The 72,089-nt window shown below is 30.8% G+C and overlaps 4 protein-coding genes across 4 annotated transcripts in view; all 4 read right to left on the reverse strand.

The window, feature by feature from the left end:
- Positions 1 to 938: 938 nt before the first annotated feature.
- LOC134694357 (uncharacterized) lies at positions 939 to 21,112 on the reverse strand. Its single transcript, XM_063555362.1, has 7 exons — positions 20,978 to 21,112; positions 10,235 to 10,304; positions 4,936 to 5,247; positions 3,731 to 4,150; positions 2,437 to 2,559; positions 1,753 to 1,818; positions 939 to 988 (listed from the first exon to the last, which is right to left on the reverse strand). The coding sequence occupies exons 2-7, from the start codon at positions 10,293 to 10,295 to the stop codon at positions 939 to 941; spliced, it is 1,032 nt and encodes a 343-aa protein (XP_063411432.1). The 5' UTR covers positions 10,296 to 10,304; positions 20,978 to 21,112.
- A 29,394-nt stretch (positions 21,113 to 50,506) lies between these two features.
- On the reverse strand, positions 50,507 to 57,960 carry LOC134694360 (uncharacterized). The gene is made up of 5 exons (XM_063555363.1): positions 57,885 to 57,960; positions 54,309 to 54,620; positions 53,344 to 53,439; positions 53,024 to 53,152; positions 50,507 to 50,559 (listed from the first exon to the last, which is right to left on the reverse strand). Exons 1-5 carry the CDS (start codon positions 57,946 to 57,948, stop codon positions 50,507 to 50,509), a joined length of 654 nt encoding a protein of 217 aa, XP_063411433.1. The 5' UTR covers positions 57,949 to 57,960.
- A 7,222-nt stretch (positions 57,961 to 65,182) lies between these two features.
- LOC134693914 (uncharacterized) lies at positions 65,183 to 70,599 on the reverse strand. Its single transcript, XM_063554849.1, has 3 exons — positions 70,428 to 70,599; positions 67,032 to 67,148; positions 65,183 to 65,597 (listed from the first exon to the last, which is right to left on the reverse strand). Exons 1-3 carry the CDS (start codon positions 70,558 to 70,560, stop codon positions 65,542 to 65,544), a joined length of 306 nt encoding a protein of 101 aa, XP_063410919.1. The 5' UTR covers positions 70,561 to 70,599; the 3' UTR covers positions 65,183 to 65,541.
- A 1,465-nt stretch (positions 70,600 to 72,064) lies between these two features.
- The window catches only part of LOC134694361 (uncharacterized), an 8,028-nt gene continuing 8,003 nt past the window's right edge, over positions 72,065 to 72,089 (reverse strand). The window contains exon 4 of the mRNA XM_063555364.1: positions 72,065 to 72,089. This exon is cut by the window's right edge and continues 109 nt beyond it. Coding sequence (XP_063411434.1) covers positions 72,065 to 72,089 — 25 coding nt within the window.

The raw sequence follows: 72,089 nt of genomic DNA on the forward strand, positions 1-72,089 counted from the left end.
ATTACAATTTATCAGCTTACAATAAATGTATATATATATGTTTCCAATTCTGCTGTCAATATTAATCATAAATATAAAACTGCAAGAGCAGATGGAAACAAATTAAAAAAAACTAGACAAAGTGATGCCCCCGTTCTCCACTCTGAAGAAATAGTACTATTACAGTCAATAAAGACTTTCTTTATGATAATATTTTGTCTGGGAGACACAAATGTTGCCCTAACAGACGTAAAGTGTTATTTGAAAATAAAAAATAAAAATTCAGCATGGAAGCATATATGTCTATTGTTCACTGTAGGAGGAGATATTCAGAAACGTTTTTCACCTCTTATGTAAATATATACGCCAAACATGACAAAATTCAACTTTTGACAAAAATCAAAACCCCTGACCTCATGTACACTTTCAATATATGTTCAAACTGCTAGCAAAGTGAAAACTTCATAGCATTTAAACTGTAGAAAAAGGTATTTAAAAAGAACTGTATACACATAATGGGACGGACAAAATGGACGGAAAGACGGACGGAAGAAAGGACTGACAGGAATGAAAGGAAAGTTCCCAACTTTCAGTTGCGGGAGCATTAAAACACAAACGAGCACAAGCAAAAAAGGAAGGTGAAGAAACGCTTTAGTTTGATAACAGACAATTTTTACACACATTGTTATAAACATCTCCTGTATCCTCTATATCGACAGCGAGTTCTTATGCTAATAAACCGAAACCAGAACTCCCACCATAGTCGGAAGTAATTCCATTGTGAGCAATTCGAGAAAAAATCCATCTATGTATAAATGTTATTGTCTTTTTCATTTAGCTAGAGCGTTGTCAGTTTATTGTCGATGTTTGACTGTCCCTCTGATATATTTTGCCCCTCTTTTTAACATGTTTAACTCCGCCACATTCTACATGTGCCTGTTTAAAGTCAGGTGTCTTGACTAGACTGTAGTGTCAGTTTGAGACTTTTCTTTCTTTGAAATGCATTCTCCTGCAAAGAAACAAATGTAAAGTTTCAAATGGATATTGTTTTATTTAAATTTGCTGTTACAAAATTTAGCTATAATTTTTAATTATGAAAAGTATCTACATTGCTAGGATTCTTTGCCCAATTGTCGATTTATTTTTGGTCCTTTTATGTTTAATCAGCTCTTCGACGTTTAAATAAGCTTACAAACATTTATGTCTCGATCATCACTAAAGAGACTTTAATTGTACAATTTGGCCTCGAGCATCACTGAAGAGACTTTAATTGTACAATTTGGTCTCGAGCATCACTGAATAGACTTTAATTGTACAAGTTGGCCTCTAGTGCTGCCAAATTGGTGCCAAAATTTGAATTGTTTTATCTACTGAATAATTTAACACGTACATGTGAAGGTCTGGAATTCTCGAACAGAAAAGCTAGAAATAATATTCCAGTCGTAATTGTTTGAGATACTAGTATATAGTTTTGAACATTTAGACAATCATTATTAAAAGTCACCAATATCATTTCGAACTCATTGAGTTTTAGAAATCGATATTATTCTTATCTATTTAGAAGAGCAAGTCCATTGATTTGCTTTTATAATCTTTTAAAACTAGAATGACAATATTTGTATGGAACTTATTGGTGTGTTCGTCAATACTCTGGTCTCTTGCAAAACATGTATTGTAAGACACGGTGCACAATGTCAGAGCAATGAAGTATGTGTAAAAATGTTATAAGTAGAGCAATAGATCATTTTTTGACATTAATTTTATATGACTTACCTTCAGAAGATGTACAAAGGTTTTCACGTTCCATTATGTTATCTTTTTGGTTCTTGTTCTTTGTTTCTGAAATAGTAATCACTCGATATAAGGATAATTAGAGCCTCCAGAGGAATTTCAGGTAAAAAAAAAACCGGTCAGAATTAGATTGAAACCCTATTTGTAGGTTGATACCTCACTTCTTCATTACTGGAGCTGCACTCGAAGTTTTTAGCATACTAAAAAAAATTATGAAACATACTGGAAATATACACCATGCCTGTCAAATGCTAATTTGGATGTATATAGAATTTTATTCTTTTTAACTTATGTTTCGTACAAATGTCTATTAGTATTTTTTTAAGAAAAATATATTTAAATTAACCAAAGTATGTCCCTCAGACAGACTCTGATTCTTTTAGGGTTGCTGGTTTACCATCGGTATTTAATTTATATCAAACCTTAAAAGAATTAAAAAGGTTTTTTTTGTAGTAGATTTAACTCAAGAGTTAATTACGAGCTACACTGTAAGCATTTTGGCTGAAATAATGTTGCATTTAACTAATCGACCAAACTCACCATCAAATCACTGCCTATAAACAATTAAGTCTATTTGCGATTATGATATGCAAGGTTAAGTGAAATTGGTTATTTGGTACGTACTTGTACAAAACATACCCTTTTTTCAAACATTGATTTATTTACCTTTTCGTATGTGTTTTCGTTTGGCAATAAAAAGAGCTACTGTTACCAGTATCAAAAGCAGTATAACAGCTAACAAAATCAGTATAGATAACAAGGTAACACTATGTTTTGTTCCAAGATTTTCTGTAAACAATGGTAAAGAAGAAAATAAATATATTATATAATAAGGACACAAAGAGTACAATCAACCAACTAAATATTTTAGCATGTATCTAACTACTGAAATCAACGTTGGTGTTATAAATAAAATAAAATATAACATTGACTTCAAAAATGACAACTTATTCTTTTCTTGGACGTGGATGATCCTTTAGTCACATCATTGCGAGATTTAGAAATATCACAATATGTTTGCTGAGCCTTTATCTTAAGTGGTGCATTTCTTTCATCACATAGCTAGTAAAACTTTAAGACAAACATTTAGTTTATAACATTTTTTTAAACATTAACTTAATTATTTCAAAGTTACAAAAACGTGGCTTCGAAGTTGACCGAAATCTTATTTTACGATAATATTTTTTATCTTCATATACCATTTAAACTACGATTATATCTTTGAAAACGTTTTAATTTATTGATAATTTAAAACTTCATTCAAAAGGTATTCAATCAACACTGTTAGTAAGGGACAGAAACTTGACAGTTGTTTACATTCGTTTGATGTGTTTTGTATAGTATTAAAACAAACATTGGTATAACATATGGATTCATTAATGTCAACCACACAACATCAAACAGAAAAACTGTTTGAAATATCATATGTATGACGACGTTATAAAGTTTCACAAGTCCTAAAGAAAAAAAACCAGACATTTTTCAATAGAATTGTTTTTTTAATAAGCCATACTTCCAATCAATTTAATCTATTCTTTGCTGGTTCTGTAATAAATATTGTTGCTTCGTGTTTATATGATTGTGACGATTAGTTAAACGAATTGGCAATTAGATAGATTTAAAAAAAAAAATGAATTCGATACATCAATTAAATAAAAGACGAGACAAATAAATAGAGTTGTCAAGAAAATTAATATTAAATACGGCATATTGGAGCTCCTATCAAAATACAACAGTCCTCTAGATATTTTGTACAGCAATCAACTTTGTTCAGATTTATCATACCCTATTTCATCAATTGCCTTAACAGTATAATCATTGTCTTTAAAAAATACTGTTTTCAGGTTGACAAAAACAAAAATTTACGACACTATAATTGAATCAATATCTGTCAAAAAGAAGTTTTATATATATATCCATGATATAGTTAGAAATTTATTCATTATGATTGGTAGCTTACCTTTATCATTTTCAGAGGAGATTGTATCATTGCCATGATTAACTTCTTTTTGACCTGTTATACTATGAGATGATATATTTAATGAATGATAACTGTTGACACTTTTCTGTAGACTTACACTCTCGTTAATATTGATAAAGTATGTGGCTGTATCAAAACCATATCGACATCGGTAAGTTATATTAACATCTTTCTCTGTTATATTGAATACTTTAAGACTGAACTTATTTCCGGGAAGAACTGTTTCTTCATACTTTTTGTGATTGTTTATTCTGCCATTGTAGCTTAATAATTCGTCATGCTTTCCCATTGACCACTGTCTTGTTACGTCTCTATCTACGGTGCTTAATCCATTTACTGCGCATGTCAATATGATATCTCCTCCGAATATAATGGAATCTTTCACCAATCTTAATGATACTGGAAAACAGAATAATAGCTGATAGTTTTACTTTTGAAAATGAACATATAGAAAAACTGCCAAACACATGATACATAAATATTTATATAGTAAATACGCATTCACGTTTCAATTTTGCTCATTTAATACATGTAATAATTTTAACCAATAGCCCACAATTCAATGTGTATTATATGTTTTTTTTTTAAAGAAAATAAACTTATAACATAAGCTTGCATAGCTCGATCTGGCATTGCAGAAAAAGGTGGACGCAGCTGTGTCATCTATCAGTTTACAAGAACATATCAGGTTCACAAATAAAAATTCGTACGAACTGTAAAAGAATCAAGGTGGGATGTAGCGAAGTTTTAAGAGTTTCGTTCGCAGACCATGATTATCTAGTTAGTTTCTATTTTGCATTTTTTTTTTTTATTTTTCACTTCAGTGTTCATGTTTTTCGTTTTTCCTCTTATAGATGATGTGTTTCTCTATGTTTTTGTTTGTGACCCGGATATGTTTTCTCTCAATCGATTTATGACCATTGAACACCGATATCGTTCTGTTGCATGTAACAATCTGTTTAATTAGACAATTGTTTAACATATATAATTAAGAAACATCTTATCGTTCAACAAATGTGATAATTTCGTGATTTCTATTCCATTCTTATTTGTTTTGCACTTTTACTTTTGGAAAATTATATCTATCCTCACTAAACTAAATGTTTCACACATCATTATACACGAAACATATAATTAACGTTATTCATTATCGTTGATTATATTATACAAGACCTTATACTTACAAAACAATTTGGGTTCTTGGGCTTCTAATAATTTACTTGCTGCATCAAAGCCATAGCGACATTGATAAACTACATTGAGATCTGATTCCGTTACATTGAATATTGTAAGACTAAACTCATTTCCTGGAAGTACTTTTTCTTTATACTTCCTGAGATTATTTATTCTTCCATTGTAACATAACAGTTCGTCGTTGTCTCCCATTGACCACTGTCGTGTTGTTGTGATATCGATTGTTTGTATTCCATGAACTGTGCAGGTCAAAACGATATAATCACCAAACGAAATTGTGTCTATATCCATTTTTAATGAAACTGAAAAGGACCAATCTAAATCTTAATGATGATAATGAGTTGATAGTTTCATGATAGGAAGATATCCCCTTTGAATTTGATTATTATAAATAAATTGAGTTGTATATTCTTGGATGTATGTTCATTAAAGATCAAACTATTTGGCTATACATATAGAACAGAATAACACATCCTAAATTTTACGTTAACGTTTTTAACACAGCCCATTACACTAAACGATGATTAAATACATTTATTCTGAAAGGTAATCAAATTCAAAACTTTTGTCTTTATTGGAGAAAATATATATTTTGTTTTTATCTTATCAAAACCATACTAAATATAACTATTACACACATATGCTATTTAACACTACTTAATTCTGACTTTACTTTTATCTTAGCCTTGCACAAGGTCATATTTATTTCTTTGGCTGCTTATGTCGTCTTTTTACTTAAACAAATAAGTGTTGGACGTGTACTCATTGGTATTTTAGTCTTAGATACATGATCTGATCTATGGAGTGTTATCTTTTGGCTTTGACATACGAGCTGCGAATATTCTTATATGTTTTTTTTTATTGTTAGGGATGAGAGATGGATAAATACCCTCCCACGTCCTGTCTGTTGTTTTGTGTGATGTATTTATCGGTCTGATGACAATGGATGAAATAATAGAATAAATATAGAAAGATGTGGTATGAGTGCCAATGAGAGAAATGCTTCATCCCAGTCACAATTCATAAAAGTAAACCATTAAAAGTCAAAGTATGGTCTTCAACACGGAACCTATGCTATAACAGCAAGCTATAAATGGCCCCAACAAATATCTGTTGTATAACCATTCAAACGGGAAAAACAACGGTTTAATCTATATTAAAATCGAGAAACGAGAAAGACTTGTGAACCACATAAACAGACAAAAACAATCAAACATCAGATTCCTAGACTTTTTACGGTTTGTTCTCCTGTCGCTGTTACACCATTGTAATGGGTTAAATTAGAGGAAGGGTTGATCGCTCACAAACATGTATTAACCAACCACGTGCTGTATGTTCATGTCCCAAGTCAGGTGAATGTAATCCAGCGTTTGTCGTTGGCAATTGCTCTGTTATATCTGTTTTTCGGAAATGTTTTTGGTATAAATTAGGTTGCTTTTTTCTCAAATAAATCAGTAAATATCTTTCAGGTCGGAACCTTTTATAGCCTACAATATGAGAAACGAGAATCACTTATGAACCACAAAAACATAGCCTTTTAACTGATTTTTATGGTTTGTTCTTATGTCACTGTTGCACCATTGCCATGTGTTAAATAAGAGGAAGGGTTGATCGCTTACAAACATGTCTTAACCAACCACGTTCTGTATGTGCATGTCCCAAGTCAGGGGCATGTATTTCAGTGTTTGTCATTGGTTATTGCTCTGTTATATCTGTTTGTCTTAAATGTTTTTGGTATAGATTAGGTTACTAGTTTTTCTCAAATAAATCAGTTATTATCTTTCAGGTCGGGACCTTTGATAGCCTACATTTTGATGTGTGTTTTTTCGTTGTTATAGGCCGTACGGTTACCTTTAATTGCTAAAATCCACTTGATTTGAACTTTGGTGGATAGTTGTCTTATTGGCAATCATGCCACATTACTTTATTTTTACATGTGTTTGTCTCACTGTATGTTTCAATGAAGATATTATTGAAATTGAATTGGACACGTTTAACGTTTGAATACAACAAAAGATGGTGGTAAAGCATTTAAAAAAAGACTTCATACTAGCCTTCATATACATGTATTTTTGATATGTTAATATGACAGAAACTTACTCAATTTGAATTAATACAGTTTAATACACGAGTTTAACATTTGTAAATGGATCGACTGTTCTAATTTACAATGCTTATATTAATTGCCTACATCATTGAGTTGTGAGCCATAAGCACATTGATGTTTATTTAACTTATACCAGTGTGTTACTTGTTTTGTCAAATTTATTTCTAAATATTTATCGTCTGTACAAAACCTATTCAAGTAAAACACCAAATTTAAAATCAAATGATTTCAATGGCTTTTATTAGTCATGAAAAAAATATAAATAGTTTTCAGATGTATCATTTCATCGATCATGATGATTCAATACACTTGAGTTATCAAGGTGGGATATTTTGGCCTACAATATGTAAATGTCAACCTATTTTCGTCATTTAATTATAATTGAAACAGTTTTTTTTCGTTTTTTTCATTTAGAATTAGAAAATGATATTGCTTTTGTGGTATTAAATGTTATATATATATATTTCATCATTTTCGTTCTAGCATTAATTTCCCTTTAAAGATCAAATAAAGAAGAATAATTTTAAATATTTGTTTGTTTCTTATCTTTAAGAAAAAGTAATCCAACGTAGGTGGATATTTATTTTTACCACGAAAGGACATAAAATCCTACCATCTTTGATGTTTTGTACTTGTATATTAAACCTTTGGTTTTTGATATTTAGGAATGCAATTTTATTAAGTGTATAAAAAGACTGTGACAGATTCGTTTGAGGTTCAACACAGATTCACATTGTTTGCCAGTACTTTATAGGGGGTCTCATTGGGGGATTCCGATCCCGGATCCCGCATACTGTTTTGTCAGATTCCAGTATCCCGCTTACTGTTTTGTCAGATTCCCGTATCCCGCTTACACTATGTACGTAAGCAATTCTCATTTTTTTTGGTCATTTCCCGGGTCCCACAAGACCTCATTTCCCGTTTTAATAATTTGACTTTCACGTGTGACGCTTACAAAAAATCGGCGATCCCGCGTCACGCTTAGACCCCAATGAGACCCACTTTATATGCTTTCATCGTTATTTGTCAAATGGTTACACCATGGGTTAATCAAACAAATACTTGGCAGCGAATGTTTATTGCAAATATATTTCCCAACAATTCTAGATTAATACAACGTGATGTCAATAGAAGTCCTGGTCTTTATGTAAAGTAAACTTTTAATACTTTAAGCAACACGGCGCGTACCACATGTTGAGCAGGGTCTGATTATCATTCTGGAGCACTAGAGATCGCCTCAGTGCTTGGTGGGGTTTATGTTGCTTAGTCTTTAGTTTTCTATGTTGTGTTTTTTGTTCTATCACTTGTCTGTTTGTCTTTTTATTTTTATTGCTTTGTCAGTTTATTTTCAATCTATGAGTTTGACTATCCCTCTGGTATCTTTCGTACCTCTTTTAAATAGTATTTCAATATTAGGATATGTATTTTATGAAGAAGAATGTGATACTTTTGTCAAACTTCTCCCACAGCATCATGCGAACAAACAACAGAAATAAATACAAAATAGATTATACTGTCAACAGCACGGATTCTCTGATCTTCAGATACCAGTAAAGACTTATGATTTTTTTGCAATTTTCCCTACTTTTTACTTTTTCAGATTGTGATATTTTAATTGGTGTTAATTTTCGTGAAGGGGAACATATGTATAAAAGGAAACACTTGCTATGTCCATGCGCCCGGTATCCGTCCTTTTTTTTTATTAGTTTAAGCGATGTCTTAAGTTTCTGTTAAATACATAGATTTGACCATTCCTAATCGATATGTGGGATTTGAATATCGATAGATACTTTTTGCCTTGATATATGTACATGTTTTATTGTGCGTATTGTTGTGTGTTTTTTTTTTTTATCTATTGGCTAGATGTATAGGTGGAGGGTTAAGATCTCCATAATCATGTTTAACCTCGACGCATTTTTGCGCCTGTCCCAAGTCAGAAGCCTCTGGCCTTTGTTAGTCTTGTATGATAATTAATTTTAGTTTCTTTTATATATTTGGGATTTTATAATAAAGTCCATTTTCACTAAACTAGTATTCTCTTTGTTTAGGGGACAATCGAAACACGGCTCCTGGTGCGGAATTTTCTCGCTGCATTGAAGACCCCTTGGGGGCCTTCGGTTGTTATTTGCTCTTTTGTCCGGTTCTTGTCTCTTTGACACATTCCCCGTTTTCATTCTCAATTTCATCTACACCAAGTGTTTTTTAACAATGAATTAAATGATTTTGTTCAGTATTTCTTGATGTATATGCGTGAATTCTGTAAAAATAATCCAAATCCTCGTGTATGCAATCAGCAGTCAAACTTGATGGGATTTTTTACAGTATTTTCGTTATTGGGAAATGAATTGAGATCAGTGTCTGTAATAACCCTTGTTATTTTATAAACAACATTTTCTTGATACACATGAAGCTGATTTACATAGGACTTCCAATACAAATCGTAAAGAAACTGACAACTAGCATTTTCTGTTATTGTACAACTCTTTGTATTGTCAATGCTCTTAAACTAGGTAACCTAAAGTAATTTCAGGAATGTTGATTAAATATATACCACATGAACTATCTTAAAAATAAAGAAAAATATACAATACATAATGGTAGGACTACCTCTCGTCATACTAAGCCCTAATTAACCTTGAACTTTTGCTTAGTTTTTATTTAGTTCAATCTAAAGATTTGTTTTCACTTTATTGTTAAAACTTAATTGGACTCCACTGTCCTGATCTGTTATCTATGGTAAGGTTTGACATTGATTGAGCTGCCAACTTTCTATTCATACATTCAACTAATTGATACAAACTTCAAGGTTTCAGTGATCAAGTTTTTTTTAAAATTTCAACGAAACAAAGCCTTATCTGGTGACAATATTTATAAAGTACAAACACACAGGTTTAAACAAACAACATGTTCGTGTAAAATTGTTTTTATGCCGTTTTTCACTTTTTTTATTTTCAATTTTAATTTAGAAATAATGAACCCAGATGTATGACAACTAGGCAAATGATGAATGACAATATTCTGTACTCTATAATCAACAATTGTCAATGCCAAATTATTAAGGCATTTGTAGAGAACTTCAATAATAGGATATTTGAAAATCTATTCCGTTAATTTTAAACACGTTTTGGAAATATAATATCCTTTGTAAATGTATTTATAAACATAGTTCCTAGTGTACTTACCTTGACCATTAATTCCAATTATAAAGCTGAATATATAACATGTATAATGCAGAAAAGGCATTCTGGAAAACTACAAATAACAAATAGTTCGTAAATAGAATGAATTTTAAATAATGAGAGTGTCGACGGTGGTTTATAGAAAAGATAATATTGACAAAAACGTTCAAAGAATAAAGAAAAATAAACAAGCAAATAAGGAATAGAGATTAACGAGGAGATAAACTCACATGAATGATGAATTATGCAACTCAGAGAGGCAAACAGTATAAAGAATAGATAATAATGGCCCCTAAAAATGACACATAAATATGAAGGACGCCCGTTCATATCCTCCTTATTTTTTGTTTTAACTGCCTTAATTAAATCACACCATTTAGATTAGTTTAATATTACAAAATAGCCAGATTTTTTCATATTTTATTTTATTTACCCTACCCACTACTTTGGTTTTATAGATAGTACGGCATGTTATAATTTTTTTTTCCATTACTCAGTAATGAGCTTTAAAATGTATTTTTTTCCGTATAGCAATACTATTGTGAAAATCAAGAAAAGGCAGCGACAACGCCTATATCATTTGTGCGCACCAAAAGCATACCGTAGATATGTTCGTGAAAATATTTGTTTTTTTTAGATAAAACAAGTACTGTTGATAATGATATTTTAAGTCTTAATTTGAATAATAAGTGTTTACTGAATATTAACTGAATGAAATCCTCTTTCTCAACCAAGCACATGCATTCGAATAGATTTGCATTCACGAGCTGACATATCGAAAAAAAATCTAGAAATTATAAATGAATCTTCTTTGACTGTATTTGATTGAAATACGTAGTTAATATCAGTTTATAACCTTTACGAAGGTGTTAAACATTCAAATTCTTATTAACATTCATGCTTATTTTTAAAGAACCGTTTGTTGTTATTATAGCAAAACAAATACCAACCAAACCTTAAGTTACTTTGATATGTTTTATTCACTAAAACATCAATGAATTTAGTCGCAAAGTGTCGTGTATTTCATTAACGTATTTAACGCTATACCACTTTAGTGCGGGCAGAGAGAAGACAATTGACACTTTATTCAAACGATGTTTAAAAAAAATTATATTACAATTTGCAAACATCTTTTCAAAAGTCAAACATATCACAAACATTTCATTTCTTTTAAGTTTTAGAGAGCAAGGTTATAAAACCGTCTTTGCGCTGTATACATACTGAGCAGTGAATTCTCTAATAAAATCGTGTCAAACACTAAAGTAGAAATTTTAATTTCAATTTGCACATGTCATAGAAACAAGAAACAAGAAATATTCTTACTTGTACATTAAGTGTTACACTTTTGAATTTCAATTAAATTTATACGTTTATCTTTTTGATTATATAAAATTCTATACTTTCACTGAATAAATTGCATGTTAAAGACATCTAATTAAAGTACATAATACAATAAGTGTCATAAATCTTTCAATCCAATAATAAACTAATGTTGCATTGTTGCAAAACCAATTATCAATCCATAACTAATAATGTATTTAAATGTTAACGTATGGTTATTTTGTGTGTACCTGTTGATATAAGGTAACTATTATTGACCTCAATTTGATAAAATTTTACCTGGTAGTCAAAATGCAAAATGAACCGTTGAAAAGAATGTGATTTTTAAGGATGAACACTCAAGTTTCAAAACAAGGACATAACTAAAAAATCGTGAATGAGAGAAAACACGGTCTTTGGATGAAACAGATGATATGGAATATTTGAGATATTTGAAGTAAACAAAATTTGTCATATATTTATAAAATTGTATGTGTTTCTAGTAGGTTATTTCCATCAAATATCGTAGTTGTTAACTTTTCATAACCTTTTCTACTCTGAAATTCCTGGGACATATTTGATCAAAGTTACAATCATTATTTGGATAGTTTAAAAAACGTGTGTCCTCGTCTGTGAATAAACATAGCTGAAATTGCCAACAATCGAACTACAGAAAGAAAAAAAATCTACAGCTGAACTTTTTTTTCATTTTATTTATTTGATCGTTGATTTTTTTTTAAATTTCAGTTGATACTAGAATCCATGAAAATCTTAACCAGTCTAAATGTGCATTTACAAAATCGTGTTTTCAAACTTTGGTACAACATAAGGCAGATTAAAAGAAAGTATTTAAAAGAAGTTAGATTTTTTTCAGGTTTACGGGCAATCATATTCGCAATATACATATTTCTAGGTTACTCTTTCAAATTCAAGTGAAAGTATTTAGGTGCCCAATCCATTAACGATTTCAATCTATGACTTTAAAGAACATAAAATATTACAAAATTGCAAATTATACAAATTTAATAATTTCATGGTTGAAGCAGATAATTATAATAGAGTGCATGACTCTTCTTAATACATTTTTATATTCACATTACTATAAAACGTGTCACGATACTTATCTATCCAAAATTCATGTATTTGGTTTCGATTTTATATTTGTTATTCTCATAGGATTTTGTCTAATGCATAGTTTGTTTCTGTGTGTGTTACATTTTAATGCTGTGTCGTTGTTCTCCTCTTATGTTTAATGCGTTTCCCTCAGTTTTAGTTTGTTATCCCGATTTTGTTTTCCACATTGCTTTACGGTATACTATTGTTGCCTATATTTATACATGTGTTTGCGCTCTAAGTTTTATTAAACAAAATTACTTTAAAAGATGCCTAGAATTAGATCAATTGTAACAAAGCTATTTGTTTTCATCAGTTTAATGACGTCTATGTCAAATCCACTTTTTAAATAGTCCTTAGGTTAATGGGATAACATACGTTAACAATTATCGACCTCTCTGCTAGCCATAGAATTATCAGTTACACGGTATATTTTTGTATAGTTTAATCATGTTAATTATAATGTGAAAAGGTTTTGGTCAATTTATACCAAAAAAATAGCTCTTTCTGATTACAGATAGCATGACCTATAATACATTATTATATCTAAGCCGTATATTGTACACAATCTTTTAATTTAAAAAAAAGTCATGTCAAATGAACTTGCTTTACGACCTTCTGTCTTCCTTAAATAAATTTTAAACAAAGACACTCTCAATAATATCGTTTACTTTATATCTTTACTTTAAAATAAATATAATTTAGATTAGAAAAAAATAAACAAACCTGATCAGAAATTTTGAATCTTGATCGATCTATGTATGAGTAAATCGATGATTATTAATCCTTAAACTTGAACTTTGTATATGTCAAACTCATCCTTTGTTCCCACGACTATTCTATATATTACTCACCTTTAGCATGTTTAGATAGTAAATCTCCGCCCTTATTTATTTGTGGCGATTTAATCATTTTCACAGCCATTTACCTTAATTATAATTTAGAAAAGGTTACCCTGGATTTTGAAGGCCAACATATTTGACCTTCAAACTCCTAATCTAAATTCTGTCAATTTTTAACAAAATTCGAAGAACATGCTTTTAAATATTTACGTACATTTTATACATTTATGATTTTCCCTACAAACTATTAACCTTGTTATGCATCCAATAGAATACAAAGTACCTAAATATCCTTTTTAACATATACATAAAAAGCTCTAACAGGTCTATCAAAAAAATTTAATCTAAACCTAGTAACAATACATTACAAATTGTAAAACACCAGATACGTGCATTGACATTTACTCTTCTTCGAAATCGTTTGAAAAGATATGTCTGATGGAAACTTCGAAGAGCTATAAAAATGCAAAGAAAGTAAAAATGTATCCATACATGGATAAGGAATCAGAGCAATGCATACTGCAGTTTTAGAAATAAGTAACAGTTACAAACTGCCATGGAAGAAATAAAGAACAATGATGTCCGTATTTTAATGCCAGTTTCGTTTAACTAATACAGGGCTAATGGTTAACTATGGGATAAAAAAATCCCCCTGTAGACGTATAAGCAAAGTAGTTGTAATCTCATTCAAAGTACAAATTTACCACACCAGGTGCGCATTTCAGAAATCGATTTTTGTTCAGTGATGCTATAGGTGAAAATATCTATAATCATTTGAACTCTTATTATTATTTTTTTTTACTGATTCCCTTTATTTAAAGTGGTACTACTGGGATATAACTCAATGATCAATTTTAGTGTTTGTCAAACTTCTTTATAGTCAATGAACTTTTTCCGTGAAAGCAATTGATTCGCATTTTTTTTGAAATTTAAATATTTTTTACAAGGAAAATGTTTTGTAAAAAAATTGATGAAAATGAAAGAAGCCACATTAATTCTAGTCAAAGCGTTGGGTATCACATTAAGTATGTCTCTGCTGATAAACTCTTATTAAATTTGTATTACAAGAGGAAATACTAAGTTTAGTAATGATTTAGCTTACATTTCCAAAAATCTACTTTGATAACCTAAAATATTATAGAGAAACTTTAGAATGTATAGCTGGGTTCTTACTCCTCAGCCAAATATAAACGTACATTAGCTTGACTATCAAGATGGGTCTTTTTCGGGTCAAATATATTCTAAAGTTTCTATAAATGTACACTACTGACTTTCAAATGTGTAGTACGTACTTTGGTATTGGCATAATTTATAACAAAACTTTCCAAAATAAACCGTTATAAATTTTGTAATTATAAGAAACTAAGGTTTCACACAAAATTGACCTAATATGATTCTAATATGGCTTTGAAAATATTTTGGAAGATCTTTTAGGTCATATAGCTCACCAAGCATCAAGAAATGTGCATTATAAAGTGTCATTTGATTGCCTATGACAAGAAGAAGATGACACAAATGGACATAACAGTTGTTGGCATGACACGGGTTATGTTCTTCTCATATTTGTTATGATGGAATGATACTTAAACCCTAACGGGAATGATTGTGCCTGATGTACATATGATGAAATCATAATCTTTCAGTCAGTTAAATTGAAGTCTGGAGCTGGCATGTCATTTAACTGCTAGTAATGTACGTATTCTTATGCGTTTACTTTTCTACATTGGCTAGAGGTATAGGGGAGGGTTGAGATCTCATAAACATGTTGAACCCCGCCGTATTTTTGGGCCTGTCTCAAGTCAGGAGCCTCTGGCCTTTGTTAGTCTTGTATTATTTTAATTTTAGTTTCTTGTGTACAATTTGGAAATTAGTATGGCGTTCATTATCACTGAACTAGTATATACTTGTTTAGGGGCCAGCTGAAGGACGCCTCCGGGTGCGGGAATTTCTCGCTACATTGAAGACCTGTTGGTGACCTTTTGCTGTTGTTTTTTTCTATAGTCAATTGTATTACACCAGGGTTTTCGATATGACGACTAGTCATAACATTTACTAAATTTTAGCATCGGTGTGAGGAAATAATTCGTAAATATAACTCAATATGCAGACATCTTATACGTTCATGGATTTTGCATCCAATCTTTTATTGTAGTATATTTAACAAAGCACAAAATGTCAGTATTCATCTAAAAAGCTTACAACACCTTTAAACAGAACTATTAAGAAGGGATATAGTTACGATACTGTTGTCAGGTCATTATAGATTTCATATTTTTTGTTTAAATATTGATTCACTTATAGAGTCTTTGCATCTTAACTAAACACATTTGTTTAAAAAAAACAGTTGTTTGCATGGCACGGTTTATGTTCTTCTCATATATTTTATGATAGTATTATACTTAACCCCTAACGGGAGGAATTTAGCCTGATATTCATATAATGAAGACATCATCTTTTAATCAGTTTAATTGAGGTCTGGAGCTGGCATGTCAGTTAACTGCTAGTAGTCTGTTGTTATTGTATGTATCATTGTCATTTTTTTAATCTTTTCTTTGTTACATCTTTTAACACCGGACCCGGACTTCTCTTGAACCAAATTTTAATATGCGTATTGTGAGAGGGCTGAGATGTCATAAACATGATCAACCCCGCCGCAATTTTGCGAATGTCCCAAGTCAGGAACCTCTAGCCTTTGTTAGTCTTCGGAGTTTAATATGACGTCCATTATCACTGAAGTAGTATACATATTTTTAAGGGGCCAGATGAAGGACGCCTCCGGTTGCGGGAGTTTCTCGCTACATTGTAGACCCATTGGTGGCCTTCGGGTGTTGTCTGCTCTATGGTTGGGTTGTTGTCGCTTTGACACATTCCCCATTTCCTTTCTCAATTTAATATTCATATCTAATAAGGATCAAGCACAACAGCATACCATTAAATTTGTTGTGATTTAAATAAAGCAATGTGTATGCTGTTAAAAGAAGAAGTGGCCTATAAACATGCTGAATTATCTGTGAAGTATTACTTATAATCATTCAAACAGAGAAGAATATTGAAAGGTTAAGCAATTAGATATTTTTTGTAAATAGGAAATTATTGGATTCTATATAGAAAGTTTTATAAAAGACATGTTTATTCAAACTCACAGTTTATCGCCGAAATCATTTGTATATGGCGAAGTTCCATTGCCACCATCTCATGTTGTTTATATATCTCAACTTTCGTTTCGCCCCTGTATTGAACAACGCGTTCGAATTTATCGAAAGACATCACTGATTAACTGAAAATTATTACACATGGGTTTTCGATATCACAAACGTTTACTTAATTTTATCAACGGTACAAGGACACCTTTTTGTAATATAAATCAGACATGTTATACGTTCAGGTATTTCACATCCAGTCTTTGATATCAATATTGTTTAAAAAAGCACAAAAATGTCGGCATTCACCTCAAAAGCTAACCAAACATTTAAACATACTTATCAAGAAGGGATATAGTTATGTTGCTGTTGTCATGTGTCTGTGGATGGCATATTTTGGTATAAACATTGATTCACTTACACGGTCTTTGCAACGGAAATATGCATCTGTATTTTAAAACCACTTGTTGGCATGACACAGGTTATGTTTTTCTCATACATTTTCTAATGGTATGATACTAAACTAAAAACGGGAAGGATTGTACTAGAAATGATTAGTTTTGGGTTTGGAGATGGCGTGTCTGTTACTGCTAGTAGTCCTTTGTTAATTATGTTAAAAACGAGGTAGATAATGTTGTATTCTATGGTTTGTTGCGAAAAAGGATTTGCTACTCTCCGTTAAGAACAGCTCTATCCGTTCTCATTAGATATCTCACCCCACACCAATTCCCAAAATATTGGATTTTGATAGTCTTTTTTTCCGGAATTTAAAGAGATAATTGGCCACATTCGGTTGATGGAAGGCTATATCCGCTCGTTAATGCATGACGATTAAAAAATTTGTGGATACATTTTCATTTTTTTACTTCCGGTTTACTCACTATTACTTCCGGTTGATATTGTTGAGTGTAAGAAGTATACACGCTATATATCCGTTTTCTGCCTACATGAAATCCAATGAATGTCATGTCATATGAAAACAAAGTGATTGTCTCAATATGGGAGATAAACCAGGTTTTTTATTCTTTTGATCTGATTGTTAAATGTATTATTATTAATAAAATGTTTGTCTGGTCAGTTGAATTTCGACAAGACATGTAGATGTGCCATTTTGCATATGCATTTCCCCACGCAAAAAAAACACCACTAATGTAGACGTTCTGTACCTGTATTATACAAAAATAAAGATCTTCTGAATCGAACTGTTATGAATGCTTCAGTTATATTTTAGTCTGGTTTGCATGACTTTAATAAATAAAGTTTTTATGTTTTTTTCCGTGCAGATCAATTTTGAGCTGATTAGTTGAAACACATTGCTTATCTATAGATAAAATTAGTTTCTCCAAATAGAAAAAAGTAGGCTTCATGTTGGTCGATCTGTGAAAGACTTGTTGACTTTTTTGGCATGAGCTATTTCTAATCCTGTCCAGTTCTTCAGATAAAATGTAAAGTCACATTTTATTGTATAGAAAATGATAAACATAACTGGAGGTTAACCAATCAAATGTTCACCACTTTAACCCCATTACAATCTTAAGAAACCATGTAATCCGAAGTTCTTAAATATTTTATAGAAAGAACATAAAAGACAATGGGACTTTGAAACACTTAATTAGAATTAATGTTTATGACTCACGTTTTGTTTTTGTCATGAAATGCAAAATTAACTTCTTACAACTGTCAATTCAATGGTATATTTTTTTCGACTCGTTTCCGTATGAATAGTTATCAAAGGTACCAGGATTACAACTACGTACGCCAGACGCATGAAACCAGATGTGAAGTACTATGCATATTGTCATCAAAAAGTTAAATAACACAAGTAATAGATACGTTATAATAACGAATAAACATAATTTAAATTACGTAATTTTAGATTTGTTTCATTCTATTGAAATTGTGTCACGTCGTTGGTCTAATTTAATGTATATTATTATTTGAAAAATAAATGTGCACAAAAAGAAAATTGAAATAGGCTGATAGAAATATAATTTCAAATATCATCAAAAGTGCCAGATTGTTGTAACTATAAACACCTTTCTTCTATAAAACAAGTTGAGTTCAAATTTTAAAACATTGCACTGAAATTTCAAAATGCACTAATGTTGACAAAAAATAAATCAAACAATGCATATATATATATCGTGTCATGATCTCAAAACAAAATTGGACAGATTGACAATTCAAAAACTGGAAACAAAATATGAGTTATATTCATTATATTTCGTAACAAAACAACTCTTTCCCGAAGTAAAATACTTTTATCAGATGACTGCGATAAATGATGTCGTTTAAAATGAAAAACAATATTGTAAATCCTTCAAAAAGTATTTAATTTTAGGTATCCTAACATTAATATTATCATGTTCTTGAAAAAAAGCTGCTTGTGGTTTACCAAAAAAAAGTAAAATAATAAAAGAACTAACATCCGAGGAAAAATCGAACTGGCAAAATCAAATGAAAAAAACAACATTAAACGAATGGACAAAAAGCTTCAAATTCCTAACTTGTTGTAGGATTTTTTAAATGCAGAAAAAAGGTAGATTGAACCTGCTTTTATAGCGCACATGTATGTCAGTAGCATCATAAATCCATTATAAGTAGCATTTCTGTAAATATTGACAATGCAATTTCCCTCGGAACTCCTTTTACGGCTAAAACTGTACCACTTTTACTATGAAGTTTTGAAAAAAATCTTATTCTAGAATTGAAAGTTCATTTGCACCACAATTTGTTTCAAAGGTCCAAATTTAGGGCTGTGCGGAATATTTTCAACGTTTATATGCCCTGAATTTCTCAGAGTTTAAACTTACACTTATTTTCTTAACGTACCCCTACCTCAAATGAAAGGTTATCACAGATTTCAATGTAAACTATATGCGCGTGTTTATTTACTGGTAACATTCCCAAGTTATGTGCTTGCGATATGGAACATAGAGAGCATAACTGGGAACCAGTATGTAAACAAAATGAATTTTCTATGAATATTCAAATTCTCCCCAAAAGTGGCGTGTTTTCAGAAACTGCTGTAATTACAGAGCGCAACCTATAATGTCATAATGGATTAAAATGTGCATTTAAATGAAAAAAATGTACTCGTATTCAATGTAATAAAAGAAATAAGTATCTTAATATTCAATTTTTTTACCCTTTTAACATCCACATTTTGGAGAACATAGCTCATCCGCAGTTATCTAAAATATCATTTACTAATACTGTTCATTCATTTCATTTAATTGAAGAAGAATAATGAAATTTGGGCGTTCTTTAACAATGCCAACAAATAGTTAGACACTTTTTTTATGTATCAAAAAATAAACCAACGATTATTCATGATTACCATTCAAAATTAGAAATGAATTTCAAATGCAATCTACGAAGGTGGATATTCTTATTGCTTTGTTGTTAAATGACGCACGACTTCTCTAAAAACATGTTTTTACTATGTTAATAAAACTTAGTAATAAACTTTAAAGAGAGGGTTCAATTTCAAAATAGATTGGATAATTTGTTGAGTACTATGTATAGTCATTCTCACATAGTTATACAGGACTAATGAATGACCCAGAATTTTATTGTAACGTTCATTGTAATCATTCATTCATAATATTGAATTAAATCTAAGATACGTCATCTGTCATGTAAGAGTTTTTATTCTCATATTAGTTGAAAAGCATGTTGCCATAATTACTTTGATTCATAATATCTCAATAAACTTTTCTACATGATATTTTATCTTAACCTTTTTAAGGGAATTTGTGTTGTGTAAATTTTTTGAAGTGAGAAAGCCATTGTTGAATTTTCAATTCAGAAAGATATTTGAATATTTTTTGCTATTCATTGATGAACAAAAGAGATATAATTTTTGGATTACCTTTGAATTAAAACCAAAAAAAGAATTTAATCCTATCATAGAGTTTACTTGTTTTGCCTTTTTTTTATATTTATTTTGTATTTCTGCTTTACTCATGTTACTTGGTGTTTAAAATGAAAATAATGTTTTTATAAAGAATGACGTTAATGCATTTCTGCCCAAACATTTTATGTGATCATATCAAGAGACTGAATGAATATGTTGAAAGTTCATATAAAAAATACGTAAGGTTTGAAGATATATAAGATATGAAATTTGGGTTTATGTTATAAACAATTTACTTAGGGTAAAACAAAAATCCCTCTTATAATTGATTTCTATCTATTTGAAAAATTGAACTTAAAAACTAAGACATTGATAATATTTTTAAATTATCGAGAGTGAACACATAAGGGCCTTATGAAATAAATTTATATATAATCTGCTATTATAACTGAATTAAGAGCATCCAACTTACCTCATTTTAGAAAAGAACGATGTAAATTCCACTGTTAACAGACATAATGTATAAGCTTCCGGCTAACGAAATATTAGCTATAATTTATAATAAATTTACAACTCTTTATTTAAGCAATATAATTTCACAATACATTAAAAGTGCCCATTCTATATTATTTAAAAAAAAAGTTAATCATTATACTTGATTTTTACACATGTTACAGTAAACATGGTAAACGATAGCTTTATGATCAGTATCCGCGTTTTCTTCGCAAAAATTGTCATACACCAAAGTATCGCATATACTGAAAAAAAGAAGAAAAAAAAAAAAAAACCATTCACAACGGCACTTTCGCTTACCTATATGTATAACACATAACTAGTAAATGTATACATTTCAATGAACATGTATAAAAGCTTGTTATTAAAAGCTTATTTATCGTTGACGTCACAGAATATTGATCAATTGCTTTCACTGTCGATCTAATTCATTTTTTTTGTTTAGTATGGTAGACACTTAAAAAAGACTAGTTTACAATTAAAGAAAATGAGTATATCCGTCGTCATTTAATTTAATCTTTTTATCTATCGTTAGCCTAAAGACCTTTTCAAAGAATAAGTTTCTAATTTCTAAAGTAGATGAATTTATTATCGGTATACAGGAGAATTAGAAAAAGTTATTTTCCAATTATTATGTATAAAATAACGTTGAGACTTTGATCAGTAAGAACACAAAAAAATATATAGACAATATTAATGTATGGACTTAACGATATAAGAATGTGGCTTCGAAACATTTGTCCCTGTTTCGGGTCGAATCCATATATTATTAAAATGTCATGTCAATGCACTATTTTTTTTCCTTTATACTGCAATCAAAAAATGTGTTATCGTTTTTGGAAAACAACCTTTAAAAAGGCATCATATCTGGTGAGTTATTTTTTTTTTATAAAATGTGATCTGGCAGTAAACCCAATCCGATGGTGCACGAGTTCGTTTGAGTATGAACTAAAATATCAATAATAAGCATAAAACATTAAAATTTATAGGTATTTAATAAAAAATATTAACAAGTGAAAAAGGTTTTTCCAACATTTGCGAAAGAAATACATTTGAGTCGTTTCATGCTGCGTTGTTTGCATTGGAAACAAAGACAGGTTGAAGAGGTTGTCATGAATAATTAAATATAGTGTCGGCAACTACTCCTCAAATATTCATTAGGAAAAGTTACTTGCAATGACACAGAAATAATCAGTTAATACAAATTGACTGTTCAAATATAACGAGTGCAGTATAAATATTTTTTCGATGGTTTAGTTCTATAATTATGTACATAACTTAGTTAAAAAATGGGACAAGCAAACACGATGAATACTACTTACATTTATCCGTTACGAAAAGCATTATAAATTTAAGATACATATTGATCAGGACTATAACATGTGTTTAAATGTATTCAAAAGTATGGAGCTTATTCCTCTCTTGATTAAATCGGGAACGATTGTTTACGTAGTCGAGATTTATAAAAGGACATTGATATAAAAAAAGAAGATTTAAAAGGCAAAAATGATAAACTAGTAGATAAAGACCAAGGGATGAAATAAACCATTTTAGAATTTATTATGAGCTTTAGGTAATAAAAGGGATCAAAGGATGACGAGATGTAAATTGAAAAACATCTTTTGTTCTGCTTTTTAACATCTTCTTACCTCGGAACTGAATAGACGAAAAATAACACGCAGGCAAAATTATTTATCTTTTTCAAAATATTCCCCGAGAACCAAACATGTGCTTTATCAATTTAAATCCTACATTCACATATAGTTCATACTGAGTTTTAGGTAACACAAGGAATCAAAGGTTGACGATATGTAAACTGAACAACATCTTTTGTTCTCCTTTTTAACAGCTTCTTACAAAACCTGGGACCTGAATAGATGGATAATAACACGCAAACAAAAGTATTTATCTTTTTAAAAATATTCCCATGGAACCAAAAATGTGCATTATCATTTTAAATCCTACATTCATATTTAAGAATATCTCCTAATACTTTTAAAATTTGTGACTTAGATAGAAATGTCTCTTTAACACTCGTACCATAATTTATTATATTGATTAAGTACTGTGGAATTTCATTATTTCGAGTTCCATGAACTCAATGTCTCTTTTAACAATGCTGTGCTATAATCCATTTTCGAAGAAAAGATTCCGGGTAATCCATTTAAATTCATATTTATTAATTTTTCCAAAGTAGGTATTAGTCCTTAAATGAGGCTTATCTAGATGGCTTTGCATGTCACTTTTATATTAGAAAACATATTCATATTGAGAAGAGTACATTTTCATTTTAAAAAATACAAACAAACACTTTATCTAGGTTTGTTACAATTACTGCATTTGTCCTTAACTTTTTTTCTAGTAAAACAAAACAATAATAGTCAAGACCTTTCCCAATATTTCTTTGTATTTTAAGTGAATTAACAGAAATAAAGCGTCAGAAATTTGGACAGGTCTAAGTGCCAGTCTTTGTAAGAGTCAGGTTATTTAGAAAAATTCAAAACATGGCCAGAAACCGTAAGCCGATCTTTATTTTAAGTTTCTTTCATCTTGAGTTAGAAAAATATTAAAAACGGTAAAATTTTATGGACCCGAATTTTCGGAACGTTCGATTTACATTATCCGGAAATTCGAGTCTGTCAAATTTTACCGATTTTCTAATTTTATATTCACCGGAAGTGACGTTTCCTTGGTAATTGTAGGAAAACATTTTGAAACACAATAAATATTTACCTACCTCAAATGGAATCGTACCTTAAATTTTATCTTTTCTTTTGGATATTTCTGGAAATATTTTACATCATTAAGCACAAAAAGATAGGACTTTGTAACTACGTAAAAATGTCTAACCGGCAATGAAAATTTCAAGTCAGAATAAGGTGTCAAAGTTTTCCCTCAAAATTTGCTCTCAAACCCCCGACGTAAAAATGCTTTAGCGTTATGACGTCGTCAGAAGGCGTCCTAGAAATTTCTAGTGCAATTCAACCAAATTATATCTTGAATAACACGAACAGGTAAAAAGAAACGTATGTTTTTTATAAACGTATGTCTCGTCCTTTTTCGAAAAAAGTTCATCGGAAGGTACCAAGGCCTTGTTGATAAATATTCCGTATCAACTTCACAATTAATACATGATGGTCTTGATGTATAGATTTCTCGTACTGATTTTGTATATCATCTATATCATGTATATAACGTGTTTTAACGTGTTTTATTGTTTTTTCATTTGTCTTTGTTCTATTATTATTATTTCTTTTACTGTTGGATTGTTTTATGTGATACCCGTTTAACGTTGCTGGGTGCTTAAACATCCCGTCAACATGTTTGCATTGTCTTTCATTTCTTGCTGGTGTGTTTTGTATTTTATATTTCTGTGGTTCTTATAACGTGACTCTGCACTTTAAAAGATTCCGTCAGTATGATGTTGTTCTATTTTATGTCATTATGGTATATTTCTATAATAAACAAAATACGTTGGACTCAAACGTCAGAATTATTCAATCGCGTAATGGAATGGAGTATTCGTGGATTCTTAAAAATTCTATATAACTTTTGGACTATTTTAAATCTCAATCTAATCTGAAATTTATTCTTGCATACTTTGATTTTTTAACCCTGTATGCTAACATTGCCTATGTAGTATTTTAAAATTGTTTGTATATACATTTAACGACAAATATATATGTGACGTAATCATTTTTCTGACGTCAGACACGCGAATCAATTAATGTGTTTGTAGATAGATGTTTTTGTGTTCTGTTAAATTGTTCCTTTTAAAATTGTTACACGATGATGACTGCTGTACCCATATTTTGACTATTTTATTTATTATGTCTGTTTAGTTCCCGCAATCATTGTAAATATATCGGAATTTGATGAGACTGTCATCAGAGTGAGAGGGTTAGCGCTATAAAACCAGGTTTAATCCACCATTTTCTATATTTGAAAATGTCTGTACCAAGTCAGGAATATGACACTTCTTGTCCATTCGTTCCAATTGGATTTTCTTCTGAGTTTAGTACTTTTGTGCTTTTACTTTTTATTCGTGCAAAATCATTTGAACATACATAAAGTTAATGTAAACTTTAGCGGGTTTTTGTTTGTCATGTTTTTACTACTGCCTTATTTTTAGGCAGATTTGCACTTAAACAAATTATAAAGTATCGCACTTTTTATAGGCAGTATTTTGAAGTTTGTTTCTAATATCATTGATTACAGACAAGTATTTTGGTTATTACGACTGTTGACATCAAGTTTTTGAATGTAGATGAAATCATCTTCACTATCATTATCGCTTTTGTCTGAATGTACCACCCCTCTATTCAGTGAGTGATCTTTTCCGGTGTTAATTGTCATGTTTTCTATCCCATGAATTTAAATTTGCTGTGACGTCACTGGCTGGATTGAAACCTCTGCATAGTGTAAACCCGGAGTGCATTCATATAATAAATAAGTACAGGTTTAAAAGTTTTGACACGTCATTACCCTATTTCTACTTAGTTGAAGCTTATAATTGAATTTATTTTTAATCTTTACTGGATGATCATGACTTGCGATTATTTAAGATTTGAATGCTTGTATTTGTAAATTTTTTGGGGTGTAAAAGCGTTGACCGAAGTAAATTTTGTATGAAGCGCGGAAGCGCTTCATACTAAAAATGTGCGCACGGTCAACACTTTTACAACCCTATAAAGTTACAAAAAGAAGCATTCAATACTTATAATTACATTTTTAGCTATGATCATGAAAATACGAATTTAGTATTTTTTGTATTTTATTCACCTGTGCACTTTATTGTGGGACCATGTGTTATCATGAATGAACAGTTTTATTTAGTGATGCAATTGCCTACGGAATAACACATGGTGTGTATTCAGCGAATCAAAATAAAGTATCATTATGAATCATACATCTAATGTAATTATTTTTTCTTCAAGGGTCATGGTGATGAAACAGCAAAGACACTAAGGAACTTCTTAAGAAAAAAATAGTATGTATCCTATGTTAACGTTTGTATAAAAATAATCACTTGCAATGAAACACATGACATATGCATCTCGAATTAAAAGACTTGCAATTTCTACTTGTATTCCAGAACCTAAAAAGGTAAACATTTATCATTCTCAGACTTATAGTTCAAAGGCTTATGTCGCTTACAAACAATTGTTAAAACGTAGTAAATTTGCAGCTTTCATCTCAATCTAAATCGTAAAATAAATTTTTATAGGATTATCTTACTTTCATGTGTTAATGTACAGCACTCATAACTTATTTATAGCAAAAGGGAAAGAACATTAATGAAGAAATATTAACACACAAGTCATTTAAAAATAAGGAAATGTGGTTGTATTGCCAATGAGACAACTATCCCCAATAAAAGAAGATGTAATAAATTATAAGCAATCATATGGCCATGAACAATGAAAACAATTGTTATTTGGAATGTTTTAAAAAACTTCCTTAAAATACAATGTAATAGTCAAATTACTTGCACTCATTTTATAAAAGCATATTTAGTTTGACCTTACCAGGAAATAATAACGCTCATTGTTTGATTCATACATTATGTACTATAAAACTTCAAGTACATAAACCAATTCAGTTCTTTTACCTGTATAAAAGTATCATGCTATCCATTTTTGAATTCAAATGACCGATTAAATTACCTAGTTCAGTCTTGAGTACAAAAGGCATGGATAAGATAACTTTGAAATATCATTGTATTTCATTTGCAGGACAGATATTTTGCATAAGACTTACAAAACAAGTATTGTAAACCTTAGTCGACTTGTGCCATTTTTTCTTAATGGAAATGTCACAAGGATGTCTCTCACAAAATATCCAAGATGCTTATTTTCTATTCAATCATAACATTGCTTCAGTTTGATAATGATCATGAATGATCATATGTCTAAAGTTGATGTTAGTTTATATTTAAGAGGCAGTTATCTTTTTCCGTGAAAAAATTAAATAAAATTTCTATAAAAATTCCAATCTCTAATTTTCAGTCCCTATCAGCAATTCCTTGATGAGTGTTTGTTTGCTGATTTTTATTGACGAGGATGTTATTGTACTAAAAAAAAATCGCGGAGGACAATATAATTATTTTATTATAAGGACTAACAATAAGATGGAAAAAATATTGAAGGTTAACAAATAAAGAGCAATTTGAAATACCAAAGAGTACATTATTATCTAACATGAGGTGTCTTATTTAAAATCAATCACTATTTTAACTGGAGAAGACAAGCCATTATATCTAACTGCAGTTGACTCGTCGGGATTTCTGTAATTGCTGGTAGCACCAGTGTTCTCAGACACACCAATATCTGGAAATTATTTTTTTCACATGATAAAACATTTTTTTTTTTGAAAAACATTCATGAAAGAAATTGAATAAGAAAATGAGAACTTATCACAATTTTAATTCAAAATGTAGCACATGTAGCATTCTGGTTAACTAATTTTTCATCATTTATCCTATTATACCGTTTATATCTCGAACAACTATTGCACCTAACACATGATGACAATTTTATCAAAACAGAAGCATACCTTTCTACGAATGTATATATTAATTTGAAAAAGCAAATCTAAACAAACTTTCTCTGGTTAGCATTGTGTAGCATTCATTATAAAAATGCTTTCCACCTTCTAATGCAATAAATCAGTGATTTGTTACAAACCTTTAAACTTTTGATCGTTTATAAATTTTGAAATAATAAGAAAATAAGGTTTCATTTCTCTCAGGCAAATTTGATTTTAAATGGATTTGGCTATTGTTATGTCCTTTTGGTTATACAAGTGGAAGTTTTTCAAAACCTTGACTTGCAAAACAGCACTTGGACGGTATGGAAACAACAACAAATGGATATATAGCTCTTAAACTGTGAATGTTCATTGGCTTTTAAATATTCGACTTTGAGTATTCCTAATGAAGGTAAATCAAGAAAAGCGAGTCGCACGTATGAAAGCTACACCGAATTGCTTTATTCTTATAGTAACTTATAGGAAATCTAAACATGAACATATATATATTCATATATGTAATGAGTTTCTGAAGAAAAAAAAATATATTAAAGACTAAAACTTATTGAACAAAGGGTGATGAAGATATATACAACGTGTTAGTAAACACAAACTCGATCTGAACTAGTTTAAATGGATTTAGAACATTTTACGTTGATATGTCATGTCATTAAGTTACAGTATTTTTTAGATTACGTTTAATATGAAACGCAATACATGTCTATATTAAATATTTTATATAACCTGCGTCCGGTGCCGATGAATTTCCATTTGTCGGAACATTTGAATTCTGGTACAACTGATTTTCTACAGTATTTTCTGGATCTGAAATATTAGAATTATGTTATACAACAAATTTTTTTTTTCTACACAATTGATTTCCAAATGTGTGATTATGATCTTTTTAGATGTAGGCAAAATGAGAAGTGCTCGTTTGACGCACACAATTAATCAAATGTTATTATGTGATGTTCGGCGTTAGCCAAAGCCGTACTTTAACCTATTATGGTTTACTATTACAAATATAACATTATAATGATTTATAAATCAGAGCTTTTTTATGATGCCTCGTTCTGCAAGGGTACTTGTACAAGTTATATTTTTGTATTCATGTTCCATATTCATCTAGGTCATTGACCTATAAACGAAGGGAAGTCAAATTAGTGTTTTTTAATCAGTGAAATCAAACAATATTATAATAATAATTCAGACGTATATATATTTAATTCATACATACAAAACAAATGGAAATAAAACGGAGGATAGAACAATTTACTGATTTTTTTGTAATAACTATCGAAGAACTTTGTTTTTTTGGGAATAGGAATCGGTCAAAGATCCTAGAGCAAATATTCTCAAAGAAATCCGGCAAACTGCTAAATGAAACCAGATATAAGCAATTTGGCAGTCCTTGTTATTTAACTAACTTTGTTTTTTTATGGTACATTTTGAAATGGGTGTTAAGGTACACCAGGTTTCCGTCTTAAGTTAAAATCAAAACTAATCCATGTTTAAATCGCATTTCTTTAGTTAACAAAGTTTGTACTATTGTTATAATAAGATATACAAAAGATCACATGCATTCTATTTACTAGTCATTTCGTAAATTGCTGTATGCCTGAAATATTAGGTTCATTTAATCTACATATAAATACTCATTTTGTAAACTACGATGTAATAATATTTTGTATTTAGATTACAATTAATATAAATCCGTTTTTATTTCTTCTCTATACACATTAAAGCAACTATAGTTAATATATAATCTTAGTATAAATGGGGATAATACTAGTCATATTACTTCGTATGTAATAAGTTGCACACTATAAAGATATCCCTATTTCATTTATTTATGAATAAATTGCATGATATCCTTATATATTTGTTCGTATAAGGTGATAGTCAGTTTTTTTTCTCGCAGTGTTTACACTATACATGATTTAGATATCATTAGAATTGAGTAGACAATTCTCAATGTTTTCTTGTATTTTACCATATAAAAGAGTCTGAACAAGCTTTTATATACTTGGGATATTTATGCAAGCATATAAACTATTGTCTCTACTCAATTTTAAATCCAACAGATCATAGGAATACATAGTTGAGAAAAAAGAAAAATGTATTTTTTGCCAGTCTGACAGAAAAACTATACATATATATAAAAGTAAACGACTGTGTGTCCTTTTTGAAAACAAACCCATTTTGGTTTTTAACTAATTTAGATAAATCAGACGCTCTTATCTTTGATGTCCTAACTATATGTGTAAAATATAAATCCTACATCAATCAATCCAGTATACATTTTATTGGGGTATTAGTTTGTATTATACTTAACGTATACTTTAAATAAACTTTTATTTAAATTATTTTACTTTAATATGTTTTTACAAATATATGTTACTTATACAGAGTCCTTTAAATCTTTTTCTTATTATACTTTAGATTCAAATATTTTGACTTTGATCAAATATTGAAATACCTTTCAATGCCAGTTGCTGATACATGTTAGATTGTATATGCAAAATAATTATTTATATATACATCAGCGGTTAAAAGGTGTGTCACGTAAAAACATTTGTTTTGAATATTTGAGATAAGAAGTCATCGAGACCAGGTTTAAACGTAATTGGAAATTATCTACGAATTAAAAACCCACAACAAATTCACCTTTTTAAATTTGATATAGGTGACATATAGTTTAATGTCTGTGTCATTTTGGTCTTTTGTAGAAAGTTGTCTTATTGGCAATTATATAACATCTTTTTTATATTTCGTCTTTTTCGTAAGTTTATTCAAAAATGGTTATGAGTGTAGTTATGAATTATAAGCTTGAACACAATGAAATAAGGCAAATATCATTGTGAAAGAAAATAAATAAAATTTCATTCATTTAATAATTTACATTAAGACATGTTTTAATCAGCTATTCTTTATATTTGCACATAAACTCATTATAGATACAAGAATTGAAATTTAGCATTTGTGTCAGACGAGTGTTTCGTGAACAAAATACAAAATTCAGAATAAATGGGGAAACTCTGTGATCAAAATCATGACTACAAGAGGGATGAACGATACCAGAGGGATAGACAAACTCATAAATTGAAAATAATCTGATATGGCTAAAAATGAAGTAGACTAACTAACAAATTAAAGTAAACATGACATAACATTTAAAACAAAAGACTTAGCAACACGAATACCATTAAAACTGGGGTTGATCTCCGGTGCTCCGGAAAGGTAGGCACATCCTGCCCTATATGTGGCACCCGTCGTGTTACTCATATTATTACAAACTCGGTGAATAATATAATTTGGTAGGTCACATTCATAAAAAGAGAATGGGATTTAGTTACGATTTAAGGCACATATCTGTTATCATCTATTAAAAAACAAAAACCATAATGGTCAACAAACTCATGATGACGTTCGTAACATTTTCGAAGAGATCGTTTCAACTTAACCATTCGGAACTCTTGGTTCCTTTTGAGCAGCATCCCTCTATCAAGAAGGTCAGGACAGGAAATACAAGCATAGAAATATCGTATCAACTGGGAGATATACATGTTTATAATCCGTATGCAAGCGCTGCTGTAATATTGCTTCTAATGAATAGAAATTTCAAAATTGGGAAGCTGAAATCATTTTTTTGTCGTAAAGTTTTGTTTTGTCAATTTCGAGATATAAGTCAGGATATGAGGCTGACTTAACTGTAGGTGTTGTATCCTTTATCTCTAGTTCGATTAAATAGATGCGTTCACCATAGTCTAAACATTTTGAATTATTAATTTAAAGAACATCATCTGTATAGCGGAAAGAAAAGTTTAAGGATATTGCTAACTTCATCTCTTTCTTCCTGAGAAGTTCTTGTAGATGATGTCAGCCTCATAATAATTAAGAAACAAATTGGCAATAAGTGGAGAAAAATTTGTTCCAATTAGAATGCCGACAGTTTGCTGAAAAACAACCATGAAAACAAGTATCGTATCCCAGACATAAATTATCTTAGTCGTATTCGGTACAAATGTTTGAAATTTTTGGTCCTCGATGCTCTTTGTATTATCTTGGCTCTATAACTATTTTGATCTGAGCATCACTGATGAGTCTTGTGTAGACGAAATGCGCGTCTGGCATATTAGATAATAATAGTTGTACCTTTGATATATATTTGCACCACTGGGTCGATGCCACTGCTGGTGTACGTTTCGTAGCCGAGGATTTCACCAGCCCAGTAGTCTACACTTCGGTGGTGAACTGAGTATCAATCATATGGTAAGTTTTATAAATCCTGTCTTGAAAAAAGACTTAGAAAAACTAAGCATTTTCTGATCCCAGGCATATTTACCTTGGCCGTATTTGGCACAATGTTTTTGGAAAAGTGAAATGTTTTAATACTATTGCAAGATGAAAGAGTCTTAGATTGTATTTACTCTAAAAAATCATTGGGAATTGTTTATTATGCACACCTGTCATGTCTGATTCACGCCACCTCTAGATAAGTCATTTTCCCAGTAACTTCTAAGCCCTGCTTTGATTGCTGATACAATAGAGGTTAATAGTTAAGAAAGAGGTTTCGTGGAGCACTCGATATATCCAGCAATATACTGTTTTTTGTAAGGATATTTATGTAGTTTAGGTATCCAATACAGTGCTGGAAGATACAGATCCTCAACTTTGGTTGAAATTCCAAACAAACACAGAACAGACCTATGAGATCCAGGATTTTCTCTTTGGTAAGTGTCATGATGGTATATGCTGAGTTTTCAAGTGAATTGTCAATAACAAATTCATTTATAAAGCAGGTAATGTATACACGAACAACGATGTTGTTTGGGGATTTACCCGCGGGGACAACGACAAATTTGTCATAGAGGTAGAACAAGTTTTGCAGCATTTGGGTCTTCAAAGATTGACGTAGCATGGATATTGATTAAGTTGATCGTAACGGACAATTTGTGCCACAGATAACTACGGATAATCAATGCACGTAATTATAATCATGCCATTCTTTTTTAATAGAGATTATTTTAATATGCATTTTTATATGAATAAAAACAGTGGAATTACATGACACTAGAGACTAGAAGTATAAAAAGTGATAAACACATCGAAGAGCGAGATTTCCTCTATACATTATGACGAAGTTCATTAGTCTTTGTTCATTGTATTTTTTTACTTTTCGTCGTCTTTAACTGATTTTTTTTTATTAAACAATGGTCAACTGTATGCTTATACTTTTTTTTGGATAATCTGTCTATGATAACAGATTTTGTAAAATGTAACCGTAATATGAACAATTATATGCAACAATAGTTTAACAAACTTTTTGACTAAATCTATATTAATTCACATATCATATCGGTTAAATATCAAAAGAGTAGATATAATGTTAAGGGCATTGGAACATCTACATTGGATAATAGTGGCCATATGAAATGTGGAGGGAATTATGCTGGCTACAATCTAAACAATGTTGCAAGACATGAATTGCATTTTTTTTTATATTTGATATTTAACAAAACATTTTTGGTAATGTACAATACAATAAAAAGATATTACATGGAATATGTAGTTCTCCTAGACATGCAAGTGTTGTCCCTCCAATTCAAAAATTGTTTGAAAATATATCGACCACTGTCCAGGTGTATATTTATCAGACTCACCATCGGCATTTATTTCAATTACAAATATAATAAAGCTGAGGCTATGTGCGAAATCCATTCTTTACATCTGCAATAAACATAAAATCTAAAATTATTATAAAAACAATAAAAGCTTTCTTCTCATTTAGAATTTTAATGTCCCAGATAATATATAGAGATTTTTTACAGTTTAAAGTTCAGTATTGTGATGAAATACTTTTAAAACACGTAAAAGCTAAATTCAAGACAAATCCATGTGAATGACAATTAATTGATATACAGTAAAAAAAATCAATATTGGTAATATTTTTACTGTATATCAATAATTTACTTTATACCGCCCTGGTTCTATTTGAAAAGTCAAAATGCGTTGACCGTATATTTCTATGTTATCTACAGTCACTGACATGATATCACTTTTCCTGATGAATACTTAAATAGAAATTGCCGAAATAATAATTACTTATTCAAACGACCTATTCAATCTGTTCTTGTTCCCAATGTATATAACGACCCCGACTCATTTCTTTTGCAATTTTAAGATACAAACATATTTCAATCGTTAATATTTGTGGTTCGCAAGCTATAAATCATTATGTTTTATGCTTATTGTAGATTTTTTAGTACATTCTCAAACAAATTCGTGAACACCGTCGATTGCGTTTACAAGCAATGTACATTTCATTTTGTTTTGTATTTCTCCGCCTGCATGATATGTTTCCCAATATTTAAATCAAATGATAACATTAACACATTAAGGAAATATTGAATTTTTTTTTTAGATTGCAGTATAAAGACAATAATAGTGCTTTGACTTGACATATCAACGATATAAGGATTCGGCCCGAAACGGAGAAAAAGCTCGGCAGAGCCTCGCATTTTTCCGTTTCTTAGCCTTATCCTTATATCGTTGATATGTCTAGTCAATTCACTGTTATTGTCTATATATTTACATAGGGAAACACACTTCAAACACACCTAATACATACATCGATTGAACTATTTATTGTTTGTGTACTAGTACGTCAGTTTCACACGGGAAACTATATGCAAGAATTAACCATGAAAGACGATTTTATACGTTCTCATTGTTACATTGTGAAACCAGGCACGTAGGTTATTTCATTTTGACAGGATAATATCACTTCCCATATCTGACAATACAAATTGATTGACAACATGTTAATTACGGAGCTTTAGTGTGAAAAGCAAAATTTCATAAAACTACCTTTATAGCATTTCTGATTCTTCATTTTGAACATGAGAAAAAACCTAACCCTTTTGATCAATATAATTATCTTCATACACATGAATCCAATGTGATGTGCACCTATACTCTATTCAAGTATGATACATTTGGACGTTTATCGGTGCATCATGTGCATAGCACACATTTTACAAATACATTTTTGATACACAATCGTATATCTAATTTACAAGTGAAAAATATACTAATATTAATAGCTTTTTTTTACTTTTCAGTTTATATATAAAATGAAACCGTTAATTGAATATATTATATCATTATTTTATGGCTTAGGGTGCAAACATTGCAAGTTTCTTACTTTTGATCTATTTGTAAAAACTGTGTTTATGTCGTGATTATGTGAAATATCTTTCAATCACGTGTACATCAAAATGCTTTGAATACTTTATGACTCATTTGTTTTCTTTGTCAGTGTTTGTAATTGAAATTTAAAATTAACTCTTTACATCCTTATTACCACAGGAGGTTTTTTCAATTCAATTTTAAAATATCCATTTCTTTTTATTAATGTTTGATAATTCAACCAGGGATCAACAAAACGCTTTTGATCCATTTTCATCCTTTATTAAACAGCAATTAAAAAATATCGTTGATTGCAATCAATAAGAATTTATACCCACGAAAATAAATCAATCAACATGTTTACATGTATAGCTATATATATACAATGAATATCAATATAAGAGACAATGCTGTATTTCCAATGTAATTTTTCTATTTCTTGACAGGAATAATTTCGTGGCCTGTTAGATTGCTAAGTAACGTGTTCAGTGAACGTAGATAGAAAATCAAAGATTTAAAGTCAATGACATCGTCAGTACAAACCAATTAAACATTTTACTGTTGTATTTCATACACATCATCAAATCGCTGCCTGTTTCATATTCATTATATAAACAGTCACAATACTTTTTTTTAAATCATGATCGCTGTAACTCCTTGGTCAACTGACAATTGATATATAGAGAGAAAATCCAGCTTGGCACTTATTTTACTAGCTCAAAACTGTCAGACAATATGTTATAAAAGGTCCAACATGAAACAATCTAACTGACCCGGTTTATTACTGTAACAATAACGTTGACAACAAAAGATATGAACATGAACAAACGAACAATAAGTACTGTAGTACCGAATACCGATACCTAATTTGGATAACACATACATAATCTTTAGGGGTTAAACATATTTGATAGACGTCAAGCCTTCTTTTAGCTGCAACAGTGGTTTAACAGCCCAACATGTAACCTCTAAATATATAATTCATAATTGTCTTAAAATAAAATGTTAGCTAAAGATACCAGAGGGATAGTAAATCTCATAGATCGAAAATAAATAGACAATGCCACAAAGACAAAGCAAGAAAACTCTGGGGCTGATCTCATGTGCTCCGGAGAGGTAATCAGATCCTGGTCCACATAGAAGGGTACGAAACACTAAACGAAAGCAACACAAATCAAAACTATAAGCACAAAGCACCGATGAAATGGTACTCGGAGTCATTAACAGCCAGTTCAAAGCTGATATATACTGTTAATCAAATAATTATAAGGATCTGCATGACTCAAGTATCAATAGTTACACATCAAACGAGTAAAGTGTTATGACGTCATAATTTAGAAAAATAGGTTACACGATTCAATATGTATCCTCTCAGGTTTTCGATAATAGTCAAATAAATTGCATATACGAGTAATCACAAAATATATTTTATTATAATATGTATCTGCTTCACATTGTCTATAATTTATGTTTTGAATACACCTGTTTTTCAGTATGAAAATGTGTCAAAGTCGTTCATGGTAGATAATTAGAGGCATCAATTTACCCCTGTTAAAGTATATTACTCATATCGGAATATATATCTAGGCAAAGCAGGAGCGAGTCTGGTTTCGTCTAAAGTTGGTTATGATTCGTCCACCATACGAAGTAAGAGTCAATTAAAATGTCACAATCGGGAACGAAAACATGTATTTCTAACTAAAAGTAAGAATGGAAATTCGGAATATTTCAAAGCGACAACCAATCCGACCATAGAGCAGACAGCAGCCGAAATCCACTAATGGGTCTCTAATGTAGCAAGAAACTCCCGAACCCGGAGGCGTCCTTCAGCTGGCCTCTAAACAAATATGCATACTTGTTCAGTGATTATGGACGTCATACTTAACTCCGAATTATACACAAGAAACTAATATTCATAATCAAACCAGACTAACAAAGGCCAGAGGCTCCTGACTTGGGACAGGCACAAAATTGTGGCGGGGTTTAACATGTTTTGAGACCTCAACCCTCCATTTATACTCTATCCAATGTAGAAAAAAACCGCACCACAATATGGTATACTTAAGAAATAATTCATGGGGGCTTGCATATATCGTGATTTAACCACGGATTGGCCCATTATGACAAATATTTTACCCAGAGTGAAAGTGAGAGGTTAAATATTGGCATAAAGGGACAAACCGTACAAAGTCACGATAATAGGACAAATAAAGCAATTGTTTTGGATTGAAGCGCTCTAGGTGAAGGCATTAATTGCAGTTCAAATAACTAACGCAGTATTAAATTGACGTAAAAGAATTGAGCAAACTGAATCAGTGACATGCTTAAACTATTTACAATAAAATATGTAGATAGGTGTGGATGAATCTAAATGACAATTATATTTTTATCTCTTATAAGTATACAAAAAAATGATTGTATAGCATCGTTTGTTTACGTGTCCTTGCTTGTGATGATTTTCAGATTCACAATCGTGTATTTTCCTGTAAAATGCTTCTATTCTGTGGTCATAGTTTTTATGACGTCACGTAGCTCTTTATAAAAAAAAAACCATATGACGTGGGAGTACGATGGTAAAAGCCAAAAGATAATGTTTATATTTTACCACGGGTGTGTACTCAAAGTGTTTGAAAGACGTCATGTTAGAATCATATATAATATATCTTGAATACTATTTCAATATACTCAAAGGAAATTTAAAAACAAATCTAAATCAAGTTTTGCAATTTATAAATTTGATAAATAAAAACTTCTTTAATATTTCGATAACGTTTTAAAATCTATCATAATGTATCATCCTTGAAAAAAAAAGTGAAATCGATCAAACACTAGATCTTGTAAAACGGCATTCAAGATGACAAGTTTTAATTGAGATGGAATGTTCCTCATTGTTTTCGAAATTCAGGATGCAATATTTACGTTTTTCATTGAATTTTTTTTAAAATCATATGTGTACGTATCATTTTGGAGACAAAGAGACACATGACACATGACAAGGATTATGAGACATGATCTTTTTTTCTTAATAGTGTTATGAAAACGAATAACGAGAACATTTCACAAAAAAATTAGATTTATTAATTTGTCAAATGGTGGGTGGCTCTAAAATATGATACAAATTGACTTGATTACTTTAAGCAACTATCAACAGATTGAATTTATACGATAAAAAACTTAAAATGTATTTGATCTGTAACACGCAAAAACGATATGCTTGATCTCTTAATTAACATGCTTCTACAATAATGGAGATTTACCGATGTCAAATTGTTTCATGACTTGTACGTTGTATTTCAAAAGCTTTGTTATGTTAACTGCTATTGTTGTTGTCAAAATGTAGATACATAACATTGTTGTTCAGTAGCAATTATCCAGTTTAGCATCATGCACGTATTAACAAAGCAAACGGTTATTTCTTTGAAACAATGGTTAAGTACAAGTCCTAAAGGGAACAAAAATATATTTGACAGTAGCTAGGTAATTTCTCAAATTTACAGAGGACATCAAGACAAAGGAAAATGTATTCTGGATTAATGTTTTTAAAGTTAATGGCAACACGAGATCGTAATATTCATGTTTCCCTTAACATTTTCTTAAACGCTGTTTGTGACTTAAACATTTCGTCATTGTGAAGTATTTATGAGTGCTTTCCTCTCCTAAATAGCGTTTCATACATGCCATGATCCCTCTTTAGTAGCATTCAACATTTACGTTGCAAAAGTGACGTCAAAGACAATTTAATTTGTTCAAACTATTCAAATTTATAATTCATAAATATGACATGTCTAAGACGAGTTGTCTACAAAACATGATTAATACAATAAATAGTACACAAAAGAAATTATCGCTAATATGATATCTGTATCATACTTTTTTCTTTTTTATTTATATTTAAATATTAAAAAATCTTACCGGATTTTATTTTAATCTAACGTGTAATCCAGTGTTCAAATATAATTTTAATCACAACACAAATTAATAGGAAACAATCTCCAATAAAATTTGATCTAACAAATACAAACTTTACGCTTAAATATAAAAGGTAACTATCATATTTTAAAACTTAACTATACTGAGCCACAAACATTGTATTACAAAATCATTACAACAAAGAATTTTGATAATAACAAAATGAAATAACGACATGTCATAAGCAACATGAATGTTTAACCCACACATTCACTTGGAATTCCGTCGTATGGAGAGCTGTGGGGTCAACATCCGGAAATAAGTTTAATTTTATTCAAAATCAATTTCTCGTCATTGCTCCATATACACCAATACAGGATTGGCAAGCACGTTAATGCACAGGTTCTTGGCCTTTTTCAATCGTACAGTTTGCAATGATTGCATGCGTTCAAATACACATTATCTTATGAACATGCATGATACCATATAATCCTTTATCATTTAAATCAATTGGATTGAAATTTTAATATTAATCAGACATATTAAGTCATCTGAACAACAATAATTAGTTCACAGAGAAGAACATCAAACGAGTCTTCATGTTAAAATATGTTTTTTCTTCTTTTACTGACATTCTTATGATTATATGTACACATGTACATGATGTAGGCCGAAAAGATATGTTTATAAATAATTATTACTGTTGACTTGAATCATACAAGTGAAAACTTCGATAACATTTATCGCTATGCTGAATCTTCTAAAAATTTTCGAGTCGGTTATTATTTTTTTTTGCATCATAGTTTATCCTTTGTCATAACAAAATTATCGTACAACAGTGCGAATTTAAATACGACACTTCGATAATAACTGACAAAACTAAATTTTTGCAATCAACAGAAGTATGATATTTTATATTTTTTTTAAAATACACAACTCCAACAAGATCTAATATCTGTATTCAATTGGCAAGGACTATATTACATTTGTAACAAGTAGGGTGTTTGATATTTCGATTCTTACTATATAGATAAAGGCAACAGTAGTATACCGCTGTTCAAAACTCATAAATCCATGGACAAAAAACAAAATCGGGGTAACAAACCAAAACCGAACGAAACGCATTAAATATAAGAGGAGAACAACGGCACAACACCGAAACACAACACACACAGAAACAGACCAATCATCAGACAAAACACCACGAGCATAAAAAATGTAACATGAAAACCAAATACATGAATTTGGGATAGACAAGTACCGTGCCACGTCTTATCTCAATATCTCAAAAATAAGAGAAAACACAAACGACTCAACGTTAAAATGCAACACAAAAAGAAACGAACAATATTATAACAATGACCATCTTCCTGACTTGGTACAGGACACTTTTAAAGGGGAATAAAAGTGGTGGGTTGAACCTGGTTTTAAGGCATGTCAAACCTCGCACTTTAATGGCAAAGTTAAATATAACATTGAAATGACAACATAATATTACAGGACTAGAATACAAATAAATAGGAGAACATATTAGACACAGAAAAACATGATTAATAGATAACAAACAGCATCAGGTTTAAAATTCAATACGCCAAAAACGCGCCTTGTCCACACAAGACTCACCAGTGACGCCCAGATATAAAAGATCGAAAGTGAAAAAAGTACAAAGTTGTACAGCACTGAAGATCAAAAGTTGAAAAGGTTTCGCAAAATACGGCATTGTTTTTATGCCCGGGATAAGAACATTCTTATTATATAGAACAATTCATGCTATTGCAACAGTAAATTTTATCAAATGAATATGAAAGAGATATACACAAAGAAACTAAAGTATTAACTAATTACAGAAAACTAAACCTGAATACATAACGCCTAGATATAAAAGATCGAACGTGAAAAAGGTACAAAGTTGTACAACACTGAAGATCAAAAGTTGAAAAGGTTTTGACAAATACGGCATTGTTTTTATGCACGGGATAAGAACATCCTTATTATATAGAATACTTAATGCTATTGCAAACAGTAAATTTTAACAAATGAATATGAAAGAGATATACATAATGAAACTGAAATATTTACTAATTACAGAAAACTAAACCCAAGTTTATCACAAAATAGACACACATCCGAATCAGTCCAGGCGTCAACGTTATTAAAAAAATTGTGACGTCACATACGATGACGAAAAGGCAGAAACGTTATGCCACATTTGAATTTATGAAATTTAGAAACAGCATGACGTCACATATGAAAAACTATCATTCAAAAATGAGATAGAATTAGGATTGATTTAGAACTAAATACTGATAATTCATTTAAAAAAAATGCATATTGCAATACTTATTAATAGCAATTAACTGTAATATATATATATATGTCCAGTTTGTTATGAATCCAACTTCAAACGTAAATAATCGTACAAAATTTAATATAATTAATAAAGAGGAGGTGATTAATTTTTCTATACGTCATACCTAAATATATAATAAGAAGACGTCAACACATTTGACAAAATCTGATGAGAATTACAAATATAACATTAAACATGTAAACTAAATACCTGAATTTGGGATAAACAAGTACAGAAACACGTCTTATAGTAATGCGAATTCACATTCAGCAAAACGGTCACAATCGGGAATAAGTCACGTTTGGTAATTAAAAGATTAGACGACATAATGAAAAACCACAATCTACCATGTGGTAAAAATGTCCTTAGCTAGTTTGGTTAAAGAGACATCATAGGGATCAACCAATTCGTGATGGTGTCCATAAAATTTACGGAGTGTCAATTTTAATCTGTCCTCCTCATAACTTTGTTGGAGCAGTTTCTGCGTAAGGAGCATACTCCTGTATATGAAGTCCGTATAGTGTGAACATGCACGTGAATAACGTATCAATTGTGATATGTAAACACCATACGAAGGGGCAGAGGGTATGTTACTGCTGAGAAATGGGAAATTGATAATTGGGAAGTTGAAATCGTCCCGTGTATCATAGATTTTTGGGTGAAGTCGTCCATCTACGTCAATATTAAGGAAAAGATCAAGGTATGAAGCAGTCCTTCTAGTATCAGTAGTATATAGAAGATATTTAACTTTAATATGTTTTTGTCCATTGTATAACTAGGATTTCGGATTCAAACGTAGTGTAATTAGATAAAACTAATAAGTTTTGATTAGATGTAAATTGCAAGTGTAAGCATAACTGGTTCTTCAATTAATCAGGCTGTTTTACAATAAAAAAAATATTCATCATGTCATCAATTTTGTTTAATCGTTTATCCAACTTCGCTTTTCGCTTTTATGATGACAGCATGCTAACGTTTTAGTTATACAAATATATTACTTTAAGACAGCCTGTTTTTATATCAGTTCATGTTTTTGCAAATGCAACTTTTTGAGAAAAATTATTAATATTAATGAGACTTTTACACTTTGTTAAACACGACATAAAATGTGCATTCATGAATATATTTCCATCATCAATTTACAGACATATCGTAAGTGTAAGTCCCAAGTGTTACTCATCAGGTTTTCCTTTGGCTTTTTCTATTACATTTTACGTTTTACAATCACTGTGAGAAAAACATGAGGAACGCTACTTATACTTTATGAAAGCAGTTCATTTATTTGCAACAATCAGAAATTTGGTGTTCCTCGAATGGTGACCTATCACACATTATCCTTTGGTCTTCAATGGATACCTGTAGTTGTCTGAGTGCCACTGGCGTAAATCTTATATCGTCAATATTCAACAATCTAAATATAAGTTGACAGATTGCTACTGATACACATCTCTTTTTTCAACATGTTCAATATTCAGCAACATAAATGTAAAATCGCGCTCTTTTTTATAACAGAAACTATGAAGTAACTGCTCTAAAACATCATGCTCTTGAATAACAATGTAATAGAAAGAGATTCAATTCAAGAAATCAACTGATCATAACAATATTATCATTTTGGTGTTCGGTTAAACTTAGACCAAAACTGGTCCACCCACTAGGACGTTTTGCTTAGATACATAAAAATGTTCATAAGAAGCTTTTCCTTTCTAAATCTTATTTTAATGTCATAGCGAAGGAACTCAATTTTTTACCTACACACATTTTAAAGAAAATGAGAAACATTTACTGAGCAATAACAGGTAAAGATTAACAATTGATTTTCCCCTTCATTCGAAAAGATGGGAATATTTTGTATTCATTTCATAGGGTTGACACAATTATTGTATTGGTGATTGTATCAGGGAATACCACCGTCCGTTATGGAAGTGCAGTCATGCTAACATGTCATAACCATTACACTAATATATCACGTTTATTATCATTACGAAGGTAAATGATCTAACAACAGACCATATTGATTGACATGTTTTTTTAAATTAAATATGTGCATCAACTTTTCCAAAACATACACTAGAATGACATTGTCATCATACAGAAAAAAGAGGATTTTATATACGGAATTGCATTAGGCATAAACCGATAATTTAGGTTGCCGATAATGGTCAATCAGAAATCATCAGGTAAACATACTTTTGAATAAAACTGTTGATTTTTTTTTCTTCTCAAAACCTACACATATTATCAGTTTTCTTTTATGCGGAATTAATTTGAAACCTGGTAGAAAAAAAATCAAACTTAACTATCGACAAGTAACCCGACACATTAAACTTGTCCCTTTGTAAATTATTACGACGCTATGAAGAGTAACATAACAGTTATGAAATATTTTAATCATAGATGACGAGGGATATGTTTCAAATATTATAACCTCAATATCATCCTACTTCCCCGACATCTTTGTTTTAGTTTGAAGTAAATCAAATCAATGTAGCTTCAAAAAATGAGTTTCAAGAATTGCAGAGTATCAGTTAGTTTGTATGAAGTCATACATTATAGACAAGTGTTTTCGTAATTACGACTGTTGACATCAAGGTTTTTAATATAGATAAAATCCTCTTCACTGTTAGTATCGCTATGGTCTGACTGTCTAGCCTCTCTGTTCAGTGAATGATCTATTCCGGTGTAAATTGTCCTGTTTTCTATCCCATGAATTTTAATTTGCTGTGACTCAACTGGCTTAATTAAAACCTCTGCATAGTGTAGACCTGGTGTGCATTCCTATAACAAATAATAGATATAGGAAGATGTGGTGTGAGTGCCAATGAGACAACTCTCCATCCAAATAACAATTTAAAAATTAAACCATTATAGGTTAAAGTACGGCCTTCAACACGGAGCCTTGGCTCACACCGAACAACAAGCTATAAAGGGCCCCAAAATTACTAGTGTAAAACCATTCAAACGGGAAAACCAACGGTCTAATCTATATAAACAAAAGGAGACATATTTTTTAAAACTGCACAATATAAAATTAATTTCTGAACATATATTTATATTCCGTTCACTCAAAGCATTTCATTGTTGAATTATATGAAATGCCAATATTCAACCTTTTAAAGACGTTGTCAAAGTATTTCCTTATGATATGATCATGAACTGTTTGTTTAAAATTCATGCTCACTAAATTTATCTTTAATGAAAAACAACAGATATTCAAGGCTTGCACTACATACTAGTAGTTTGTTTTTCTCAAAACTACGGAACTACGCTTATGAATAATGAAAAATAATATGACATGTTTTCACGCTAGCAAAGGCTTATGTCGCTTACAAACAATTGTTAAAACGTAGTATATTTGCAGCTTTCATCTCAATCTAAATCGTAAAATAAATATTTAAAGGATTATCTTACTTTAATGTGTAATGTACAGCACTCATAACTTATTTATAGCAAAAAGGAAAGAACATTAAAGAAGAAATATTAACACACAAGTCATTTAAAAATAAGGAAATGTGGTTGTATTGCCAATGAGACAACTATCCCCAATAAAAGAAGATGTAATAAATTACAAGCAATCATATGGCCTTGAACAATGAAAACAATTGTTATTTGGAATGTTTTAAAAAACTTCCTCAAAATACAATGTAATAGTCAAATTACTTGCACTCATTTTTATAAAAGCATCTTTAGTTTGACCTAACCAGGAAATAATAACGCTCATTGTTTGATTCGTTCATTATGTACTATAACACTTTAAGTACATAAACCAATTCAGTTCTTTTACCTGTATAAAAGTAACATGCTATCCATTTTTGAATTCAAATGACCGACTAAATTACCTAGTTCAGTCGTGAGTACAAAAGGCATGGATAAGATCACCTCGAAACATCATTATATTTCATTTTCAAGACAAATCTTTGGCATAAGGCTTACAAAACAAATATTGTAAACCTTAGTCGACTTGCACCTTTATTGCTTAATGTAAATGTCATAAGGATGTTTCTCACAAAATATCCCCAAATGCTTATTTTCTATTCAATCATAACATTGCTGCAGTTTGATAATGATCATATGTCTCAAGATGATGTTAGTTTATATTTAAGAGGCAATTATCTTTTTCCATAAAAAAAAAAAAAAATAAAATATCTATAAAAATACGAATTCTGAACTTTCAGTCCCTTTCAGCAATTCCTTGAAAAGTGTTTGTTTGCTGATTTAAATTAACGAGGATTTTATTGTACTAAAAAAATGTCGGCGAGGGCAAACCAACTATTTTATGATAAGAACAAACAATAAGATGGAAAAAATATTGAAGTTTAACAAATAAAGAGCAATTTGAAATGCCTAAGAGTACATTATTATCTATCAAAAGGTGTCTTATATAAAATCAATCACTATTGTAACTGGAGAAGACAAGCCATTATAATTACATGTAATCTAAATGTAGTTGACTCGTCGGTATTTCTGTGATTGCTGGTAGCACCAGTGTCCTCAGAAACACAAAGATCTGAAAGGTATGATTTTACATGATAACAAAAGCTTAATGTTTGAAAATCATTCATGAAGGAAATTAAATTAGAAATACGAATTTCACACCAATTTTTATTCAAAACATACCTAGCACATGTAGCAGTGCGTCGAACGTATGTTTCAATATTTATCCAATTAAACCGTTTATATCTCTTACAATCATTGAACTCAACACATAATGACAGTTTTATCAAAACAGAAGCAAACCATTTTACGAATGTACATATATAAATATTGAAAAAATGAAATCCAAACTAATGTTATCTGGTTTTTATTGTCTAGCATTTATTATCAAATGCTGTCCACTTTATAATGCCATTAATCAGTGATTTGCTACAAACCTTTTAAAAAAATGTCCGTTTTAAAATTTCGAAATAATAAGAAAATAAGGTTTCATTTCTCTAAGGGAAAGGAGTATGTTCGATAAGGTCCTAAAATGGCCCCCGTTTTTGGCGTAAATTTCAAACTCGGATTTATCGACCAATATCACGATAAATTATAGCTAATACATTGACTAGCTAGGATATAAACCATTTTGTTGAAAATTTTACGTTTCTGCGTTTCATTATGACGTCACAAGTTGTACTCATGTTGATTTTACGCGAAAAAAGCAATGAAAATGGGTAAAATTCCATAGATTACTGGACAGGAAACATAGAGCGCATTCGTCGACAACAAAGATCTTTTAATATAATGTTTGTGAAGACATTTCACATGTCTTATTTGAATCTTAAGCTTGTCGACGCCTGCGCTCTATGTTTCCTGGTCCTGTATTTGGTTGAAATCTGGCTGATTTTGTCAAATTTCACCAAAATCCCTTATTTTGACCTTTTATGGATGTAAAAATCAACGTGTTAGAATTAAACTTTGACAACATCTGTTCTGTTTAACTTTCTAACATGTCTCAAAGGCAACTTAAAACATGTATTGTCTTGTAACTATGAACTTTATAATTGGGGCCAAATATGGCCCTTACCGAACTTACTCCTTTGACCTTAAATGGAAACTTATACATGAATTTATAATTTTTTGTAAGTAATTATCTTCCGAAAAAGACATTAGAAATATAAAACTGATTGCATAATAAACAAATTTAATTCAGAACATTTTACATTTATATGTCACGTCTTTAAGTCACTGTTTATTTGATCAGATTACATTTGATATGAAACGCATTATATATTAATATAAAGTAATTTATATAACCTGTATCCGGTTCGGTTGAAATTCTATTTTGCGGAACATTTGAATTCTGGTACAACTGATTTTCTACAGTATTATCTTGTTCTGAAATATTACAAGATTATGTTATGCAAAAACCAATTAAAGAACCTTGTATTTTTGAGAATAGGTATCGGTCAAAGTTCCTATAGTACATATTCTCAAAGATATCATGCATTCTGATGAATGAAACAAGATGTAAGCAATTTGACAGTCGTAGTTATTAATACCACGTTGATTTTTGCAATGAAAATAGTGTTGAGATAGACATGGTTTACGTCATTAGTTTTAATCAAATTTAATCCGTGTTTGACCCCGATTTCTTTAATTTACAGATTGTCCCATAATTTTTGAAGTTAATATAATAAGATCACATGCATTCTATTTACCAGTGATTTCTTCATTTGCTGTATACCTGAAATATTAGTTTCATTAAATCTGTATATTAATACATTTATATTGTAAACAACAAATATGTAATAACATTTTGTCTTTAGATTCCATTTAGAATATTAATCCGTCTTTAATTCTTCCCATAAACATTAAAGTAATATTAGTTTGTTAAACGTTCTTTAACGAAAAATTATGTTATTGAAAATAATTTTTTGGTATTTTTTCAACATAACAATTTGATTTCATCCTTTTTAATTAATATTGTGGTTGTCGAAGAAAAATCGTGTATTCATTGTTGCTTCTTGTCAATTATTTCATTATTCCTGTATGATGATTTTATCTGCTAGTTCACTCTACTGTTCCCACTTGAAAAGTAAAAGTTTTTGACCTTGACATCACATTTGACGACAGTAAACACAAATCTTATCAATACGTTTGATATATATGTTACAGTCATTTTCTAAATTTAGGCATTTTGTAAAATGCCTGAAAATTTTAGGCATTTTCTAAAATGCCTGCAAAATTCAGTCATTATACAAAATGACTAATTTTTCTAGGCATTTTACAAAATGCCTCGAAAAATTGATAGGCATTCTACAAAATGCCTGAAATGGTTTTATAGAATGAAATTATATACAATTAAAAGCTTTCAACACCGGAGCAGCTTTAATTATGATAATTACTGAATTAAAAATAAGAGTATTAACAAACTTTACTGAATTATTCCAAAAAACTCTAAAAAAAAATATTTTTCATTTCTCAAAATGTTTGGACAACAGAACTGTCACACAATATTTGTCCTGATTTGTTTGTAAATACATTGTTTGGCATTAAATCTGGTTTAAGCACTTCAACCAAAGTTTGCGAAACCTGAATCATGATATATTTTGCCGTTTCATTACAATGTACCTTTACTGACAAATACTTAACTTTCGACTTCATTGTGGTTCGCAATAAGCACACATGACACACATGAATATCTTCTTTAGCAGTAGATACTTATTCTGTCAAAGCACTGTTATTTGTCTGTTAAATGCAGTTTTACTGAGGAAATTTTACAATTTTGTTCATTATCTTTCATAATATCTAAAGCCTATAGAGATAAACTAAACAGCAATACAAAAAAAAATACATTTTACAATCTAAAAATAAGACAATATGACAAAAACTGTCAATTGCTCCTTATGGAGTTATTGCCCTTTATATTCAATTTAAAAAAATTGTGATCTTAAACCAAAATTTTCTCCAATACATATATTGGACCATATAAATTTAAACGTAGACACAATTTGCAGAAGGCTGTACTGATTAAAACACGTATCAGATGACACTACCAACCATACATTTGCATCACAACAAAAAACAGCCGTGTATGGCGAAACCCATATTGTAGAGGGGAGTTTGTTTCGATGTGTATGTACCAATCTAAAATTCTCATTATTTCTGAAAAGGAACATTATATATATTGCCATATTTTATTCAAATGCAAAACTTTTTTCACATTAAGAATTCTACATGCATGACATGTACAGCAATCAGTCATAAAAAACATCTTTTTTGTCTACACATTTTTCACCCTACTGTTTTGAATCTAGAATTTCAAAAAATTCTATTGTTAATTTTGTTCTATTGACAATATAATCATAAATTCACTTCTGGTATCAGAATTACGAATTGAGTATGTACTTTACTTAGTTTCACTAAAAATAATATATCCTATGACAAACAAACCTTCCAAGATGGTTTTTGAAAAATTAATTAATTCTACTGAACCATTAGTTATTTTCTTTGCAAGACATTGTGCTTTGTCCACTATGGTCAATGTCCTTCTTCTACAAATTGCCTAAAACTGAACAGGCAATTTGTTAAATTTTGCTTCTAAATTTCAGGCATTTTACAAAATGACTAGGTATTTTTAGTCATTTTGTATAATGCCTGTCAAGTTTAGGCATTTCATAAATTGCCTGAAAATTCAGTCACTTTACAAAATGCCTAAATTTAGAAAATGCCTGTAACATATATATAACATACGATACATTTACTGGTGTTCTGACATTATTGTCCAATCACTTTTCAGCAGTTCAATATTAAGCATTAAGTTTATGCCTGTCTACACATATCTTTTTTGAATTTCAAATAAGAATTGAAATCACATGTTTTACCTTCCAAACATATAGGTACTGGTTATGTTCATTAATGTCACATTGATAATGATAGTTAATGTATTTACCCTGTCAAACAGCCTAATCTCACTCTATTTGAAACATAACCTATTCTATTTTTTTTTTTTTTTTTCATTTACTTTCTTCACACGTGGTATTCAAAGGACATACTTTACGTTCATTTAATTCACCTTACTGCAAAATGTCAACATTTTTCAATTAAGGTTGAAAATATTTTATGTCATTTTTACGTCTTGATTGATAATGTTATGGTATGACTGTGTACTTAGTGTCAATTAAGTAAATGTATAGTTTAAATCAGCCAATCATAATGAAACACATTTTAACAATACGGAGTTACTTATTTAGGCTACTGATTCAATCCTGACAATGCCTTATATGAAAAAAAGACGAGTGAAAAATATGCATCGGACATCAAAATTATCACAAACTAAGACCCCGTTTACACTTACAGAAAGGATCGATTTATCTTGTAAGATCGATCTTTGGTCTAGTGTAAACAGGTAAGATCGATCTTCAATCGGACTTAAAAAGTCTACCTCTAGAGGTGGTTTTAAAAAGATATCTTTTTTTTATGTAAACGCTTAGATCAATCTCGATCTTGTGCAATGCAAACGCGAAATGGTCTTTTAAAGAACGATTTAAATAAAGAAAGATTTAATTTCGTTGCCAGTGTAAGACCCCGTTTACACTGGAAACGAATTTGAATCGATTCTTAAAAGACCATTTCGCGTTTACATTGTATAAGCAAGATCGATCGAGATAGATATTATTTTATCAAGTGTGTTTACACTACAACATAAAAAGAACCGGTCTGACCAATATTTTCCTATTTAAACATAACAAACACCTTAAAAAATATCGATCGTGGTCTTTCTAAGCGTTTACACCAAAAAACAAAAAAAATATCGATTCAAATAAGATCGATCTTTTTTAAACCACCTCTAGAGGTAGACTTTTAAGTTCGAATGAAGATCGATCTTACCCGTTTACACTGGACCAAAGATCGATATTTAAAAAAAGATCGACTTTTTTTGTCAATGTAACATAAAGGCAACAGTAATATAACAATCAAAAGTCCTCATCAAGACATCGGGTTGTTTTCTCTTTGATACATTCCCCATTTCCATTCTCAATTGTATGTCTGTTTCAATATTGATTAATCATTTAATATTAAATTATTTTACCTTTCTGTATCTCTTTGACATGATAAAGGAAGGGATTCTAACATTTCACCTAAAATTATATTAACAGTATACTAGATACTATATCAATTTAGGAACTAGAAATTCAAATTGAAAATTATTTGACCAGTGTGTTTTACTCTTTCGTTATAGCGGAAGTTTTACCGATATCAACTTCTAACAAGTGAGCTTAAACATTATAATTAAAATTGATGTTCAATTTTTTTGGCATCTACTCCCATAAACTGAGAACAAATATTGCACAGAAGAAAAGTTCGGTTAGTAGTATCATCAGTATCTGTGTCAGTGTTTCCGGACATGCTCTGTTTGTTGCCGTTACCGTTCTATGTACCTTTTCACAATTGTTACAAATAATCACGTGAATGTGAAACATGCCATTCACCTTTCGTTTGATACGTAAATTTTCTACATAGTTTGATATTGATACTTTGGAGTGGAACCTATTTTATTTTTTATATTCATCCTACAATTGGGTGTTCTACTATACAGATATAGCCCTACGGATATCGCTATTCTGTATCTGTATACTATACAGATATCCTTTGAAGCTCCACCCACTGACTGACTGAGTATTGTATGAACCGGCGTGACCTCAGGATGTGTATTGCTATCGCATGCCAATGACTTATCAATTGCGATTTGACGGTTACTTTTATACGTTCTGTTTGTTTTCAAACATTTCTTTAGAGCAAAAGTATCACATAATTTTTCTGATAACATACACACATGAACAGCAGTCTTTTCTATCGATTTCAAAAATTTAATGTGTGTGGTTGTGTAACTTAAACAACCATGTCAATTTCAGCGTGCATGTTTAACGAATGTCGAGTCTGAAGCGTAGGACAACTCGTAGAATCCTGTTTCAAATTGGACAATGTTTTGTTATTTGTTTTTTACTGTTGAAATTAGTTTAAATATATAATTATTCACCCTGAGCGAAGTATTATTGATGTTGCAATGTTGACCATTCGAGATTATTTTTTTTACGAACCCGTTTCGCAGCTTAATGTGTGATTACTGTATCGTATTACTACATGGGCCTCAAGGGGTTTCAAATCGGAAAAAAATGTGTTTTTGTGTCTTTCAAAACACAAATATTATACAGAATTATTGAAGGATAAAGACAACAACTGTTTTGTGTCTTTAGATATCAGCTGTATTTTTACTCGGCTCGAAACAGGTGTAATAGCTCTCTTAAAGCTCGATTACACCTTGTTTCCGGGCTTCGTACAAATATAGCTGCTATTTAAAGACACTGAACAGTTATTGTATATGTATTACTCTCCAGTATGGTCTGTTTTAATGGGCCGAATTTGACGAAGATACATCAAAAATATACCTTATATTTTGCAAGAACCAAGTGGATGCTTTTTGCCGCCTTAGACTTGAAGAGGAACCTACATTACAATATTTAAATATAGTATTGGAGTGGTTGCAGTTTTTAAAGCAATAAAAATTTGAAAGTTGATGCATTTCACATTAAAAGGCTTGTGATATGAAATTACGAGAAACAAAGACATTTATAAAAAGGTAAGCTTATATTATTACATAATTTAATCATCCCAATACACTTTTTTTTAAGTCCTTGTACACTCAAACCAGAGGTTTTCTTTTACGGTTAGTGTTGAATTATCAGTGAGTATTAATTTCACTGGTTTCATAGTTTGAAAGAAAATTGACTAAGTTTAATGAGTTACAATACAATTTTATAATTGGTATTGACCATAGCATTTTAACGAGGCAATTAATAAGGTTTCCAAAGCACACGAGAGCCAGTCGTCTTGGTTTACGAGTTTTTGTTTTATAGTATTTAAGATTTGTATAAAGTTATATACTTTACTATATTTTGTATTCTGGCTGAACTAGTTTTTAATGTTTCTCTACTTGAGTTTTAAATGTACGTTTGGTGTCTTTTTACTCGTCAGCCTATCAGGCATCTTTTGTATTCAACTGATCGACAATAAAAAGGGACGGAGGGAAGAAAATCTCTCACAACCTTACCACGAAGTAATGTTCATGTGCGAAATCGGGAACATCATCAGTGGATGTTTTACAAATAATTTAAAAAAAGTTTGATATTGGTTTGTTTTTGATTTTAGGAATAACAGAAGGTGAAATTATAAAATGTTTAAAATTCGAGATTGACACTATCAGTTTAATGATCATTAGTTAACGGACAAAATCCAAAATCTGACTTGAACTTTTGCATTATCTGTGTCTGGGTCTCAAAAAGAAAGAAATATATAAAATCTGCTTTAATTTTGGTTAATAACCTTTTACGAGATGTTGAAGTCAAATATGAAAAGACAAATGTGTGTTATGGGGCATATTTTTTTAACACTGAATAGAGGCAAAAACACCAAGGCGTCCAGCCATTTGACACACATACTTAGACTTAGTATAAGTACACCCTTAAGAAACAGAGTATTTATGACAGATGTGTCAGATATTTCTCTTTCTATCTACAACTTTTGTTATAGCGGGTGTTTTCTTACCAATAGATGTCCCTTTTACTCTGGCTAGAACTACAACAATTGTTATAGAACCTCCAAGCAGAACAATAGGAATCATAACAAGCAAAATTATTAAAGTGTGTTCGTTGTTTCCTTCTAGATCATTTGGAACTGCAACAGATAGAAATGTATTAAAATATACATGCATAACACAGTAAAGTGTGTTGCCAAATTTAATCAAAATCATAATGTACTTTTTTTACTAAAATTAATAATATCATGAATATCTACCCCTATGAATTTTAATGATGTAAACTTGTATTAAAGTTTTGTTAACATTTTAGTGGATTTACTGTACTTACTTTGAAAATTGGTTGTCTTTGCAATTTTCGTTATACTTGATGTTTTCCGGAAGCTTCCAGCTGTAAAAGTTCTTGTTGTGGTTTCATATTCTTTGTCTTTGAGGTGCACATACAATGAAAAAAATATTCAATTATCAATTAAATTGTTTAAATAGTTAAAGTCACTAAACTTTTAATTAATTTTAATGACATTTCTCATGTTCCTTGTAATGCCAAGAGTTGGAAGAGGTAAAGGCAATGATTCCCGATTTTTGTTGTTGCAACGGCTGTAAAACTATAGCTTAGGGATATCTGTCTGACAATGCAAAATGTATAAATACCCACCCATGTCAGTGCATTAAGGTTACAATGAATATCATGCTTTTGGTAACAATGATTTTTAAAAAAAAATTCGTACCAGTCTGTATATCACGTTCTCTACAGAGTAACTATAGTAACAATGCATTAAAATACATTTTGCAAGGCTAAAATAATGTTCCAATACAACATATCTTTTATAACTTATTATTCTAATGTCAAAGTATTCTTTTTGGAATATTCAGTTAGCAGAATCCATCTATTTATTATCCATGTTATCGTTGTTTGTTCTCATTAAAAAACAAAACAATGAAATATTTGCCAGAATGCTTTAAAAACACTAATCAATAAATAAATCTATAATCATCAATAATTTTGTTTTTAAAGTATCTTATTGTTGATTCTATCGAATGTTTTTCTTATTATAGTATAAAGTTAAAAAGACCACATCTTTCAAGTAAGATTTTGATTATAATTAGAAGAACATTTGATAAACGATACTAGAAAAAGAATCAAAACCAAGAACAAACATATTAAGTAGAAGAATAAACAACAATATAATGCATGTATATATAAACGTTAGGTCAAAAGTTATTATTTTTTTATCCCTTTATGTTTACTCATTAGGAATCAACGATTTAAATCGTGATGCAAGACAGTATACTTACCTAACAAAGATACGTAATACCTCGTCTCGTTAAATAGTCCATCATTTTCAAATCTGCATTTATAACAACCAGTGTTTGCTTTCAGGAAATTCCCAATTAACAGATCATAACTTCCTTCATTTTCCGCCAGTGAATATTTGGTTTGATTCAGAGTTGGGTTATGTTTGTCTTTTAAAAAGTAAGCTAGCTCTTTTTCTCCCGAATTGATGACATCTGGTCCTAACCAGGACGGTTCACCTTCAGAAGTAGAACATTTTAAAACAACTGTTTCGCCTTTTTGAACCTTCATTTTAATTGTGTCGTTTCCAATGCCTGTAATTGAAGAATTTATGAATACAATGCTACCTACATTCCCTTTTTTTCGCTTAACTTCAGTCTCTATATAACTATGAATATTAAATAGAAAAAAGTAAAATCACAAAAAAACTAAATCAGAGGAAAATCAAATCGGAAAGTCACTAATGGCAAATCCATATGACATAACACATCACAAACGAATGGACAACAACTGTCATATCCCTGACTTATTACAGGCATTTTCAAATGTAGAAAATCGTGTATTTAACCTGGTTTTATAACGCTAAACCTCTCTCTTTGTACGACAGTGTCATTAAATTCCGTTATATTTACAATGATGCGTGAACCAAATAACACAGAACTCACGTAAATTCACTAAAATTTACAACTGTTATTTATATTATTGCATCATCCCTCGGGTAATTGACATTTTAATACGGATACGACATTAATAACATGACCAAAAGAAAATGTGTGTTGTACGTTTTACGAACAGCAACTTAAAATCATAAGAAAGTCACTAAGAGTTCAACATACTATTAACAGCTGTCCGTAAAAAAAAGGGGCAGAATTTATCTTTATTTCAAATAAAGAAATACTTGGCATGAGTAAAATTTTATCCTGTCCAGTACTATAGAAAAAAATTCACATATCATGTCATGCATATAAGAAAATAAACATCATTGAAAGTTAACCAATCAAGTTTCTCCCCTTATTGTATCTGTGTAAAAAGGTGTTTTCACCATGTTATCTCAAGATTACAAACTATTCTATTCAAATCCCAAATAAAAAATTCCAAGGGTGTTTTGAAATACCCAAGACATATCTTTATGACACAGAAATGTTTAACTGCAATAAATTGTATGATTAATTACCTACAACTGTCAATTTCAAGGTAATAATTTTTTTCGACCTACTTTTGTATACAACCGGATGGGACGTACTATGATTTGGTGGTATTACACCTAAAGGGCCACTTGCTACGAGATATATAAAAAATATGATATATATATATATTTTTGCTCAATCTATAATGAAATGCAAAAAGTGAAATAATTATTTACTTTTAGGAGCCAGGATGGTTCGATTTGGTTAAAATAAGCTAAAAAACCCATTAATAATGAATTACTCACGTGGAAGTGAATAATTCGGCCTCCTTGAATCTGTTTTCATATAAACCTCAAGTTAACCCGTTAGCTTGAGATGGATAATACGTGTAATGTATGTGTAAAGTTATTTGAAGGAAAAGAATTTCAACATTGAAAGTGAAACAAGGGTAAATCTATTAATTGGTTGATTCGATCCACAAAACTTATTAAAATCGAGGATACACATTTATTTTTCATCTATAGTATAAAATTATATAGACCTAGAATAATCCAACAGCACGAGTTTGCTTAATCTATTCATATCTATATTTATATATACATCGCTTATATGGTCATCGACTATTGAGGCCAACTCCATTATTTATTAGATGGCGTCTAGACTATAATACACAGGACACGAAGCTATCCATGTTCATGCCCATGCCCTATTAATTGTTTATATTAGACTTTTACTATTTTGGATAATGTTTAACATTGTTATAAATACAATATGAGAATTTGATTAAAATCGGTTGATATGAATTTATTAACTTATGCTCCTTTAACAATATGTTTTGCTTTTTATTTTAGATATCCTGCTAAATTATCAGTCTCAATCTTTGATATAATTGTTATAAAAGCAAAAGTGTAAAATATTTCTTATTGTTCTACTTTTAAAAAAAAATAATGCATTGTGTACAACACTAGTGTCAATGACCTGACTTAAACATGTTAAAGTTAAAAAGAATGTAGGGAAATTCGAAAAATTGAATGTAAGGTGTCTTGAAAGTATTTGGCGTTTAATGCCACTCTAATTTATTTAGTTACTCAACACAAATGTAAGATATGACGATGATATATATGAGAAAGCTATCCACCGAAGTCTAAACTTCTTTATCTTATAATTATATAACATCTTAGTAACACATATCTAGGGTGAACGTGGATTCGAAATAGGATCACTTGGTCTTCTTCCGACAGGCAGTAAAACGTTTTCCAAAGTGAAGCGTCCGTTTGGGTGTGCGGGATTTATCAAGTTTGCAGCCACGTCCAGTCAGGATGGGGACGTTAAATTCGATGCCTTGTGTAAAAGAGAATGTCACGCTGTTTGAACGTTTAGATCACTTGCAACAACTCTTTTAGGGGTCCATAGGTGGCCTGTTGCAAGGTACAATTTCTGTTCTTATCCAGTTTACCCTCATTTCCAGTGGAAGTCAAAATTTCCCTGACTATCATCCCAGATGGTCTCTATAACAAGACCTTCCTATAGTATTTATTGTCACTTGTTTTCGTCCTGTACATGTATGAAATGTTTGCCACTAGACGTGTAGTAACCACTAATCAATCAATCAATCTTGAACACTAACTCCTTTAAATCGGTTTTGTATTACTTGATTTACTATAGCTGCTAATGTTGGTGTCGTGTTGAAGAGTATCTTATTGGTGTTAAAATATTCAGAAATTTATACTGTTTGTCTTTTTGATCTTTATCGTTTTTTACAATGGCGTTGCGAATAAAGGCAACAGTACTATACCGCGAAATTCATAAATCGATTGAGAAAAAATACAAAAAAGCTAAAACTGAGAGAAACACATCAAATATAATAGGAGAAGTACGCCACAACAGAAGCATAACATTAAAATGTACCACAAACAGAAATGAACTTTATATAAAAATGGCCATTTAGCTTTACAAAGGACATTTCAATAAACAAAAAATGGTAAGTTGAACCTGGCTTTGTGGCATGTCAAACCTCCAGCTTTTATGGCAATGTTAACTATAACATTGAAATGACAACATTTCATTGTAGGACTACAATACAAGAAAAAAAGGAGAACACATAGGACAGAAACACACACGAATAATAGGTAACAAACGGTGCCAGGTATAAAATTTAATACGCCAGACGCGCGTTTCAACTACACAAGATTAACCAGTGACGCTCTGGTGATAAAAGTTCGAAAGCCAAAAAATAAGCAGAACAAAGTTGCAGGTTTGGGAACCAAAAGTTTAAAAAACAAATTGTGGTCAATACGGCTATGGTTTCACTTGTTGAATGATTTCGAGTTTTAGATGTACACTTGATATATTCAGCCATATTGCTTTTTTTATTTAACATCTTTGGATATAGTTTGTAGTTATAGTACACCGTGCATGCGCTTAAAATTTAAATGCTCTTACATAATATACCTGAAACCATTTGGATCTGAGCTAATATTGCAATCAGAGTTACAATTGCTGACATGTTTAACATGTTCCAATAACTTTGTCTGAAGAAAAGAATTCAAGAATTATTACAAAAATATTTCGTTCCTGGAAATTCAATGAGATTTGTAGACATATTTTTGGAAGGTATGACATAGTGCCTTTTCAAATAGCAGCGAGCGAATTAAAATAAATTATTAACGTCTTAAATATGTCCGTCATCATATATAGGCAATGAAGTATGGCATAACGTATTGCAGTTAAATAATATAATGTTATTGATAAAGCGTGTATAGAAAGAAACCTCCTAAAAGTGGATCATGATGATAAAAAATGTTAAACCAAGTCAGTATATAAACGCTTTCAATGAGTAAGCATCTCATCCATGCATCACGGACAATCTTGCTAAAAAATGGACCTGATAGCAAGTCATCAGCAATTGATGCACCCATTGCTAATACTCAAATGTCGCATGTCTTCTTCCAGATTTGTATTGTTTGTATATATACTAATCGTTTATTGTTTGAAAGTTACGGACGCCATCACGCGTTTGTTGACCGTTATGGGATAACATTTGAACTGATGATATTGGATATGTTTCTTACGTTGTAACTACAATCTCCTTCCCTTTTCTTATATGTGATCTACCAAATTAGGCTAATTACTGGGTTTTTAAGAACACGACCATCACGGCGGGAGCCACATGTGGAGCAGGATCTGCTTACCATTCCAGAACACCTTATATTACCCCCAGTTTTTGGTGGGGTTCGTGTTACTCAGTCTCTAGCTTTTTGTGTTTTTTTTTTTAAGTTTTAGCTATGGCGTTGTCAGTTTATTTTCGATTTATGAGTTTGACTGTGCCTCTAGTATCTTTCGCTTTTCTACTCTTTACACAAGTACTCCACATTCTAAACTAAAAGACAAAATGAAAGAGTTGGTATTGCTTTGCTTCATCAAAAGAAATGGCCAACGTAAATAAAAGTATCTTGTCTTAGGGAGGAATAGATCCTACTTTGTAAAGGATCACTTTGATTCAAACAAAAAAGTCTCTGAAACTGATATTATCAAGATGCTTGATTTCTTGATTGACAACATATTTGTTACGTTTGGAGGACGTGTTTTTCAACAGACTGTCGGCATTCCAATGGGAACAAATTGTTCACCTCTACTTGCCGACTTATTTCTTTATTATTATGAGGCTGACTTCATGCAGGAACTTCTTACGAAGAAAGATAAGAAGTAAGCATTATCCTTTAACTCTACTTTGCGCGATATAGATGATGTTCTTTCACTAAATAATTCAAAATTTGGTGACTATGTGGAACGCATCTATCCCATCGAACTAAAGATAAAGGATACTACAGATATAGTAAAGTCTGCTTCATATCTTGACTTACATCTAGAAATTGACAATGAGGTTCGGTTGAAAACAAACTTTACGACAAAAGATAAGATTTCAGCTTTCTAATTGTGAACTTTCCATTTCTAAGTAGCAACATTCCAGCAGCACCTGCATACGTGGTATATATCTCCCAATTGATTCGATATTCCTGTGCTTGCATTTCCTATCATGATTTTTCTTGGTTGTTGCTCACAAGGAATCTATTAAACCAAGAGTTCCAAATGGTGAAGTTGAAATCATCCCTTCGTAAATTTTACGGACACTATCACGATTTGGTTGACCGTTATGGAATAACCGTTTCACAAATGATAACGGATATGTTCCTTACGTCGTAACTACAATCTCCTTCCCTTTCATGAATGTGATCTACCGAATTAGACTTTTTACCGGATTTGTTATAACATAAGCAACACGACGGGTGCCACATGTGAAGCAGGATTTTGGTGGGGTTCGTGTTGTGTTGTGTCAAATGTACTATTGCTTGTCTGTTTGTCTTTTTTTCATTTTTAGCCATGGCATTGTCAGTTTGTTTTAGATTTATGAGTTTGACTGTCCTTTTGGTATCTTTCGTCCCTTTTTATTCGCCCCTCATGTAGTTTTACCTTATTGAAGGTATGTTTTTTTCTTCCAACAAATAGGACAAAACACGTTGTTTAGTCTTTTTAATGTATCAAATACTAATTAAAATCACGAGTTAATGACTAAAAGACCTACATACATGTACTGTATGCAAAAATGTGTATCCATCATATATATTACTATGTATATGAGAGTTGACACTCTTAAATCAAGCTCTTGCAAAACGTTACAAAAATTTATACACATTTGCGTATATATTGTAAATTGACATTGATGAATGATGGATATCATTTTACCTTTTTATTTGGTCTTTGTTATCCTCTTTGGTGGTACAAGCGCTTCAACGTTAACTTTTCTGTTATTTAAAGTATTTCCAGATTTAAATTGCAATTAAATTTTCATTGTTTTCAGATATTGTTATCGTTTATTTATTTCCGTATTGTGGCATGAATAATCAAATTTGTAACATTATGTTACCGGCACAACTTCCGTTAATAATAAGTCAACAATGGGAAGTGCTTAAGTTCAAAATAATTGAAAGTTGAAATTATTAGTATTTATCAAGTTGAATTACAAATAGCTCGAAAACCGGAATATGATAGCTAAAGGTCGTGTTTTAATAAAAACCTGGGAACAACAGATCTGATTCACACCATGATGCAACTATAGGAATACATATTATAGATTAATAATGAGAAAAACCCTGCTTCTGATTTTCAATTATAATTATGATTTTTGTTTTTGTGTCTGTCATATATTTAACAGAATGGTTGGCTAACAGTTACTGTTTTCAATCCAATGATTGAAATGCATTATTAACGAATTAGGTTAAATGGGGAATATTGCAGTCATGATGATATTATACATAGGAAAGGGAGGGAACAAGAGTTAATCTGTTCAGGTTTATGTGCATTTTCACATTTGATAACTGTTATTTTGGAAATATATTTTTGTGAACTCTTTTTAACCTTTTTTACTTTTTTTGTAATCACTGTTTTCTGTTTTCTTGTTTGAAATACAATAACATTGCTGTTTTCGGTTATTAGTGGTTCAAATTTTATTGTTATCCGATTCCAGCAAAAACACTAGTTTTGTTTAAGCGACAACTGCCCCAAAACCAACCAAAATAGAGGCGAAAGAGTACAACAGAAGAACTAACCAGTGAAAATCAATGGAATAGGAATAAACTCTTCAAATCGAGTCATCTGAGAATAACAACAGACTGTACAGGCGTTTTCTAATATAGAAAATTGGTAATTAGACCTAGTTTTAAGTTGGCTAAACTTCACAATATACGAAGACATAGTTTCTGAAAATAAAGAGATGCATCAATTGACAGTCGCATAAAAGTTCATTATACTGAGAAAACTATGTAAACAAAACAAATGTAAATAATATGACAAAATTTCAAACGTCAGGTACAGTGTTCAACATTGTATGATAATCTTAATCACTAGGACAACAAACAAATATGTAATTAGAGAAAGAAAATGGAATACAGGCAATACAAATAAGTAAGAATGGATGACAATACGACAAAAAATAACCAGATAACAATTTCACACTGACGGAATGTATAAGGAACCGAGCCATAAAAATACCTAATATCTATACGTCAAAACCAGCATGCATTAGTTTGAAGTCGGTACATAATATTTGTCATCAAAGTCAAAGAGGTAGGGACAATTTCCCGGGATTTTTTTTTCACAAAAAGGCCAAGTTCAAAAAGTGCCGACAAAATAAAATTTGCAATAAAATCAAAAAATAAATATGCTTTCTGATCAGTATCTCGATTAACATATATTATGACATATGTGATCAATAGTTAATTTAACCCTATATATAACAGTTATAGCTCCTTAGTAAGTAATTTATAGATAATCATCGATGTGGCTCCATCAGTAGAGCACATAACTATTAATAAATGAGGATTTTGAAGAATCTCGCTCAGATTAATTGATTTTTTTGTGTTGTTATATTAAATTTCAATGTTTCAATCATATGTTTTCGGATGATTGCTTAATTAATAGAGTCACTCTGGTATATTTTGACTATAAAGTTGACTAGTTTATCATTTAACATGTATTAAAGAAGACAAAAATGTATCGCTTATTGTGTGCATTTCTATGACTGTCCATTCTCTTGACTTACTTTCTATTCATGTGTTTACATTTATTCCATTATCTAGGAATAACTGTCGTCAAACTGATGTAGGTGCCTGTAAATAACCAATAACACGAGAATTGATTCTATAGCTATAAAGCCCAAATGTTGCGGGTATAATATACACATAACCTAAAATAACGCCTTTGTATACAAGTTTCAAAACAATAGAAACAATTCTTCAAAACCGTTTTTGAACATGGTATTATATGTAACAAATGCAGTCAACAGCAATCTTGCTGCAAATTCACAAACTGTGTAGATACTTAAATTGAAGTTTTTCCACCGTTCCTACACTTGCTACACCGGTCCATAAGTCATCAGAAAATAAAACAACACAACAGAAGAAATCAATTACACAACAAATTGTGATTTTAGGTAAAACATCAAGAAGCTGTTCCATCTGTATCACAACGAAGGGTCGATTTGTTAAAATACCAGAAAAGGCAATATAACATGTGTTAGTAACACAGGGTGTTCTATGAACAACTGATGTAAGAAATATATACATGTATTATCTTATCTTATCTTATAGACGATAAAACCTTAAAAGAGCAGGACAAATATAGATCTACATATATTCAGAATGATAAAATACGATTTGAACTTATTCGATATTATTTGGCTCCCTGACAAGTTACGTGGTATGGTACCTTGCATAAAGGATGGTAATAATAAAATAAAATCAATATAAAGACATCAATAGTATTGACCTCAAATAATGTAACGTATTTTCATGTAGTATAATTAGCATCTATCGGGCTATTATAAACATGATTTACCTATCTTATCGAATAAAAAAAAAAACCGGCAAATTGGCTCTACCTCTTTAAAACGTCTCGTTTGTCATTAATTCTAGGTCTGAGATGATAGAATAGATGTATGACAAATTGAATGTAAAAGTCTACAATTTGAAGAGTAGCACACCGTGTCCAATCAAATTTTTTTGGTTTGTTAATAAAAAGATTCATTTCTTTTTATTTGAATACGGCCGTTCATTTTCTCGTTTGAATTGTTTTGCATTGTCATATCGGGGCCTTTTATAGCTGATTATGCGGTATGGGATTGGCTCATTGTTGAAGGCCGTACGGTGACCTATAGTTTTTAATGTCTCTGTCATTTTTGATCTCTTGTGTACAGTTGCCTCATTGGCAATCATACCACATCTTCATTTTCAAATCTTCAATACATATATAAACGTGAAATGTAATGATCATGCTTCATAGCTCATCTAGTTTTTGAAAAGTTTTTGAAAAATCTCTGACTCATTTGAAAATAAGAAGAGGTCGACAAAAATCGTTCTTAAGGGACCATACGGCCGTAAATTTGTTGAAAACAATATCGTCATATTCAACAAATATACATTGTCAATAAGAAACTGTACTAATGACTAAACATTAAGAGTTTCTTTACGAGCAACACTTGACATTCCTAAAAGTTTTGCCCAATAAGTTTTAAGGTGATATGTTCTTTCTTGATTTGTAAATAACAGAGAACATAATCAGTAAAAAAAATAATGCAGGAATGCAGGAATGTGAATTTTTTAGTTAAAAGAGCAAATTTATAAGATTGTTACTTATAAATATTAATATTTTTACAAGTGAAAAATTATATTTGGTTGATTTTTTATTTATTTTTTAAATTGGCTACTCTGAAACAGTGCATTTTCCCCTTTTTTTAGCAGGAAAAAACGTACAGTGATTCAATCTTTTTTTTGTATTCTTAAACCATTTTCTAAAAGCTATCGTTTTGTATTTTATTTTAAAATTCTATCGTTTTGTTTAGCTTCCAATCACGAAATGAGGGTTTTCCTGTATAATTCATACAAATATGACATTTTTTTTTCACAACCTGTAGCTTAATTTCTCATTTTGAACACATATACTTCGTTTTAGCGCGCAAGTATGAACAAATTCTATCAATACCTATAGCTACCATTTATAATACAAATTAAGACATTTGCAAGAAATAATTTGGTTCTTAAATTTCAAAACCTAAATGACACCATATCTATTACATGTATAATATAATGATTCATATCAATTCGCATTTTACTGCAATCGTATAAAACATCAAAGAAATTGAAACAAATTCAATAAAACAAAACAAAAACAATTCTCCAGAGAACAATTGCAGGTCTTTCCATCTCGATAATAACAATGAAATATAAAAAAAGATGTTAGAAAATGTCACTCCTTGTTGATGTAATTTTGTACCTTTAACTGATATGAAAAGAAAAAAATAATCGGTTATGCAGAAGACTTAATTGTTGTATAATGAACAAGAAAGAAATTTTAGAAAAGTTTGAAATCTAGAACATTTATGACCTTTGACCTTGACTTCAATGTTTAAGGTCAATGATCACAAATCAAACGACCGCAGTTCAATCACGTGTATGGTTGTGCAGAAATACCGATTTCAAATACAAAAGGGGAGAAAACTCCTATAAGGGTTGACCAAAACACTTCGACTTAAATGGTTGCGCCTTAAACAGTTCTTTGGAAAACACATAATATCATTAATTGTTACAGTTTCTTTTGCATAAAGATAACAAGCAAAATCCAAATTTAGAACATCATTTTGACTTTTGACCTTAACCTCAATCTCTGCCAAATGAACCAAGGACTCCATACCAAAAGATTTTAAGCCTCTACGACTTAAAATGTGTGAATTTATCCAACATATCGTTTCTTAAATTTATAAAGGGAAAGAACTCCCATAAGATGTCATCAGATCATCCCAGTCAAGATAAACCAAAGCATTCTTAAGAGTAGACGAACAAGTAGGTGAAAACAGTTTGTGAAAATCTTTTACGGTTTTGGAAATATAGGGATAACAGGAAAAAGAAGACACAGAAAGATAACTCCAATAAGATTTAGTCATCGGACACACATGGTCAGTTTTGAAATACGCATTACCGTACAACAACATTGGCCAAAAATCCATTCGATATGTCGTAAAACAAAAAGCGTTTCAGACGGCAGAAGTATAACAAAAAATAATCAGAAGAAAAACAAAAGGGTTTTTCACGAAAAGTGGAAAGACCTAATAACAAATTCAACACCAAATATCAACTACACTCATTAACTGTAATTAATTATTATTATGTTATTCTGTACATAGACTCATATAAATTTGGTTAACATAGAGCTTAAAAATGTAGTTCATTCAATAATAAACATACATATGTGCGTGTACCGATATGAAGGGTAAACATAGCATGCGTGTTAACAACATAAAACAATGAAAAAGGAGAAGATATAGTTTTCCTTGAATCTTTGTTATTGTAAACATTTAATTGTTTATTATTTTTAAAACTTGTTAATTTAAATTCATTACATTTTCACATTTCAACAAAAGATGTCCATGTGTCATTTCTTCCACAACATGTATTCAGAAAGTGTGCTTGCAAAAAATTATCAAAGGTAACAGGATTTTAATTTAATACGTCAGACGCGCGTTTCGTCTACATAAGACTCATCAGCAAAATTGTTACATCTAGACTTCAGACTGTTGATGTTCCTTCTTCATATTACACAGGTTAGAATAATTTGCTGAAATAAAAAAGTTTTATGCATTATGTGCATTGTATTTATATATTTGATTTTGTAAAAAGTTTTGTGTGCTGCCGTGTCGATAACGAAATCATTAACTATGCTGTTTGCTCTTTTAAGTTTTATATTTGATTTTTAAAACTAAATTTGCCTAACAGTTAGAAGTGCCATACATGCTTAATTTTGCGATCGATCTTTGTGTGTTGTGCATTGAAATGTCGTAAAAATTTCATTATCTGCCTTTAAATTACTGAATTAAAATTCTTTAAAATACCTTTTTATGAGAAACTCTTAATCATGCAGAGTTATAATATTCAAGAGTAAATCAAATGACCACATATCTTTAATGTGTTATATACGAATAGTTCATGTTACTTGTTTTTTATCGAATAAGAATGGAACATACTCAATCTGAACGAAACAAACAACATAAAACCAAAGCTCGCTCAAAAAAAATATATTTTAAAATTATAAAGGTAATCAAATCCTTGTCATTTGGCTAGTGGTCTGATTGAAAAGCATACATATCTTATGATATTCGATTAAATAAAATGCTTACTTTGAATTGAGAAGAAGTTGCAGAATTTCATAAAATTCCATTACGTTTCCACAAAGTTAATAATGTCTCTAATTTTTTTTGTCTTTTGTATAAGATCCGCCTTATATTGATTCCGTAACAAGAGGACTAGCAAACATTATAATAGCCAATTAATGACTACCAAATTATAAGTCAAAAATTATTTACGCTCATTTTTTTAAACAATTTTTTTAGGCATATTTATAGCCCTTATAAATATACCTCTTTTTAACATTGTGCTTGTCGCTTTAAATTCGTGAATATAAATTTTTAAAGTGTAACACCCCTTATTCGGCCCAACCAGAGAGCACATACCAGAAAGTAGTTCATATTTAACATAAAATAGTTCCTATGCATGAGTGTAATTTTCTAAATATGTATGTAGGACCTTTATGTATTTTTTTTATCAAATAAAAGCTGAATGACTGGTGATCGTTGTAGAACACTTTTTGACTTATAGTATTAGATATTTAAAAAAACAGGACAACATTTTAAGAGGGTACATATGTTTGTTTGTCAGATCTGAAGTACCTGTTTTGGTATATCTTAAAGAAGATATGAACTAATACAAAATAGAAATATGTTTTTAATGTAGAACATATTCTGAATTGATCAAATTAATAGAAATAAAAATTCGAAAAAAAAAAAAATCTGCCTCTGGTGTATGCATATCGTATCGCAATCGGTTCGGTTGACGAATTGCTAAACAAAGTTTTAAATAAGGTTAAATGAAATGGTAAATACTATCACTGCCTATATAAAAGACAAATTCAACTGACTGTTTTTAAAAATATCAAATTCAATTGATGTTTTGAGAAAAAAAAATATAATACTTACTCATGTCTTGATTCATTTACCTTTAAATTGGTATTTGCGTTCTTCTAATGCCAAACGTTTGAATTTGACGAGACCCATTATCAACAGTCCTATAGTAATCGATGTAATTGATATGAAGATAACTGTATCAAATTTACCTGTAGAAAGGGACAAATAAATATCATGAAATTTGAAACTGAAAGTATTGGTACCGCCACATGAATACCATAATGCTAGAAAAAAATCACACGAGAATGACTATATGACAGACTTTATATACTATTTATTGAGCTGCAAATCCTTTGTAACCATACCAAGTCGGAAACATTTGTGATATGACGCATTTATGCAGTTTTTGTACTTCCTAATTTGTTTTTAAAACAATCTTTTTTTCACAGAAAACGCACATTTTTTTAAGAAAACATGCAATTTCTCAAACCATTGTCGATCCGTGTCTTACACACTTTCGTGAATTCGCAGTCGACGTATTGTCCGACAACTCGGCCTTCTACCAATTTGCATCATTCAAGCAATCTCACTTATTATCACAACTTATCAAAACTCGCTCCAATCAATAGAAAAGCGAAGAAATATGTTAAATCATCAGATTATTTCTTGGTCTTTTTTCCTCTTTCACGAAGCTCCTAAATCATAGACATATTGCATCAGTGCATGAAAGCAGCTTGAGAAAAGAAACCTTATCTGTGTATCACTATAGACATTTCAAGTAGTTTTTATGCTGCGATGTGGGGACTCGGTGGTAGACTGGTCCAAGTAGTTACTGCTGTAATCACTAGCCAGTCAACATCGAGTTGTGAGTTCGAATCCCGATCATCCAGGTACACTCAGCTACAGTCCTAATTGACAATGATTAACATGTTGAAGGTCTATGATTTTCTCCGGGGCACTATGGCTTCCTCCAACAATTCAAACTGACCGACAAGAACTATCCCAAAAGTCGTGCTTAAAAGTGGCGTTAAAACACAGATAATCAACCAAAGCAAATCAAGCCGCGGTTGTTGAAGTAATGCTGAGATTGAAAATTATACGAAAGCCAAAAGTATCGCCTAAATGGCCAACTAAATAAAGAACACTTATAAATGTGAAGATAATAAACATGATACAAAATATTGTAAAAAATTTCAGACACGTGATGCAAATCATCAATTCAATAGTTTGAGAAGAACGGTAAAAAAATTATCAAAGTAACCAGGTTTATAATTTAATACGACAGACGCGCGTTTCGTCTTCATTCGTCAAGACTTATTAGTGACGCTCATTTCGAAATAGTTATAAGGCAAACAAGCTCAAAATTGAAGAGCATTGAGGATCGAAAATTCCAAATCGGTGTGGCAAATACAGTTTAGATAATCTATTCCTGGAAAAGAAATCCTTAGCTTTCTGAGAAATTCAAAGTTTGTTAACCGGAAAAATAGAAAAATTCAAAGTTTGAACAATAGGAATTTCATAAAAATGACCATATAATTGATATTCATGTCAACACTGAAGTGCTGTGTACTGGCCTAGTACTATCATCGGGGACAAAACATTCACCAGCAATAGCATCGAACCAATGGTATAAAAAGTTATCAACGGTACCAGGATTATAATTTAATACACCAGACGCCTGTTTCGTCTACAAAAGACTCAACAGTAACGCACAGATCAAAATATTTAAAAAAGCCAAACAAGTACAAAGTTGAAGAGCATTGAAAACCCACAATTTCATAAATTTGTTGCAAAAACGGTTAGATTATTTTTTATTGGATAAGAAAATTCTTAGTTTTCGAAAAGTTCAAAGTTTTGTAAACAGGAAACTTCTAAAAATGACCATATGTTAGATAGTCATGTCAACACCGAAGTGCTGTTTTTTGAGTGGTGTTACACTTGGGGACGAAACATCCACCAGCAGTGGCATCAAAAGAGTGGTATAAAAAGTTATCAAAGAACTACCAGGATTATAATTTAATACTCCAGACGCGCGTTTCGTCTACATAAGACTCATTGGTGACGCTCAGACTCCTTAATGAGGCTCAGATCGAAATAATTGTATATCCAAACAAGTACAAAGTTAAAGAACATGGATGACCCAAAATTCAAAAACTTTGTGGCAAAAACGGCTTAGGTAATTTTTTCCTGGGAAAATAAATCCTAAATTTTTGAGAAATTCAAAGTGTTGTTAACATGAAATTTTATAAAAATGACCACATAATTTAAAATCGTGTCAACAGAGAAGTGCAGACTACTGGGCTGGTGATACATTCGGGGACGAATCGTTCACCATCAGTGGCATGAACCCAGTAATCTTAAAAATTATCAAAGGTACTAGGATTATATTTTAAAACGCCAGACACGCGTTTCGTCTACACCAGACTCCTTGATGAGGCTCAGATCGAAATAATTATATATCCAAGCAAGTTCAAATTTAAAGAGCATTGGGAACCCAAAATTCCAAAATGTTGTGGCCATTTCGGCTTAGTTAATCTATTCTTGGGATAAGAAAATCCTTAGTTTTTCGACAAATTCAAAGTTTTTTAAACCAAAAAAATTATAAAAATGACCATATGATTTATATTCATGTCAACATCGAAGTGAAGAATACTGGGCTTGTCTTACCTTTGGGCGCGAAACGTCCACAATCAATGGCATGAACCCTTCGGTATTAAAAAAGTTATGAAAGGTACTAGGATTATAATCTAATACGCAAGACGTGCGTTTCGTCTACATAAGACTAATCAGTGACGCTCAGATCGAAATAGTTATCAAGTCACACAAGTTCAAAATTGAAGAACATTGAGGACTTAAAGTTCAATAAAGTTGTGCCAAGTAAGGCTAAGGTAATCTTTTCATGGGATAAGAAAATCCTAAGTTTTTCGAGAAATTCAAAGTTTTGTTAACAGAAATTTCCGGTTTAAAATATTTTTTTTTTAAACCGGAAATTTATTCAAATGACTATATAATTCGTATTCATGTCAACACCGAAGAGCTGACTACTGGGCTGCTTATAAGAAATGTCCTCTAGCAGTGGCAGATTATAATTTTATACGTCAGAAGCGCGTTTTGTCTACTTAAGACTCTTTAGTGACTCTCAAATAAAAAAAAAATCATAAAGCCAAACAAACACAAATGAAAGTTGAAGAGCATTGAGGACCTAAAGGTTGTGCCAAATACAGCTAAGATAATCTTTTTAAGGGATAAGAAAATCCTTACTTTTTTCCAAAATGTCAAAGTGTTGTAAACAGGAAATCTATAAAAATGACCATATGATAGATATCCGAAGCGCTGTTTACTGGACTTGTGATACACTTGGGGACGATTAGAATGTGTGTATAACAAATAGTTAAACATTAGCAAGACATATATTCCATTATTTAGTATTCGTGAACACAGGTATACAGATGTATTGTGAGTTATGTTTTTTTTTCTGCTAATCTTACCTTTAGAGGAACATTCATCTTTAAGCTTTAAATATCCTACTTCATATTGTCTTCTTGCAACATGACAAGTTATGTTGAATGAACGGTTACATGCAACTCTTCTCTGCAAACTTAGACTAAAGTTAACTGCCATATCTATGTCATGCTCACGTAAGTCAGTAATGTGAAAATTGAAGTCCTTTTTGAACAAAAGATAAACGTCGAAATCAATAAAACTAGAGCATTTTGTTTTTAGAGCAATTCAAGTACAAGTTATATGTTCTTTTCCTCTGAAAAGAAACTTAAATAAATCCTTCTTTGAACGGAAGTAAAACGATGCTTTTTTTGTCATTTGATGGACACATTTATTGATACTTTTTTATAAGCGCCTTCATTTACATATATTACTGCACCTGCATCCAATAAACTGTATCACCACACTATATCTTCGGGTTTTAAAGCAAATTGAATGTCAGGTCATAATTAAAAGCATTGCATTGCCAAATTTTATGTACATAGAATGGAAATTAAAATGATATTCATATTAATATAATATTATACTTCTTGCTCTATACAGAGGCATCGGTAGCTAGCTGGTCTAATTAATAACAGTTACTACTGTAATCAATAGCCAGTAAATATTGAGGTTGTGAGTTCGAACCCCGCTCGTACGGGTGCACTCGACTTCTATCTTAATTGATAATGATTGTCTGTTTTCATAATAATCATATCCTATCCTAAACTCACCCTCACAAAAAAAGCCGGAATGTGGTGCGGAAGTGGCGTTAAAACACCAAAAAATCAGTCAATGCTTGATACACAATAAATAGTCTGTATTGTAACCGATTGCGGGTTGATTGTTACACTACACATATACTTTCCTGGATAACCAATATTTTGACATGATAATATCTTATACATGTTATAAGCGGCACGGTTATGGATAAAAGTGAACTAAGAGTTGTTTCATCTGTCTGATGTGTTAAAGCGTTTGAATTAGCCATTTGATTAAAAATTTTTGGTTTTGATTTTTTCTCGTGAATAGGTTTGTTATTGTAATTTAACATTTCATGATGATATAGCTTCATAATATTATTTTCAAAGGTACAGAAAAGTACATGTACTGCGATACACTTACGTCTCCCAATTGATACGATATTCCCGTGCTTGCATTTCCTATCATGATTTTCTTGATAGAGGGTTACTGCTCACAAGGAAGCTATGAAATCAAGAGTTCCAAATGGTGAAGTTGAAATCATCCCTTCGTAAATTTTACGGACGCCATCATGAGTTGGTTGACCGTTATGTAATAACCGTTTCACAAATCATATCGGATATGTTCCTTACGTCGTAACTACAATCCCCTTCCCTTTCATGAATTTGACCTACCGAATAAGACTATTTACCGGATTTGTAATCACATAAGCAACACGACGGGTGCCACATGAAGAGCAGGATCTGCTTACCCTTCCGGAGCACCTGAGATCACCCCAAGTTTTTGGTAGGGTTCGTGTTGTTTATTCTTTAGTTTTTTATGTTGTGTCATGTGTACTATTGATTTTCTGTTTGTCTTTTTCATTTTTAACCATGGCGTTGTCAGTTTGTTTTAGATTTATGAGTTTGACTGTCCCTTTGATATCTTTAGTCCCTCTTTTCTTTTACATACTAACATCTATATTTGAA

This window comes from Mytilus trossulus, chromosome 13, assembly GCF_036588685.1.
Source record: "Mytilus trossulus isolate FHL-02 chromosome 13, PNRI_Mtr1.1.1.hap1, whole genome shotgun sequence".
In the NCBI taxonomy this organism is placed as follows: domain Eukaryota; kingdom Metazoa; phylum Mollusca; class Bivalvia; order Mytilida; family Mytilidae; genus Mytilus; species Mytilus trossulus.

What these genes read in the sequence shown, in the direction of transcription:
- LOC134694360 (XM_063555363.1), bottom strand. Translation starts at nt 57,948, where the DNA reads ATGTTAAACATGTCAGCAATTGTAACTCTGATTGCAATATTAGCTCAG. An exon ending in GTATTACGTATCTTTGTTAG is followed by an intron (nt 53,440 to 54,308) that starts GTAAGTATACTG and finishes TGCACCTCAAAG; the next exon opens with ACAAAGAATATGAAACCACA. An exon ending in AAAGACAACCAATTTTCAAA is followed by an intron (nt 53,153 to 53,343) that starts GTAAGTACAGTA and finishes TATCTGTTGCAG; the next exon opens with TTCCAAATGATCTAGAAGGA.
- LOC134694357 (XM_063555362.1), bottom strand. Translation starts at nt 10,295, where the DNA reads ATGCCTTTTCTGCATTATACATGTTATATATTCAGCTTTATAATTGGA. An exon ending in AATTGGAATTAATGGTCAAG is followed by an intron (nt 5,248 to 10,234) that starts GTAAGTACACTA and finishes GGTCCTTTTCAG; the next exon opens with TTTCATTAAAAATGGATATA. An exon ending in CCAAGAACCCAAATTGTTTT is followed by an intron (nt 4,151 to 4,935) that starts GTAAGTATAAGG and finishes TCTGTTTTCCAG; the next exon opens with TATCATTAAGATTGGTGAAA.
- LOC134693914 (XM_063554849.1), bottom strand. Translation starts at nt 70,560, where the DNA reads ATGGCAGTTAACTTTAGTCTAAGTTTGCAGAGAAGAGTTGCATGTAAC. An exon ending in AGATGAATGTTCCTCTAAAG is followed by an intron (nt 67,149 to 70,427) that starts GTAAGATTAGCA and finishes CCCTTTCTACAG; the next exon opens with GTAAATTTGATACAGTTATC. An exon ending in ACGCAAATACCAATTTAAAG is followed by an intron (nt 65,598 to 67,031) that starts GTAAATGAATCA and finishes TTTTTATTTCAG; the next exon opens with CAAATTATTCTAACCTGTGT.